Below are 69,928 nucleotides of genomic sequence, written 5' to 3'. Positions count from 1 at the left end.
ACTTCTGCTGCTAGTGTTTAGCGTAGAATGGGTGTTAGACCTTTGGCTTCTATGATTTTGTCTTTTTGCAATAAAGCTGGTGTTAACTTGCATAAAGTTTTCTATTCCATACAGAAAAAGATGCAGGTATATTGAAAATCTTGCCAATTTTTATTTACTAAGGAGATTAAGTATATTTGTGGGTTTTTTTGTGGGGGTTTTTTTTGGGGGTTTTTTTTTTTTTTTTGCTGTTTAACAATAAATAATCAACATATATATACAAGAAAGAAAAAATATGTCCATAGAACAAAGAAGACAGTAAAATCTTGTCGACAAGCATCGTTTTTGTATATACAATAAAAAATATAAACTTTTCTTTTTTACAATGATCTTTATAAAATAAAGAGTTAAACAGACAGGGGCTTAAAGAAGATGAAAATGGCAATACGTCATCGCAATCTTTTCATAGAGTCCCTTTATACATTTTCAATAGAATATAGATGTTAAACTAAAAGCCCTAATGAGCATAAAACTGCTGCGCTAATCAGTAAATCAAAAAAAAGATCAAATAAAATAGATAATAAAATAATTAAAATTACTTGGTGATCCCTTTAAGCACAAATGGTTCTCAAATTTTAAAAATTTCCTTTTTTATTCGAAACTTAAATGAACTTAATGACTTTGCCATACATTTGAATCCTTTTTGATAACTATTCCCTATATTTGGCCCTCGATATGCAATGCTATATTCAGGGTATTTGTTAAAGTTTTAAGGTAGTTTATATGAATTACTTATATTTGCTCTTAGATTATAGTTTTCATTTATGTTTATTTCAAACTTGTTATTAAAGTTTGCAGGAGAGAGATTATTATTGAATCGATACATAAAAATTATATGCTGATGGATATTTATTTCAAAAAACATCCATCAATTTCATATCTTTTATTATAGGTTTGGCGTGTTCACGCTTATTTTTAAAGTAAATGATTCTGCTAGCATGTTTTTGTGACTATAAATTTTTTTAAGTTTTGATTGTTGCGTACTCGCCCATGTTATGTTTGCATAGCTGATGAAACAATCAATTAGTCCAAAATATATTAGTTTAAGACTAAGTTTATTGATATATGAGCAAACTCGATACATCATACCAATTATATTAGTGATTTTAGATTGAATATATCTTATTTGAGGAAGCCAGGATAAGTTCTCATTAACAAAAACTCCTAAGAATCTAATACTGGCTTGTTTTTTAATCAAGTTATAATTTAAAATAAGGTCAGGCAACTTTCGCAGAAGGTTTTCATCTTGTGTTTTTTTATGGAACAATATATAGTTTGTTTTCTCTGAGTGAGAGTTTGTTAGCCCTAAACCAATTTTTTATTTTATTTAGCTTAATATTCATATCTAAATATAATTTCTTGAAATCATTGTTAGTAAAAAATAGATTTGTAACATCAGCAAACATGACTGAATTAAGTTTTAAAGATGCATTGCAAAAATCATTTATATAAATTAAAAATAGGAGTGGACCAAGGATAGATCCTAGGGGGGACTTTACATAAAACATTTAAAACTCCAGATTGTATATTACACACGTATTGTTTTCTATCGGTAAGATAGAAAACAATACGTGTGTAATATACAAGCTTTTAATGCAATTGTAAGTTTTGTTAATTATACTATAGTGCTTTAGTTTATCTGATGCAATGGTCAACTGTGTCAAAAGCTTTTAATAAGTCAATAAATACTACAAGAGTAAATTTCTTTTGTTTAAAACCATCAGTTATTTGATTAAGTAATTCAATGATTGCATGCTCTGTGGAGAGGTTTTTTTGAAATCCAAACTGGTTTGGATAAAATAGTTTGTTTTTATTGAAGTGATTATAGATTCTATTATAAATTACACGTTCAAAAAGTTTTGAAATTTACAAAAAGTATATGTTGGACTTATCTTATTAGCAAGATTAGTACCAATATTTATAAAATATTTGTAAAATTCTTCCGAGATTTGTTTTAACAGAATATGTCAGTGTTGTTAATATTAATTATTTTCTGAAAAAAGTTGAATTTATTTTTTTCCTTCCCATTATCTCATTAATGATGGACCACGTTTTCTTATTATCAGGTTTACATTTAATGACTTGATTACTGTAGTATTTATTTTTAGACTTTTTGATAACATTTTTGTAAAAATATTTATAGTTTTTGTAATTTATCTCATTTTCAGTGTTTTTATTTTTTTTAAATTTATTATAGAGTTTTTGCTTCTTTTTTGAGCACTTTATCAGTGATTTATTCATCCACTGATTGGCAACTGCTTTTGTCTTAATTTGTATGTTCTTTTCGTTAGTGTCACGACATCTATACACGTTGGACCGTGTTTCTTGTTTTAGTCTAATTGATAATTCATTAGTATTACTTGTTTTAAGATTGCGTTTTTTCAAATTTATAATTTTAGGTTCACAATCAGACATGGCTTTTAAATTTCTTACTTTTATAAATATCGGAAAGTTATCGCTAATATTAGTCATAAATATACCGGTTTCAAATTCCATTTCCAGGAAATTATTGATTAAAATATTGTATATTGCCGTTGCCGAGGTTTTTGACACTCGTGTTAGTTTATTAATTGCTGACAAGACATTAAATTTAAGAAGCATATCAAAAAAGAATTTTGTTTTTGAAAACATTGAAAAAGTTAGAGCATCAAGGTTCATGTCTCCAATAACGTATAAAGTTTAATTTTATTTATTTATTTTTTAATTGTGTTTTTGATGAAAGTTTCGATGATTTGATTTTATCACTTGGTGGACGATAAACGCATACAATTATAATATTTCGAAACTTTTTATTTATAATTTCAATGAAAAGGCTTTCATAATTATCGTTTGAGAAGCATAGTATGTTATTTACCTTAAAATCGTGCTTTTTTGAGACATAATCCCCAACCCCTCCGCCTTTTTTTCCACTTCCTCTTGTTTGACTTATAAGTTTATAAGACGGCCAGTTAAAAGTAGAATTTAATTTAAGAGAATTTTCAAAACCGTGCCAAGTCTCTGAAAGAGCTATGACGTCGAACGTGTAATTTATAATATTTAAAAACTCTTTTTGTTTCTCAAAATTTTGCTCCATGCTTCTAATGTTTATATGCAAAACTGAAAAAGAACAATGATCGTTTATTATGTTAATTTCAAAATCATCAATAAATGTGTCAATTAAGTTTATTTGGGTTTCTTGAAAAATATTTATATTTTCTTTAGACAGGTTATTTAAAAAGTTACCCTCAAAAGATTTTAAATTTTCAAAATGCGTAGCCATTTTTAACGAATAATTAAAAAAATCAAGAAATATATCCATAGATAAAAACAATAAATTAAATCAAAACTTAAAAAAAAATCTTACGCGTTTCTGTGCGTCAAACAGCCAGCTTCGCTGTGTTAATATCTTTATAATTTTAATATACACCCAAAACGTTTAAAAAGCAATTAACTATATATTCAAACAAAAATACTGAAGCAGTACCTTGTCAATATTTGAAAAGAAAAGAACCTTATAGTCTATTCCGATCAAATCAGTTAGACAGTTGCAAAAAGAAAATAATTTTACTGCTACCTAACGAAGATACAACCAGTCCATATTTAGAATGTAGATATAGTTTTCTATTTAGAGTAGAACAGGCAGAAAATTTGACTAGTTTAAAGGTGAGCCTGTTTAAGATATAAGCCTGTGTAATCCTCAATTTCTAGGAATACTATAACATTGTCAACAATTTCATTGGTGATTGCAGCAACATAACTGCAACCAACTGCAACCAAGACTAAAAAATTTGCTTGAGCAGTTAGAAAAAATTTTTTCAACTAATTTTAATGCTAAACCAATTTGATGTATGTTTTCAGAATCACCTCTGTCAACAACACTATGAAACATATTTTATAATCAAACATTTTTTTTGCCTAGCCCATGTTACCTATACCCAGGTTAAGTTCCTGGTGGACAAAACTTGGAGAAAAATTGTTAAGTTCTTAAATAAAAATCTTAGTTGTGAGATTTTTAACTTTAACAGTTCCTCTAGTAATTATTTTTGTACTGTTATAAAATCTTTTTTGATGATTAAAATGTGATACGTATTTTAAAAGAGCAAAAATTTAGGTAAAAGCCAAATAAATGTAGTAAGATATTAAGTGGGCTACCATTGAAATAAAGCAATTACGTTTTTATTATACTGTTAGCATGAATATTTCTTCAAGCCTTTAAAAGTATAATGTCAAAAATAATAATGAAATGTATAATGTCAAAAATAGTAATGAAAAATTAGGAATATTAAAATATCTAATTTTTCATAACTATTTTTGACATTATAAAAAGTCATTATGTTAACAGCACTAAATTGTTGGTGGCAACACAGATTTCAGAGTACAGCATTCTATATCGAGGTCCAAAAGTATGGAATACTTTTCAAAAAGGATTCAAAGGCACGGTAAATTCGTTAAGTTCCTTCAAGTTTTTAACAAAAAAAGAAATTTTTAAAATATAAGAAATGTTTTTGGTTAATCATACTTTGAATAATTTCTCATAAATCTGTTTTTGTTTTATTTCTACTTTTGTTGGTTGCTTATCAATTTTATTAGCGAATTACGCGTTTTATTACGATATTTTATTGAAATTTTATTACGCATTAACATATTACGATATTTTTTTGAAATCTTGTTATAGGGGCTCTATGAAAAGATTGCGATAACGTACTGTCATCCTCATCTTCTTTGAGCCCCTATCTGTTTTACTTATTTTATTTATTGAAATTTTATATTACGAAGTTGTAAAATCTTATATTATATTAAAACAGAGAAAAAAAAAAAAAAAAAAAAAAAAAACACTATATTTTGCAGATTTGACAGATATTAAAGACATTTGAAATAATACTTGTTACAAGTAAAATACTTGTTTTAAAGCAGATAAAATATTTGTTTACCTTTTTTTTAATTTCAGAACTTAGTTACTGCTATTACTAATTCAGTTTTACTATTATTAATGATAATAATTAGCAACGCCTAGCCATCGCAACTTGTTAGTAATTGAAATAACTCATGCATAATAATACATAATACATAAATGTAAATGTTATATATGTATGAAAATGTAAGCCAACCTAAAATGGAAAAATTATAAGTTCCTATTGTTAATGTGTTTCAGGAAAACCTGTTTATAAAGGTTTTAAATAGCCCAACAAACAGGCTTATTCGTTCAGACTGCTTTGTCCTAGTGGTAAAAGGAATTCCTCATCCCTATACAAAGTCAGAAAGACATAAGAATATGGCGATCATTCTAAGATATAACTTTTTCTTGCCTACGAAGCAAGAAAAAGTTCTTTCCAGTTTTATCATAGACTTGAGAACAAGTGGAGCAGAGAATACTTTGGTTTCGAAAGCAAAGTCCAAAAGCAATTCGTTGTCTGAAAAAATGAGATTAAGAAACGTGAGTGTCAAGTTTGGATTTAATTTTAAACTAACAGTGAACAACAAGCTGATTTGAAAATTACCCCTTTAGCGCCCCGTGTAGCAGATCTGCTACATAACTTCAGAAACCTTTTATGGCCACCCTGTCAACACAGTGATCTCAAAAACACCTTTTGTAGCATATTTACAACATATTTTTGTTGGTCCGATTTAGCAAGGTTAATATAATTGGATAATCAAGGCATAAAAACACATCAAAATCGTCTTTTTAAAAATCGGGTGATTGTTGTCAGGCAAGGTATTTTCAAAGTAAGTTTTTACCTTTTTTTTTATGAATATTGAAGCTTATTTGTTTATTTTATTGTAAATTAATAATACATGTAAGTTTTAGAAGTATTTAAGAGAGTTTTCTCTTTTTGAAACTACCACAAAATGCTATTTGAATTTATATGTATCATATATGCTACTATGGACTTTTTAAGTATACATTGTTACCAATATATATATATATATATATATATATATATATATATATATATATATATATATATATATATATATATATATATATATATATATATATATATATATATATATATATATATATATATATATATATATATATATATATATATATATATATATATATATATATACATATACATATATATATGTATATATGTATATGTATATATATATATATATATATATATATATATGCACATATATTGTTCTTCTTTAGATGAATAAAAATAAAAAATTAAATATTGAAAATGCTCTCGCATTTATTCTTGATGGTGAAAGTGATTTTGAGGATCTTAGTGAGTCAGACTCTGAATTTGAATCTGATGTTTCAACTGCAGTTGTAAGCAATACTAAGGTTGTGCATGATGACAACAATGACAACATTATTTTTCCAATATCGGAGTCTCTTACCCAGGAAAGTAGTACACGTGATGATATGCTCTATTCCAACTCTTCAGCCCCACTCCCAAAAAAATCCAAAATAGTCAACAACAAAAAACAAAAAAAAGCAAGTTTACCACTTTGGAAAAAGGTTACACTAGATAATGATTTGATTGGTGATATTGCTTTTCAAGAGGTACCTATTGAACCTATTCCGGACGAAACTACTACTCCATACGAATATTTTAAAATGTTTGTTGATGACAATCTTATAGACATTATTGCTGAACAATCTAGTTTATATAGTTGCCAGTCATCAGGTACAAATATTTCTGTCACATCGAATGAAATAGAGTCTTTTATTGGTGTTTTTTTTCGTATGGGTCTTGTAAAACTACCATCTGTGAGATCTTATTGGGAAACCTTTATGAATTATGATGGAGTAAGTTCAATATTATCAAGGAATAGATTTCTTTCTATCCTCCGCTATTTACACTTTGTTGACAATCTAAACGTAACAGATGAAGTAAAGAAAAATGATCGGGCTTGGAAATTAAGACCTTGGTTGGAAAAACTGCGAGAAAATTTCTTAAAAGTTTCTCCTGAGGAAAATCAATCAGTTGATGAGATAATGGTTCCCTTCAAAGGAAGGTCATTTTTGAAGCAATACCTTCCAAAAAAACCCAATAAATGGGGGTTCAAACTTTGGGCTAGATGTGGTGTCAGTGGGTATTTGTATGACTTTGATTTATATCAAGGAAAAGAAATAAAAAAGAAAGATGAAGTTTCTCCTCATGGTGTCGGGGCATCTGTTGTAATTAAAATGACCTCAACTTTGCCAGAAAATCATAATTTTAAAATATTTGCTGACAATTACTTTTCTTCATTGCCTTTGCTAGATGAGCTAAAAAAGCGTAGAATATGGTATGTTGGAACAGCTCGCCTTAAGCGCCTTAACAAATGCCCATTCACTTCTGAAAAAGAATTAAAAAATCAAGGGCGTGGATCGTTTGACTATCGTACTGACATCAAATCTAATAACATAGCTGTCTCTTGGATAGATAACAAGGTAGTTACTTTAATTTCGTCTTTTGCTAGTATTGAACCAATCAACTCAGTAAGGCGTTATGATAGAAAAACCTGCAAACATATTATGGTAAAACAACCATATATAGTCCAGTTTTATAATAAAAATATGGGTGGAGTTGACAAACTGGATATGATGTGCTCATTCTACAAACCAAATTTAAAATGCCATAGATGGTATATATATGTATGGGCACATACCCTTCTTATTGCATTATCAAATGCCTGGTTTTTGTATCGTCGGGACTTAAAAATTATTTGCCCCAGTAAGAAATTCATGCCTCTAAAAAATTTTCAAGCTGCAGTAGCTTCTAGCTTGGTAACTGTTGTAAAAAGAAAAGCTGGAAGAGCATCTCTTGATGCAATACCTATACCAACCAAAAGAGCTGCTGCTGTTCAGAGTAATCCTACAAAAGATATCCGTCTGGATGGATTTGACCACTTACCAACTTATAGTGACAAACGGCAGCGGTGTAAGAAATGCAAAACTGGTTTTTCTTATATTCGTTGCAAAAAGTGCAATGTTTGGTTATGCTTAAATAAGGACAGAAATTGTTATCATGACTACCATTAATGGCATTTAAAATTTGTTTATGTTTATAGTATAAATGGTTGTTAACTGTCTTATAAGATATATTGTGTTTTATTTAATAAGAACAGAATTTGTAAAATGAAATCAATAGCAAAGTTTCAATTTTCAAATTTCTTTATTTCTTTATATACTTAAATACAAAATCTTTTTTTTAAGAAAACTTTTGTTATTTTTTTCCTCGTATTCCCATTGTAGCAGATATGCTACAATGACATAATTGGGTTTGCTAGTGAAATTTTAAAATTTTATTTTTTAATTCATAATCTAGATCAAAAAACAATTGCTTTTTGAAGTTTTTGGAATTTTTTGAAAATTTTAAGCCCTGGTGGGCGCTAAAGGGTTAAATATGATAAACTCTTATTGTTATTAGGAGTAAATGTAAAACAAAGTGGTGTGTGATCTATTACTTTCTAATTTTGTAGATAACTAGAGTGCAATCTGTATCATTCGTTTTGATTTTTATGCGTGTATAGTTGGTAGAAATAGATTTTTATGGTTGGTATCAAATTAGGTGTAAAAAATTAAAAAAGAAATTACTAGGTTACTAAAACAAATCAAATGCAAGGAAATTTTTCATCATCAGTGCTCAATTTTATAAAAGTTTTGTCAATTTTTTTCTGTTATCTTAACTAGATCAAAATTCATTGACAGAATTTTATCAAAAATTTATCGTTTAAAATATTACGACCATTCAAATATATTTTAAGGAAGAAAATGGACTTGGGGGATTTTAAACTAAATTTTAAATCTTGAACAAAAGAAGATTTTTTGATAAAATTGAAAATTTGTCAATGAACTTTAATCTTATTATATAACTTAAAAAAATATTTATGATTTTATAAAACGTAGTTTAAGGAAAGGAGACATTTGACACCAGTATAAACATACGAGAAATTTAAGTATGCCTCTTAGTTATCTTTCTTGAAAATAAAACTCCTGGGCATTCGCCTAAAATACGTGATTTTCTTTCAGGACCTTGGTGATAAAAGTTTTTAATATATTATTAAAATCAGAAAATATTTTCTGATAATAAACAAAAAAAATTTTTGGTTTATCATTTTCAGTTTAGCATTTAAGGCAGTGGTGAATCCAGACTTTATTGATGTTTTAGTTATGATATTTCAAGGCATTGTGAAAACTCCAAAATAAAGTATTTTCATGTTTATGTTAGATAAAAATGCTTTAAAAATAATCGCGGTGATTGGAATCTGGGAACAAAAATACCCAAAAAAAGTATACCCCTCTAGCTCTTATATGAGGGCAATGAGTTAACCAAGTTGTTTATTTAACCATCTTCTACTAAATTTAAGTTTATCAACAAGTTTTAAATTTCACTTAATTATCTTTTAGTATTCGAAAGTTATGACCATGCTGATTCCACACCAATCTAAACGAGGAGGTTATGAATTTGTTCATAAATGTTTGCAAACAGTTTTGTTTATAACGTTTGCAGAAGATTTAACTTTACTTGAACAATAAAATTCCTGGGCATTCACCCAAAACACGATTCTTTTCAGGCCCAGGTGAAGAAAGTTTTTAAATATATTGTTAGAATCAGGAAAAATTTCATTTTTTTAATTTAAATTTCATATAAGAATCTCTTAAATTTTATATAACCTCTTGGCAAAAATTATCTTATAAAACTTGTAATCCCCTGTAATTGAGGGGGTTTAAACTTTATATAGTCAATTTTTGAACGCCAAGCGATTGTTAAATGAAATTTAAAGTTTATTAATTAAATATAAGTTTAGTCGAGAATAAAAAAAAATAAAACATCTTATTAACTTGTTGCTCTCACAATTGGAACAGTTGTTTCCAAAATTTTAGGACTTTTGTTCTCAGGGTTAAATCATCTCAATATTTTGTAAAGAATCCTTACTTGTATAAGTATAAACATATTAATGTTTGGAGTTTTCTCCATGTCTGTAAGTTAGCTCAAACATCAAAAAATGCTGCACCCGCCTCTGAACTGACTCTACCTTATGTCAGTCTACTGGTATTGCAGGTGTTATTATATTATTAAGTGTTATCAAAAGCGATTTTAAGGAGGATGAGGCGCACCCCCCATTTCGCAAATAAAGATAATTTCAACTTATGGCCGGTTTTTTAAGGAATATAGTCGGCATTTGGCACACTTCAGTTAAAGGATTTTTTTTTAGGAAAGCAGTTTTTAAAGACTTGCACCACCACCCCCTCATTTTATTTCTAGAATCGCGCCTGAATATTATCATCATTTTGTAAGTGCTCATATCGGTTTGTAGTTGATATTGTTTTGTATATGTTATTGTTATGTAGATGTTATTGGTTTGTGGATGTTATTGTTTTGTAGATGCTATTGTTTTATAAATGTTATTGTTTTGTAGACGTTATTGGTTTGTGGGTGTTATTGCTTAGTAGGTGTTATTGGTTTGTAGGTGTTACTGCATTTTTTAAAGTTTAAAATTAATCTATGGTAAGAAAACATAAAAATAAATATATTTCTATAAACGTATAAAAAGTTTTTTATAATTTAATTAATTTTTAAAAAATTAAAAAAGAAAACATTAAGATACTAAAACAAATCAAGTGCATGAAGATTTTTTATCATCTATACTCATGTTTTTAAAAGTTTTGTCAATGTATATTCCTCTTGGCTTAAAATACAAGTGCTTTTTTAAAGTATTACTATGTATTGATAATATCTCCTCAACTGAAACTTCTCCATTAGTTTTTGCAACTATTTTAGATATCTTATTACTGAGCTTTTGTAGCATATCAGTAAGTGACATCCTGATTGAATGTTCTTTTAAAATATGGCAAAGAGTTTGAACATACCAAGATCCATCAGAAGAGTGATAATCAATTTTATCTAAAAGATAAGAAAATAAAAAATAAAGAAATTTAAATAAAAATAAAGGTGAATAGTTCGTCTCAAATCAAGAAAAAAAAAATAGTATAAAGTTATAATTATAAAATATTAAATTATACTTAACAATTCAAAGTTTAAAGTCGATCTAAGTCTTTTCTGGTAAATATCCACAAGTGCAACAAATTACATTTTAAAATTTTGACGACTGTTATAGTTATAAATAATGTTTGATTTATTTTAAAATTAATTTTTTGTTAATTCAAAAATTAATTACAACGTTAATAACAAATTTAGTCTATTAGACTTAAAGTAGCGACTTAATATATTAGAACCAATTAGGCTGTGAATTCTAGTGATAATACTAGAACCTCGTGGAAAAATCACGCCGTCGCGTAAAACATAAAATCACTATTATCCTATCCTATCATACAATCACTATATATTATTGCTCAACTTAACGCTGCTGTTGTTACTCTTTCGTGCGCATTTACATGGAGTTTTATAAATAAGATTTAGTATGCTTGGCCTTTTAATATTTCTCTTTATATTTTTGACCACGCAATGAAGTATTCTTAAATCTATATAATCTGTTAATATCTGCTTAATCAGTAATAAGATGGAAAACTTTGCTTCATCATCTTAATTAGTAATAAGATCGAAAACTTTTTAACTTGATGACTTCTGTAGTAAAGGGTGAACCTTTTGTTATTTTTAAATTAGTATAGAAACTTTTAAAGTCAGGTTATTCTATATAATTCATGCATTTTAATAATAACACAATTCAAGTCCTTTGTCAATTGTATTTAAAGTATGAATCTAAAATTTTTATTTTTAAAAATTAGAAGACGATGACTCTAGAAGACGACGCACAGTGACTCAAGACGATCAAAACACGGCAAAAATTAAATAAAGTTTGACATAAATAGTAAATAAATAATGTTATATATCAAAATAATATTTTTTGGGTCAAAGATTTCAAATTTGTCGATGATTTTTTTTTACGCGCAGCTTCAACGCGTAAACCCGTGTATGAGCGCATCAAAGGTGACGACTATACGCGTACAAAAAAACTTTTCTTTAAGTTTTAGAATCTTCAAGACAAACACATTATCTTGATATATTATTCTACTTGATATTTTAAAAAAAAAGTTTTTTAAAAGATGTTGATAAATGGAGAAAATATAATATAGTAAAACTATGTTTTGTTACATTTATTTTATTATTTACATTACAATTAATTTAATAACTTTGTCTGGTAAGGGTTTTTTCCGATAGCTCTTATGTTTTCTAATAGATATGCTGGATACTTTTGGATTTGATTTTACTAGAAGGTAGTGCATCTGATTTATCATTGTATTTAACCTTGATATTTTTGCCTAGAATTTTAAGTCTAGAATTTCTTATCTCTTTATTTAAACTCTCTAATGCATCTTCCGAATATACTCCAATTGGCAATGGTAATTTATGTGATATAGAAGAACTATACAGTAGCAGTTTATGTACAGTAGAAGGCATAACATACCAGTCGTACAAACTCACTATACGTTTAGCTGTTTCAGTGCAGTATAAATCTAATTCATTGATATTAATAGGATATCCACAAGATATGGTTATGAGATTATTTATGCAATCTTTCAATTATATCATTACCAACTTTAGTAATTTCAGAAAAAACTTCACTATTTTTAAAGGCTCTTCTGGCAGTATTGCCGTCATTGGTATTTCCAGACCCAGTTTTAGGCATGACCACATATATAGGCTTAACCATTCTCTGAAGAGTACCTGAATCTCTCTTTTTTTTTAAGTCTACAGCTAATTTTTCCTTTATTGTTTTTGGCTTATATTTTTTAATTTCAATTTTATAACTCAAATGAATAATAAATTCCAAGCACTTTATCCAGCAATGCAAAGCTGAAATTCCGCGCCCCAAGGCTGACTCATTTTCAGTTTTTGCTTTTAATAAATCAATATTGTTCATTTCGTTGGGTTTAGCATCGCACACATTGCAGGATTGAGTGTATTTTGTCTCTGTAAGTGCGTTAACTACTTTATTATCAAACATTGTAAGATCAACTCTATAGCTGATATTAAAGGTCACCTTTCTTCCTGCAATATCAAAAACGAAACGTCGAAACGTCGTTAAGGTATTTATTTGATTTTTTAGATCTGATTCTTCTTCTTTTGATAAAATTGGACTCTCTTTTTTATATTGTAGATGAAGAGGTCTACGAAAGTGACAACTTGAAGGATTTCCATTTTTCCAAATTTTGCCATCTTCTACTTTGAGCAATAGAGGCACAAAAGCTGTACTAAAAAGATTTTCGTCACTTTTAAGTTCTATACTTGTGTTGCTTGTCTCGTATTTCTGTTTATAAATACTTTGGCTTGATGCTCCATCAAAACCAATCTTTCCATATAAAACTCCAAATAATTTGTTACCTTGACCACAATTAGGCATATCAATCATTTCAGTTATTCTACTCACAGAGTGATCTAACATTTTTTGAAGAGTACACTTTGCAGAAATTTCAGAAAAGTGTATATTCCTCAGTATAGCATTTCAATTTTTCCTCGAAAATATCGTGCAAGGTAGGATAAATATGCACATTGTGTACAAAAGCTGAGTTTTTGTGTTCATTTTTAACGCAAGAGCTTCCACTACACTCATATTAATGGGAAAAGTTTTATCCAAAGTTTCCTCAACTTTTTCAATCTCTAAAACATTAGAAATATTGTTTTTTATAATGGCAACCTTTACTTTATTTAAGTTTTCTTTGCGAATTTTTTCAGTACTTTTTATTTCATTAAGTAAATCCTTCCATAATCTTCATTTATCCACTCCTAATTCACGTATATTTGGGATAAGATCTAATCTTTTCATTGCTATTGTTTTTAAGAACCATCAATATAATAAAACTAATATATCAGAAACATTTTAAATTACATTATATATTCTTTTACTTTACACTGTTTAAAATTTTATTTTGATATTGTCACATTCAATTGTCACATTGTCACAAGTTAACTTTATATTACAGGAAATAATAAAGTTGTTCAGTTAAGCTTTTTCAAACATGTTGTACTTATCGAATAATAAATCTTTCTTTAAAATTGTCAATAAATATTTTAACAAATTTTTAAATAGTATATAATGACAAAAGCACGTTTTTTAAAACTATATTTAATATTTATGATTTAAAAACTATGTTAGAGCAAGTATTACAAGTAAAAAATTAAAATTTAAGTTTCCGCCATTTTCATTCGTTTTGATTATAACAAAATACTTTCAAAAATGGCGGAAAACAAGATTTTTAAGTGTTTAACAACATTTGTATTTCTTTTATAACTTCCAATACCGCCGGAGACCGCAGTAATCTCTTTATATTTTAAAAGTAGAAATGTTAATTAACTAGAAAAAAAATATATATTTATGGAACTCGGTGGAACATTTTTTTAGCTGATATATAAACCAAAAAAATACAATTACTTGCTGCCTTTTTTTTCAAAAAGTCTTTAAACTTAAACAAAAAAATCAGACTTTTTTTTCTTTTTAGTAAATTTGAAATATATAGAGCCAAAAGATTATCTTCAAAATAAATCTACACTTTTATTTAAATTAAAACTACTCTTTTTTAGTTAAATAAAAATCTCACATTTTTCAGATTTTTTTGAAAATAATAACAAATTTTTTCACTTCTTTTTACTATAAAGTACAAAATAAAAATTTTATTAAAAAATTATTTATACTTTTGAAATTAAAAATTATTGCAATTTAATATTATTTAAAAAAGGGCACTTAATTTAGAGAAAAGTTGTGAGGGGTTTATTACCATTCTTTTGTTGTTTTGAGTCACTGTGCGACACTCTTTTCAAAGGTCAATACGTCAAACTCTTCATAAAGTTAGGGTTTATCTCTAAAACCCTTGCATCTCATACGGTCAACCCTATGTTGCATGTTAAAGAACAAAATCATTTAATACCTTATTTTAAAGAAAATCGGTTTGCTTTTATAATATAAAAAACCAGATCGTTTGATCGTTTGGTTTTTTTTAAAGTTGTTAAACATTTATTACGAGGTATGTCATTAAACAATGATTACAAAAATAAAATTGTATTTTATAAATGTGCTGAGATAATTCGTCATCGAAATGAAAAAGATGAGTCTAGGCGAGCTGAAAAAAATTGTAATAAAAATAAAAAATCAGGATAGAAGAGAACTCAATAGGTATAATATGCATTGTGTAGCAAACTTAGTTGTTATTTTATTTCTTTAGTTCTACTTTGGTGTTCTACCAATTATCATGTTTAATTTGCCTACTGTTAAAATATGCTTTTAACTTAGTAAACTTTAATTATTTAAAATTTACTATGATGATCATTAGCTAATAGTTTGAAAAGAAATTAGTTTATCCCAATCAAGGTAAGAATAGTTTTATTTTCTGATCAAATTACAAAATTTGTTTGCATCGATAGCTATTCAGGGCTCAATTTAATGATCGCTCATCGCTGCCCCCGGACTGTTTTTGAGATCTGATTTATGGGGGCAACCAACCATTGTTAATTTTTAATAAATAAATCAAAATTTTTTGTTGCCCTCCTCTAGCAGTCTTCAAGAATGGTCCGAGGGGCGGCGATGTCTGACCGTTGGTTTGAGTCCTGGCTATTGTTTTTATTATTTTGTGTAATAGCTAATTGTCTTTGTAATAAATGTCTTTTTTTACAGATTTTGATGGTAAAAGATTACTACATCTGTCCAACAACATCTGTGGAGTAGTCCAACATCATCTGTATTTTTCTTTTACATCTGTCCAATATCATCTGAAAACTCAACGACCCCTAACAACATTTTTAGAAAGATGTAACTAAATCTGGTAATTTTTCTTCGAGTGCAATAACATCTAGAAAAATTTTCTTGAGATGTAGTTACATCTGAAATAAACCCTATATGCAACTACATCTGGTTAAAATAATGCATAATTAGTTAATTCATCTTAAGAATAACTTAATTTTAAAATCTACAGATGTAATTGCAAAGATGTTATTACACTTTGGTAATTCAAAAGATGTAACAACATCTTTAGAATCCATAGATGTAGTTGCACAGATGTTATTACACTTTGATAAAATGTAACTACATCTGTAATATTCATATTAATTTTTGCACAAATGTTATTAGACACTAATGAAATTTCAGATGTTGTTGGACAGATGTTATTAGACATCAATGAATTTTCAGATGTTGTTGGACAGATGTTATTAGACATGGCAAAAACTGATTTTGTTACCCTGACCCATTTTGACTATTTTTAACAATGCTTTAGAAAAAGCATCAGCAACAGGTAAATTGGTTTGTAGTGTTAATCTTTAATGCTCTTACTTCTTTTATCATGTCCTAATTTTTTTTCATTTTAGACATATCTTACAATGCTTTTTCAGTTTATTGCATATCGAATAGAGGGCCCACATATCATAAGGCACATAAGGTTTGGGCTTGAATTTAGGGCAAAAGCTCTTCCCTCCCTCTCTTTCTTTTTTTTTTTAATATAGAGTATTGATCCTGTAGAAAGTAAAGTATGAGGAGAGAGGGTGGTGGGAAAAAAAATACACTGCATCTATAATTAGTATTTTTGCAGTTGGTTAATCTACCAATTAGTAACTGATGATGCAAATTTATTTAAATTTTTTTTGTAAATATATACTTTTCTTCATATATATTTTGTTTTGTTATTATGTATAAATAAATTGATTTCCAAGTAATACATGTGTATTTTTTTCCTTTTTTAACTCAATTACTTTTTTTAGATTAATCAGATGACGTGTTTGTTCAATATAGAAATACAATTGAAAACTTTCTTTTCATATAACTAAAAGTTGATGAGGTGTCGTTTAACTATTCTACGTTAGGCCAGAAAGATGCATCTTCATTTTGATGGTAAATATGTATTTATAAAAGATCAAGGATTCAGAAATCACTGATATTATATCCATTAAATCAGATCAAATATCGATTCAACAAAGTACTTTTTGAGTAAGGATTCATTATTCAATGTTTACAGATTATGGAGGGCGTTGAAGAACAGGCTGTCTACATGCTAGAGACTTCCAATTTGCAAAAAAACCAAGTATGTATTTATCAATATTTGTTAAATAAATGTGTTTCGATATTCATGCATAACTTTGTTCACAGGATGTGGAGAGCATTGGAGAACAAGGAGTCTATGTAGTAGAGACTTCCAATTTGAAAGAGAATGAAGTATGTATAGTTTGCTCTCGTGTGCTTTTCAATATTTTATTTTATTTCCCTCAATGTTAATGCATAGATTTTGTTTACAGATTATGGAGTGTGTTGGAGAACAGGCTGTCTATGCAGTGGAATCTTCTAATTTGCATGAGATTGAAGATATATTATTTTGTCATGCGTTTATCAACTACTTTTAAATATTTTATCAAAAAAAGTTTTTTTGGATGTTAATGATTTATCTATGTTTACAAATTGTTCCTGAACTTGAGGATGAACCATTGGAAATTGATGCAGTGGCCTCAATCCAAGGTGCTAATGCTAAGCCATCTACAAACTCAGGTACATAATATTATATAGACATATTTTTACAAAAAAAATGTGTTTTAATTTTTCTTTAACTAAGGTTTTATTATAAACTTCTTTCAGGACCAACCAGAGCAAGACTCAAAAAGCCAGAGACATGGAAAATCAATATATGTAGATTAAAAATGTTTGCTGGCGAACAATATTAAGCGACGACTGGGAAGATAAAGCCTGCCAGATATCTCAAGGAAAGCTGTGATACACGCTGCAGGTTGGTGTGCAGCAACAACCTGTATATGGACGAGAGACTAAAAATTTTGAAGGAGTTTTTGCATGTCAGAAATATAAATTTCCAAAGGATTTTTATTAACCGTCATATGGAGAAAGTGTCCCCTTGGTACAAGTATAAAGTACATAACTCAAATAGAGGGGACAATTATAACTCAAATAGAGGGGACAATTATAAATATATTTTGACAAAAAACGATGTACGTATAAGGGTGTGCAAAAAAATGTTTATGGCTACCTTAGACATAGGAGATAGAATAATTAGAAGCTCAATCACAAAATTTGTTCTGGAGCTTTGGAGATGAATAAGAAAAGATGTCACTCCAATCATACAGCAGCGTCTGATGACGTAAAAAATTGTATTCGGAGTCACATCCTCTCTTTCCCAAAAATCAAATGACATTATATTCAAAAGCAATTTAGCAGGCAATATACTAATATCAGGCAATATGCAGATAAAACTGTCTTGCAACAGCAATATGACGAGCATAATGAACACAAAAATCTTTGTAGACTGGAGAAGGAAAGGGAAGTGCTGAGATCCAAAGACGGGTCTATAATAGCCATATGCTAAGACCTACAAGCCATCCTGTCTCCTCCATGTGGTGATATATCACAGTTACTGCTTTTTCCGGGATATAACTATCGGGAAAAAGGGGTGTGAATGAGATAGCCACTTGCGTTTTAAAGTTTCTAAAGAATCACTGCATTGACAAGGATGTGGTTTTTTACAGTGACAACTGCCCAACAAAACTGGACAACAAAAAAATAAATTTACGTTGGCTATGTACATCTATGCAGTACAAAAATTGCATGTACATAGCATACAAAATAACTTTTTTGCTGTTGATCATGGGGAAAATGAAGGCGATTCCATGCACTCAACAATTGAAAAAGAAAAAAAAAGATGCTTGAAGTCTGGCCCAAATTATATTTCTCCACAATGGGTGTCTGTGATAAAGACATCCAAAAAAAGGGGAAAGCCCTACATTGTGGAGGAACTGTTCACAAGCACTATAATGGACATGAAGGACCCGTGCCAGCAGATAGACACAAACTTTAATATTAATAATGAAAAAGAAAAGGTCTTATGGGTATATATCAAGAAAATTCGTGTGGAACTTACAAGTCTTGGCGAGTTCCACTATAAAACATCATTCAATGATGAGAGTGCGTGGAAAAAAGTTATTGTAAAAAAATCCATGTCATTATGCAGGTCGGATATATTAGATATCAAGAAGTCTTATCCTCAAGGAATCACCCACCCTATAACCAGTGACAAAAAAAAGACCTTGTGTCTTTATGCAAGGCAGGTTTGATTCCAGAGCAGTATCACTATTTTTTTGATAACCTAAGGTCGGGTGAAACTGTTGATGCCATTCAGAGGACGAAAGTTTAAATGATTGATTGTTTAGTCAGCCTGTATCCTTCCACTGCTGAACCTAGGCCACCCAAATTATTCACAACTGCTCTCTGTTCCTTGTCACTGTTAGCCAGCTGCCACCCGCAACTGATAAGTAATTAAAATGGTTGCAAAAATGATAATAAAAAATTGGAATAAAATGTATGTTTTTTTCTTATTTATTAAAGTTATTTATAGAAGTACAAACTGGCTGCCCAAATACATTCTATTATACCCCAATGTGAGGTTAAAGTGTTGTGCATTACTGGCTGGTTACACAATCTATAAGTCTGTTACTTTTATGGGATGAGAAAGTGGTATAATCTTATAAATAAAATAATTTCTTTGGTGCACAGTAAGATTTGTATGGATACATACATGGAGAAATGTGTCATGAAAAAATATTAGGAATTATTTCTTAATACTGGGTATATTTTTCTGAAAAGTAGATTATTTTAAAATATGGCACTCTAGTTCTAGTACTGTAGCAATGATTATTACAGAAAATTGCCAAAGATTACAGTGCCAGATTTTGACAAATGGCACTCTGACGTATGCATACATTGACATAAAGCAACTCTGACTATTGTAATGCCATAGTGGAATAAAACTGCCACATGTCTGATAGTTCTAACAAAAACCGTTATTACGTAATAAATTGGTATTTAAGTGCCCCTGTTTAGTATTTTTTCATTAAATAAGAGTTTGTTCTACAACTTCATGATATTTAAAAGTTGAAATATTATGAAATGTACCGGTTTGTCTACATAATTCTCACACCAAGAATTTTAACCCTGATTTTCTCAGTTTAACATTTTTTGACTTGTGGCACCCTTGATCTGGGTGTACAATATACAAAGATATTATATACTATAACAAATGAAAGGGAGAGAATTTTTTAAAAAGTTTTTAAAATTTCTAAAAGCATGAAAATTCCGTTAGAAATTCGTTGCACATATGTCATGATAGAGTTTAAGGTTTTAATATGCTTAGTAATAGATTAAGTGTACGCATTAAAAAGACAACTTTTTTATAGAAAAAAGATTTTACATGAAAACTCTAATTCTCTTTAAAATTAACAGGTCAAGAGTCCTAATAAACTGCAGGTAGGCCGAAAAAAAAAAATAGAAACTTATTAAAGAAAAAAATAATATGGTTTGTCCCCGCTTTTTTTTTTTTTTAATAAAAGTTTACAGAAGTTGTAAAGTATTGAAAGTTAACCGTTAACTTTTTTTTTACTCTTTTTTAAAAATTATTGAAATAAAGCGAAATTATTAAAATGGTAGGTGTGGAATAAATTTACCATGATCAGTAATATTAATATTCAGTAATAATTATACAGGTCATGGCAAGTTCGTTATTCCACATATTTAAGTCAACTCATGTTTTTTGAAACTTTTTATACCAATGGTAATTAATTAACACATTTCAAGCAGGTATTCTTAATATTATTTAGACTGGTACTGATATCCAACTCGTTGATAAATATACCAAGGTATACCACAACCTTATACCTTATACACAAGGTATAAGGTTGATAGGTATACCAAGACCCGTATTTTACGGGTCATGACAGCTAGTATTCATATATTATTTTAACACTGAATTTAATGCTGCCCCTGCTGCCATTACTTATTTGTGAGTGTTTGACACGGAAGTCACGGCAGACAATACAACCGAGCTAATGGCAAGAAAGAGTCACAGTACTTTTTGTATCAGAAAATTTGAAAGAAAATGTATGCAAATATCTAACTTATGTAAACTTTAAATTATGTAATATTAAAGCATAAATCAAGTTTTACAATTTTTACTTTTAATTAAATATTTGCATTGCGGCAACATCTTCCTAATTTTGATTAATAGCATTTATTTGCTGTTTTATAAAGTCTTTTGTTTACTAAACAGTGTTAAAATATTTGTTAAATAATACATCTTAATGGTTGAAATGGTTAGTTCGCAGCATTTCTGAAATGCATTGCCGTTGTTTAAATCCTTATTGCCCATATTAACTTTTTTTAATTCTTTTCTAATTTTTTAAAATACAAAATAAAACATTTTATAGATATTATAAACATAACATATAAGGATTCCATCTGTAAAATGCTAAGTCATAAAAATAAGAACTTTGAGTTAATTATATTTCCACATTCTTTATCCTGAAATCGATCATCTATTTTAATTTTAGACCAAATAAAAGTATAGATATCAATAATGATGGCAGAATAGCTGTGAGAAATATAAAAAAAAGGCGGAAAAAGAACAACAAAAAAAGACTCAAGTGGCTAAAACTAATCAAAAAATGGACCATCAATGACTGTAAGCAAGTTTTTTTTTCCAATCTTTGGTTCCAATAGAAGATTGTTTCTAAAGAAAGAATAGAAGATTGTTGTCTAAAGAAAGGGGTTAGTGCTATTGGTTAGAGCTGTTTTGGTGGGAATACCACAGATGACATGGTTAAAAAAGAGGAACTAATTTTAAAAAGTCATGCAATATCTTCTGAAAGTTGAATGGGAAGCCATTATTTTTCAAGAAGATAATGACCAAAACCATTCTTCTAAACCTTGTAGGAGTTACTTTAGTGAGTTAGAGAATGATCAAACATACTGTTTTTTTTCCATTTTATTTGTTTTATTGGCTGACTTTAGAACATGAAAGAGTGAAAGAACATGAAAGAGTGAATGAGTTTAGAAAATGCTAGAACATGAGGAGTGTACATACATTGACTGATTTAATTAGGTAAAACATGCGAGGAGTATACATACATTGATGCAGAGTCTTTGAGTTGATGTAGCGGCACTCTTTGCATGTTCTACCTATTTAAGTAAGTATGCTCTTTGCATGTTTTACCTTTTAAGTCAGTCGATGCATGTACATTGGTCTCCTGTCCTCGATGTATGTACATTGGTCTCAATGTATGTACATTGGTTCTCAATACCTATTTAAGTCAGTCGATGTATGTACGTTGGTCTATTTAAGTCAATTTTTATCAAAAAGTTTGTGTTTTTGTGGTAAAATAATTCATTCGTAATTAATTTAATGCTTTTGGCTTTAAGACAACGGAAATGTTATTTACGAAAGTCTAAGTAATTAAAAGTGACGCAACTTGTTGTAAAAAGAATCATTTTTTACATTCCGGACTCTCAAATTCAATATAAGGGGTCTTCAGAAAAAAGCAAACCCTCTAGTGTTGAAGCAAATATGTTAAACTAACCAAAAACGGCGTATTGTAGGTGTCTTGAAGACAAAGCAAGGATAATTATTTTAAAACGTATTTTTTGTAGGGCATAGATGAATATTTGAACTTTTAATGAAAATATTATGGATTTTTTTTCTCCCCTAAAAAAGCATAAATTACATTTTTAATTAGCTAACATTTGGTTATGACACGATGCAGTGTTACTTATACAATTATTATAAAGATTAAATTAAAACATTTTTGTTGAGATTCATTGTAAGTTTAAAAAAATCAAAACCAGAATAAAGTTTTATGCATGTTTAACATTTGTACTGGAAAAAATATGCTCTTAAGTTTTCAGTACAGTTTTATTTATTAAAAACAACTTATTTTAAATATTTAAACATGTTCTTGAAGTTTCATTTTTCTTCTAATATTTATTTAATATATTATGTTACTTTCTGTGTTTTGTTTCTTTGTTAAGGAGGTAAGACTATCTGACAGTATTTTTATGCTAAGACAAGTAGAGCTTTTCCTGGACATCCTGAAGGCAGATCGAACTTTGTCCACAGATAGCAGTCTATTCTGTTTTTCATCTTCGTTGTTGCAACAATGAACATATTGCTACATCATGTCCACATCATACCCAGTCTCCTTTTCAAAATGATCATTGACAACTATAAGGCTATTAGCATATTTTTCAAAAACTTTAAAAAAAGATTGAGTACTACAGTGGTAGTAAAAGCCAGTCTTTAGTCTTTTCTTCTGTTAACCCATTAAAGCTATACATAAGGTAAGAAAACTCATCTACTAAAGGTGTTAAGCTTGGTGGATCTTTCTCAGTGTTTGAATTTTTTGTGCCTTTTTTTCTGATTTTTCTGTTTTTCTTTACTTTATTTTCATTTTTGAAAATAAAGTAAAGAAAAGAGAAGATTTTTGAAAATAAAGTAAAGAAAAGAAGAAAAGAGAAGAGAATGGAAAAGAAACTCTGTTCTTTTCCATTCTCTTCTCTTTTCTTCTCTCCTCTCTCTCTCTCTCTCTCTCTATATATATATATCAGTGTCATACACAGCGATTTGGGTTTGGCACTGATATATATATATAAAAAAAGGGAAAAAAAAAGGTTACTCTTATTTTTTTTCTTTATTGTGTATTTTATGTATATAAAACACTCCTACTGTTAATGGTTTTTAAAGCGGTCTGTTTTACCTTGTGATCAAAAGTCATTTTTAAACGTCTATAATACATCTTGAGCCTAATGGGCAGATATTTAAATTCCGGCCTAGTTATGAAGCGTTTAGTTGTACACATTTTACATGCCAAACGGCGATTTCACCTACATTTTAGCATTTTATGTTTAACAAAAACTTTAACCAATTTTTTTTTTTTTTAACAATTTCGCTTCCAACAAGGCTGCAAGCAACCACTAATTAGAGATGGAAGTTACTGGAAGAGAAAAGATGAAGATTGTAGAGCAAGATAACAACAGACAGACGACTTAAAGGATTGCAAATTATATGAATCAGGAAAACAAGATGTAGGAAGCGAATTCCAAAGAACTGATGTTCGAGAAAAAAAACTAGAGGAATAAGAGTTTTTGGAACACTTAGGAACAGTAACAGAAAAAGGATGAGACTTAATTGAATGAATTTTAGTAGATGGCACAAGAGACGCTAGCTCTTTAGAGCAGTGCCCATTATAGTATTTGTAGAAAAGAGAAAGAGAAGCAACATTACGATGATGTGATAATGGTTGGAGGTTGGCTGCAAGAGCAGGTCCAACTATGTTTACAATGCGTTTTTGCACTTTGTCTAAAAGAGAAAGGGCCTCATTAGAAGATCCACCCCAGATATGGCAACAGTATTCCATACAAGGCCGGATTTGAGATTTATAGAGATAGAGAATAGAATCCGAAGTAAGAAAGTGACGAGCTCAATAAAGAGATGCAACCTTAGCAGATGCTAATTTATCATGACAAGAATAAAAAGGGCCAAAAATTGAACCTTGAGGAACCCCTAAAGTTACAGAATAAGAAGAAGAGTGCTGTCCATCGAGGACAACTTTTATAGTACGATTGGAAAGGAAGGATTCAATAATTTTAAAGATGTTACCAGATACACCGTCAGAAGAAAGCTTATGAAGAAGATCAGCATGCCAAACTTTATCAAATGCTTTAGAAACGTCAAGACCGATGGCCTTAACCTCTCCACCTTTATCTAATGCACAATAAAACCTATCGGTTATTACTGTTAGCAAATCAGCTGTAGAACGAGAAGATCGAAATCTATATTGATGGTCAGAAAGTAAGTTATCAGATTTAAGATAAGAGATTAAGTGTTTGTTAATTAAAGATTCAAAAACCTTGCTTATGATAGGAAGAAACTAATGAGAAGATAGTTAGATGAATCAGATCGCTCTCCAGAATTTCTGAAAATAGGGATAACAGATGCCGCTTTCCAGCAGGCTGGAAAACAAGACTCTGATAAGCACTTGTTGAATAGTTTTGAAAGTATAGACAACAGCTCGGGAGAACACTTCTGCAAGACTATAACAGGAATGTTGTCCAGGCCACAAGTTGTAGAAGAGTCTAAGCAGGAAATCACTTTAGATACAGCTGGAGTAATACAAATGTTAAGCAATGGATCAACCTATTTGATGGCTATATCAGGTAGAACGCAACTAGTGGAATCAAGAGATGATATTGATGAAAAGTTCTTAGCAAACAATTCAGCTTTGTGTTTAGGTGAGGTGACAATGTCTGAACCATACAAGAGTGGTGGAATTACAGACTTGCCCTTATTATTGATACTGTTAAAAATTCTCCAGAAGTCATGAGAGCCATATTTTGTGATGAAATACAAGATTTCATGACCTGAGAATAGCGAGCTTCGGCGTTAGACAAAACCTCTTTACAATAGTTTCTAGCAATAGCAAACAGATGCCTGTTTCTGGAAAATTGTTTTGCTGATAAATATGGAAGTAACAGTTTCAATCGGAAATTGCAGCAGCACAATGTGAGGAAAACCATGGAGAAGAGTGAGGCTAGACCTGGAATCGTTGAGAGGGAATAAAAGATTCCATGCCAGCCTGAATCCACGAAGTTATGTAAGAAGCACATTTGTCAGCAGGAAGATGAAAGATTTCTACCCAAGGGCCATTACGAAGAAAATCACAGAATAAGTCCCAGTCAGCTTTAAGGTAGTTGTAAAAGGTACGATGATAGGGGGATTAAGATGATTGAATTGGAATATTTAAATTGTTTTTTGATAATGTTTATGCAAAGAATATTTATATTAAATTAATTATAGGATAGGTACTTTTGCTTTTAAAGGAGAAGTTTTTTTGTTTAAAAGAACTTTTTTCAGCGATGGAAAATCTTTTCCTTTCTTATTTAAAATCTTGATAAGTTCATACAACATAAGTTTTATTTATGTACACAAATTATTTATAAATATAGTTCATTTAATACATTAAAGAACAACAAAAAACTTGTAATAAAATAAACAAAAGATTATTATCTTATGTATAAAATATTTTTAAGAAATAAATAATAAAGAAATATTATATTTTTAAAATAATGAATTTAGATTTCATTAGTATTTATGTTATAGTTATTGTTTAAAAGATCTTAATGTGGTGTAAAATATGCTAACAATGCAATTTAATTTTTAATAATATAAAACTCATTACTTAAATTCACCTAAATAAAATTCCGTAGTTATATAAAAAACATAAGTAAGCAACATTGAAAAAGTTTACACTATAATTATCGTCTTAAAAAGTAATGTATGGCTAACAATATTTTTTAAGGGATTTCCTTGCTTTTTTTTAATGTTGGACTTTATTAATATTGAAATTCATAACTTATGTAATTTTTAGTTTGGGCTCATTAGTTTGGGCGCCATACCAGCCAAACGGTATGGGATTACATCTGGGTAGGGCACTGTACATATTTTTTTTCATTTAACACTGTGTTTCATCAATAAAGACTCATCAGAAATTTTCTGATGAGTGTTTATTGATGAAACAAAGTGTTAAATGAAAAAAAAAATTTTGTTAAGTGGTTTTTTACTAATTTATAATTGCTCTGTTCTTTTAAGAACATTGAGCACTCTATTTTGTAGAATAAATTTTAAAGTTGTTTAAATATATATGCATATGTATATGTATATGTATATGTATATATATATATATATATATATATATATATATATATATATATATATATATATATATATATATATATATATATATATATATATATATATATATATACATATATATATATATATATATATATATATATATGTATATATATATATATATACATATATATATATATATATATATATATATATATGTATATATATATATATATATATACATATATATATATATATATATATATATATATATATATATATATATATATATATGTTTACATGTTTTTGAAAAATATTCTTTTTTAAAATAAATGATTGAAATACATGTTTATATATCAATATATATATACCAAAATATAGGTAATTCATTGTAGTTTCATGTTTTGAGCCTGAATTTAAATGAATGAGAAGTGTTTATAGCAAATTATTTATTGAAACAAAATGTCAGATGTAAACAGTTTTGTCGCGATTTATGCTATTATTAATTTTAATGCGAAATTAATACTTTGTGGCTATATTTTTGATTTGTTTAAATAAAACATATCTCAATTAGTAATAAACGGTTTATTTAAACTTAAAATTCGTAATGTAAACAACAGAAAAATTATAATTGAAAGAATGAAGAAAGTGTCGAAAGAAATTGAAAACTTAGCTGTTCAGAAGCTTAAATCAGGATTGTCTCTTTGTGAGATAGGACGAGAACTTAATATATCTTATTGTTTAGTCTATAAAATTAAGAAGCGAAACGATATAGAGGAGAAATGCAACAAAAATGGACGCAAGAAAATTTTCACTACTCGAGATCAGAGAAAAATTTCTAGATTAATCATGACAAATAAAGCAAAATCAGCACACAATGTAAAGAAACAATTAAATAATGCTCAAGGTACAGTGGTAAGTACTTGAACAGTGCAGAGAGAACTCAAGAGAATTTGATTCAAGGCAAAAAAGAAGATCAAGAAACCACTACTAACACCAAAACATCGTAAACAACGATTGGAATTTGCAAAGAAGTATGAAAACTGGACTTTTGCTGAGTGGAGTAAGGTGATTTGGACAGACGAAAGCAAGATTAACTTGATTGGCCCTGATGGCATTCGATATGTATAGAAAAAAGCTGGAGAAGGAATTTCTGATCGTGACTTTATTCCAACAGTAAAATATGGCGGCGGAAAGTTGTTGTTTTGGGGATGTTTCTCTTCGTCTGGTGTTGGTAAAATCATAAAAATTGATGGAATAATGGACGCGAAACATATTGACATTTTAAACAATGGCTATTTGCCTAGTTTACGAGGATGGCGAAAGCAAATTCGTTTGACACTTTTTATGCAAGACAATGATCCAAAGCACAAGGCAAAAATCACATTAGAATTCCTAAATTTGAAGAAATTTAAGATTCTAGAGTGGCCTGCGCAAAGTCCCGATCTTAACCCGATCGAGAATCTTTGGTCTATTGTGAAGAATCGAGTTTATAATTATGAAACAAGAGCAGCCAGTCGACAAGAATTATGGGAACGAGTTGAGTATGTTTGGAGTTCGATAACTGTTGAAGAATGCAAGAAGTTGATTGGTAGCATGCCTGCGAGAATTGCAGCAGTCATTAGAAGTCGTGGAGGCTACACAAAGTATTAATTTCGCATTAAAATTAATAATAGCATAAATCTCGACAAAACTGTTTACATCTGACATTTTGTTTCAATAAATAACTTGCTATAAACACTTCTCATTCATTTAAATTCAGGCTCAAAACATGAAACTACAATGAATTACCTTTAATTTGGTATATATATATTGATATATAAACATGTATTTCAATTATTTATTTTAAAAAAGAATATTTTTCAAAAACATGTAAACACTTTTGTCGCATACTGTATATATATATATATATATATTATTTTAAAACATCAAGAAATACAGTTTCTCTCAATACAAATAATATTATTATATAAGAAATTTCGCTGGGTTATGGATACCAGCATCATCAGCTTGTAAAATATTACAATAATTTTTGTAATATTTATTAAAACTATTGTAATATTTTACAAGCTGATGATGCTGGTATCCATAACCCAGAGAAAATTTCTTATATAATAATATTATTTGTATTGAGAGAAACTGTATTTCTTGATGTTTTAAAATAATATATAATATACTCTCATACAAGATGTCATCTTTCAAATATATATAACGGGTCCGCAATCTAACTTTTTTTTTTTCAACTAGTGCTTATTTTGTGAATGGTAACACTTAGCTCATGTTTGATTTGACAGATAATTAGTTTTATCCTTCCGCTGAACGAATATGGTTGTGTATAAGCTTGAACAACGCTGGGAAATATTGCGACATTACTTTGAAAATCATGGTAATGTTGCAGAATGTGTGCGAAAATTGCGTACAGATTTTGGAAGAAGAGAAGCACCGTCAGCTCCATATGCTTGTTATCTTGTGAAAAAAGTGAAAGAATCTGGCATCCTCATCGATAAACCAAAGCGTGAAAAGCCAAAAACAGTGCGTATACCGGAGAATATTGCTGCTGTGGCAGAAAGTGTGCGTGAAGCGCCATCAACATCAATTCACCGTCATTCTCAACAACTGAACATTTCGGAGACATCATTGAGACGAATTTTGCATAAAGACCTTGATATGACGCCATACAAAATCCAATTGGTTCAGGAGTTGAAGCCAACTGACCATCCAATGCGTTTTCGCTTCGCTAAGTGGGCCTGCGATTGACTTACAGAAGATGCCGATTTTGCCAAAAAAATCATCTTTTCAGATGAAGCTCATTTTGATCTTGGCAGGTATGTAAACAAGCAAAATTGTCGCATTTGGGGCACAGAAAACCCGCACGCATACATTGAAAAGCTGATGCACCCAAAACGAGTCACTGTTTGGTGCGGATTTTAGTCCGAAGGCTTAATTGGGCTGTTTTTCTTCGAAAATGAGCAAGGAGTGGCCATTACAGTCAATGGCGTTTGTTATTGAGCCATGTTGAGCGAATTTTTGTTCACAAAAATTGAAGAGGAGGATATTGGCAACATTTGGTTTCAACAAGATGGCGCTACGTGCCACACAGCCGAAGCTACACTCAATGTTTTGCGCCCTGTTTTTGAAGATCGCATTATCAGCCGCAGAGCTGATGTTGTTTGACCACCTCGGAACTGCGATTTGACACCGTTGGACTATTATTTGTGGGGTGCCCTCAAAGATAAGTGTTACGCCGACAAGCCAGAGACAATTGACGCTTTAAAGGACAATATTCGTGAAGCCATTGGTGAAATACAGCTGTACACAATCGATAATGTGCTTAAAAATTGGACCGATCGTGTAGGCTACCGCATGGCCAGCCGAGGCAGCCATTTGAATGAAATTATTTTCCATTATTAACCGGAAGGATTGTACTTTCAAATAAAAAAAGACATTTAAAAAAATATTCAGTAGTTTTTTTTATAGCATTTTCAAAAAAAAAAAAGTTATTTGGCAGACCCGTTATATATATATATATATATATATATATATATATATATATATATATATATATATATATATATATATATATATATATATATATATATATATATATATATATATATATGTATATATATATATATATATAAATATATATATATATATATATCTATATATATATATATATATATATATATATATATATATATATATATATATATATATATATATATATATCTATATATATATATATCTATATATATATATATCTATATATATATATATATATATATATATATATATATATATATATATATATATATATATATATATATATATATATACATATATATATATATATATATATATATATATATATATATATATATATATATATATATATATATATATATATATATATATATATATATATATATATATATATATAAAAGAAAATTTCTTACAGAATAAAAATTATCTGGAATTGCTGATATAACTGCTTTAATAATAAATAAAATTTCTGCTTTTTATTAGATCTCAGCTTACATTTTTCACCCCATTCACACGAATCTGTTTTTCCCAGGAACATTTTTATAGCAATTTATTACTATTTATCATTAACTAATAATTGTATCTAAACAATCAACTTTGAACTTAACAATTGTAAAGTACACTAAAACAACACTGCACCGCCTAAAATATAATAAGATAATATATATATATATATATATATAATATATAATAAAAGTTCAGATATTCATCTATGCTCTGGAGAAAAAAAATTTATGTTTGCTTTGCTCTCAAGACGCCTAAAATAGGCTGATTATGGTCACTTTGAGGTTCTTTTTTTCTCAAATACCTTAAGTGCAAGGAATATAAATATTTTATATATAATACATTTCTCAATAGACAAACTAAATATATATAAAATACACTTTCTAATCTCAACAAATAAATTATGTATAAAATAAATGTGTTAATTTTTAAGAAACAAACTAAATATATATTTCTTTATCTCGATAAAGAAGTTATATATAAGATATTTAAAGGCTTTATTTATAACAAACAAAGCCTTTAAAACTTCAAAACAAAATCCACAAAACAAAAAAAAATTTCAAAAATTTCTTATGATAAAATCTCTGGTTACATATTCACTAAAAAAAGCTATGCAAAAGGTCAGGGTAAAAACATCAGTTTTTGCCATTTATCTGACAACATTTGTAAATATAATTATGTATAACTACATCTGTTCAACAACGTCTGTAAATACCCTAAGGTATAATAACATCTATTCAACAAAGTCTGAAACTTCATTGATATCTAACAACATCTACGTAAAAAGTATATTAATATTACAAATGTAGTTACATTTTTTCAATTATTTAAGTAAAACAACATCTGTGTAACTACATCTGGAGATTTTACAGATGTAGTTACATCTTTTCAACTATGTTAAGAAAAACTACATCTGTGGATTCAACTGATGTAGTTACATTGTTTCAGTTATATTAGGAATAACTACAGGATTTTTTTCAGACGTAATTACATCAGGAAAAAATTATTAAATAATAATGCATTATTTTTACCAGATGACGTTACATATATGATTGTTTTCAGATGTAATTAATGTAATCAGTAGAAAAATTCTCAGATTTAGTTACATCTTCCTAAAGATGTTGTTAGCAGTCATTGAATTTCCAGATGACATTGGACAAATGTTGTTAGAGTAAAAGAAAAAATACAGATGATCTTGAACTACTCCACAGATGTTGTTGGACAGATGCAGTAATCTTTTACTTATGTAAACATTAAAACCACTAAAAAAAAATGCTTAAATCTCATGTTGTTTACAAATTTTCTTGTGCTGTAATGCCAGTGTTATTGGAGAAACTTCCAGACATTTAACAACTTGATTTAATAAGTACCATGGGACTTATTAAACATCCCATATATATAAACATTTAATACCATTTATTAATTGTAAAAACTTGTCTAATTGTAATTAGTTTGATATGTTGGATACGGCTTCAACTAAACATAAATTAAAAGCAAAAAAAAGGATTTTCCCATTTAATGTGCTCCACATTAAATGGGAAAATCCTTCACTTAATAAACAAACTTTCCATTATAACATTAACCTATCTATTTAACTAAAATGACAGCTTATTTTGATTATATTGATTGGCTATTTACTGAGTCATTTTGTAATTATTTTATTGGTTTATTATGTATATTTTTTGTCCGTTTTTCAAAATAAGGATATTTTTTTTTATAAACAACACTTAAATTTTAGTTATTATTTTTTTTTATAACAATATTTTTAATTTAAAGATATTTAATAAAGATAAAGACATACAGCAATTTTTAATGTGGTTTTAAATTTAATTACAATGAGGTACTTTAAAATATACAACTGACGTAACTAAACTTTTATCGATGTAAATATCTTTATTTATTACATTTATTTGCATTATGCTTTTTCTTTATGCAACAAAATCTCACAACAAGGCCTGTGTTATAATGGAAAGTTTGTTTACTAGGTGAAGGATTTTCCAATTTAATATGGAGCGCTTTTTTTTACTTTTAATTTATGTTTAGTTAAAGTGGTATCCAAAATCTCAAATATATACATACATATATATATACATACATACATACATACATACATACATACATACATACATACATACATACATATATATATATATATATATATATATATATATATATATATATATATATATATATATATATATATATATATATATATATATATATATATATATTTGTCAGTCAATGTAGCAGCACTTTGTTGCGAGTCAGGCTATAAGATAGTCAATGAAACACTCCGCGCATGATTCACAGTAAAAAAAATAAAAAATAAAATATTTTATTAAAAAAAATAAAAATAAAACATTTTATTCAAATAAAAATAAAAAAATTGTTTATATTATTGAAAACATTCAGAATGTTTTAAACCATTCTGGTTAAATAAATTTGCGTTTTTGCCGTTTTAAAAAAAAATGATTAATTTGGAATTAAATTAATGGTTTTACTTTCTGACAACAACAAATGTTGGACGAAAGTTAAAAGTAATTAAAAGTGACGTATTTGTTGGCATTAGAATCATTTTTTTCCTTCCGTACTCCCAAATTCAACAATCTATTGAACTATATATATATATATATATATATATATATATATATATATATATATATATATATATATATATATATATATATATATATATATATATATATATATATATATATATATATATATATATATATATATATATATATATATATATATATATATATATATATAAATTATTAGGTTTTAAGCAAATTTACAAAAGTTGTTAAAAAAATAATTACCAGTAGGAGTAGCTACAGAAAAGCAGAAGTCTAAACTTTCATTTGGATTTGTTTCATTAAGAAAGCTATACTTTGGTGGAATTCTTTCAGCTCTAGTAAATGGAGAAAATAAAACTTCTTCCATTATATCAGCTTGAATAAAAAAGATTTTTGGTTTATTAAGCAGCCAATTAGTAGAACTTTTATTTATAGAAGTTTTCATTTCTTGGAACGTCACCTTCTTACCATCACTTCCATATACTCCATCTTTAAAACCGTGTGATAATATACAACACACAAAACAATCAATAGTTTCCATGTTTTTTTTATCATTAATTACCTTCAAAATGTTTTGAGCTTCTAAATTATGATGTTCAACAACTTCAAAATTCAACCATGAAAATGTATTACATAAGAGAATAACATCTTTCTCTGTACCAAACCGACTTTTTAATAACCTTCCATCCTCAGATTCGACTTCATAAAAAAAATTATTAGCAATAACAAGGCAAATTCCACATGGATGACTCTCCATAGCGTAAATACCATCTTGATTATTTATTTGAACTTCTTTAATATGCTCCTCATCCTGTCGAAGATTGTAAGATAATTGATTAAAAGCATATTGCAAAGGAGTATTTTGATTGTACACATCACTTGATATCTTAGGTTTTTCAGCATTTGATGACAAGAGAGAATTGTGCTTTGTTGAAACTATATTAATTTATAAAAAAAAAGTAAAATTTAAATAGAAAAGTAAACAGATATGAGTAGGGAAACAATACATAAAATTCATACTATAAAACATAAATTGTTATGAAGAAAACTATCAAATTATGTAAATATTTATTTTGTAATACTTCAAAAGCACATTCTAAAAGTTTGAAACTCATAGTATTTTCATTTATACTCATTTTACCTTAAAAAAGGTCTATTTGTATTATATATTTTTTATTTAAAATTCATGTTATATTTTTTATATATATATACATATATAAACATCATAATGATCAACAAGATTATCATCATCATTATCACCATCATCATCATCATCATCATCATCATCATCATCATCATCATCATCATCATCATCATCATCATCATCATCATCATCATCATCATCATCATCATCATCATCATCATCATCATCATCATCATTATCATCATCATTGTCATCATCCTCTGATCATCTTCTCCTTCGGCAAATACTACACCATATAAATACTAAAGTTTATATAAATACGAAAGGATATTGTATGCCATCATCTAAATAAATAGCAAGCATATATGTTTACATTCATAATATGTATGCATAAAGCGCATCTCAGAAGCTTTTATTCCTTCTGGACTAAATGTTTGGAAGCTTTTATTCCTACTCTTCAATTTTAAGTCAAACCTCATTCTACTCCACATTTTTCACTATCTTAAGCAGTTGCTTTATTAATCATTTATTTCACCTTTTTAACAAGAACATCTCTTTTAAGAACAAATGTAGTTTTATTCTTCCAAGAAGACAATGTAAAAGTTCCTGTCTGATATTAGGCTCTGTTATTCTCAGTTTACCATATCTTGTATTTTATCTCAGATGTTAGGTTCTAGAGACTTTTGGTTAGTTTTTAACAGTGTCATTAACTAAAGTAAGTCTAACATTTAATCTCTAATTCATAGGTCTGATATTTTTACTTCTCCCCAGAATAAAGCAGTATTATTTGCAAAAAAAATCTTTCTCTAATTTGACTCTTGCATGGTTGTACTCTTCCTGCCAGTTAAACAAATAAACCCATTGTTAAACATCCAAATCACTCTGGCTTTGGATGCTAAAGTTAATTCTCATTTAAACACTTCTACAGTTTGTACTCCAGACAAGATTTCTATCATAGTTTAAAAAAAGTGTTCTCCAGAACTCTATTCAATTTTTGAAAAATTTTAAAAAAGTGCTAAATAAGTGGTTCTAATTTTTCAAAACTCTAGAAAACACTTTGACCTCTCCAACTACAACTATCTACAACTGACCTCTACAACTATCCTACAATTAGTCTTCACTCTTTTATTAGTTTCTTTATATAAATATTTTGAGATTATCAAAATTATTTCTTTCTAACTGCAGTATTAAAGTTATCCTTGAAGGCCGACACTTTATTTATTTTACAAATAACTTTAAGGGTACCACAAGGTTCTATTTTTGCTTGTGTATTGTTTATTATCTACAAAATCGATCTTCGTGAAAATTTTATATCTAAAGTGGCTCTATTTGCTGACAACTCAACTTTATACTCTTGTCTTGACAATAAATCTTCACTTTTTGATTGCTTAGGACAAGGAGCTGATTTTTAATCTGATCTTTTTTCCGTAACAGCCTAAGGCTTGCAGTGGCTTATGGATTTAAACTCTGGACTTAAAATCCACAATTTATGTTAGTCAACAAAACTCATTTACTTACTGCAAAAAAGTATTGAAATAGTATTGGCATTCCTATATTAATGAATAAAAACCCTCTTACTCTCAGACAAAATCTAAAAGCACATTGTAAATGTAATTAGACCTGCTTTATCTGCTGATCTTGAGCCACACCCCATTGTTGTAAGATTGCATTTCTTTCTTTTTTCTACAAATACTATCATGGTCTATGCTCAAACGAGCTATTATCTCTATTACGATAAACCAAAACTTGTTCTTGCTTGTTTCTTATTTAACAAATTGCATCCTTTTACTGTATCTGTCCCTTCATGCTATAAAAACTTTTTATTATTCCAGTTTTTTTTCTTGAACATCAAAAAAACCGTTTAACTCTTATCCATCTTCATGTTTTTTTTCCTTTTTTATACAACCTACAACTTTTTAAGTCTTCAGTTAACCGTTTCCTATTATTTTAACTTATTCTCAATTTTAAAGTAACTCATAACTTAATAGTGGCTGCTTGTAATCTTGTTAGAAGTAAGTTAGAGTTTAAAAATATACAAACATATGCCAGTATTTAATAAGTAGTAAATGTAAGCATAAAATTATAATATATAAAGTATTACAAATTTTTTTATAGCACCGTTTATCAACCCCTGCTAAATCTTATAATTTTGCTAGGGTCGGATTTGCAAAAAGTCTCATTTTTAGCCAGGGATGGGGCCCCGGTCACTAATTACTTTAATACACATATTTTTATGTATACAAAAATTACCATAATGCAACAATATAATTATACAAACAATGTAACAAACAATATATTTTTCTATTAACACAAATAAAACATAGTTAAACAAAAATGAAATCTTATTTTAATATTAAAAACAACATCCTACTAATGTAAATGAAATAAAATCAAGAATATAAATTAGAACAAAATTTTTAATAGAAAACATGTAAAAAAAATTAAAAACTGTTAATAAAAACTAACGTAATTCTGAAGCCTTTCCAAACTCTGCATTCTCATTTATAAATGTCAAAACTCTTTTTGCAAGATCATTTCTCCCAATTGCCTCAAATACAGTGCGAAGATATCTTAAATCATATTTGTGTATAATTTGATTTTTCTCAAGTATTTCTATATAACAATGTGCATTATCAATTTTGTCAATAGCACCAGCTAAAAAAAAGCAAAATGTCTATATGAACTTTTAAAAATATAATCTTTTTACTGAGAGAAAATTTTTAACTATTATAAAAAAATAAAATAAAATAGCTGTTTAACATTTGTAAATTGGCAAACAAAGATTGATAACAATCAAGATTTATATATATATATATATATATATATATATATATATATATATATATATATATATATATATATATATATATATATATATATATATATTATATATATATATATATATATATATATATATATATATATATATATATATATATATATATATATATATATATATATATATATTGCGCGTTCATTCAGTTTAAATTAGAAAGCAGTTTTCTTTTTCGTACAAGGAAAGTTATATTCCAATCTATCTGTTAATAGTCATTACTATTAACAGATAGATTGGAATGTTTACTATTTTCAAAACGTATTTGTCCAAATGAGAATTAAAAATTTAAATTATAAAATTAAAACTTGATAGAATTTTGAAAAAGTTTAAAACATCAGGCATTAAACATTTTTAATAACAGATTTACTAAAATTTTAGTTATAACTTCCGTAATTTTAGTAATAACTTACTTTAGTAATAAGTTAAATAAAAATCTATAAATAATCTTTTTTTTAATTTTTAAGATGAATACTTTTTCAAAATAATTCAACTGTGAAAACTTGATTTGAAATAAATTTAAATTTTTGCTAACAGCTATAAAATAAATAAAACTACGCGATAATTTTTTAATTAAATAATTAGGCCACAGTAACATATTTCTTCTGGTTGGTAGACAAATGCATTAGCAAAAAAACCTAAGCTTTTTCGTCTAATTTTCCGGACTTCACATTAAAAAAAATTCAAACAAAAAATCGTACACCCTTTCACATCTACCTACTGGTACGCTTTTAGGTGACCCACTTCCCATACCTGAGTATGAAATTTATATGTGAGCCTATGGGAAATAATTTCCAACCCTGAATAATGCTCTCAAAGATTTGATGCAGAGCGAGCATAATTGCTCTTGTTAATAACATGTTTCAGTTTTACAAGTACAAAGTATCGCGTTGGGCAATTTTATTTATCACATGCACTGATATATATATATATATATATATATATATATATATATATATATATATATATATATATATATATATATATATATATATAATATATTAGGGTGCATTGAAAAACAGAATTTTTTTAAAATTGCTTTGTAATAGCTCTAAATATATGCTATATAATAAAATATCACTGAATTAACAAAAACTTTCAAAATTAAAATATTTTTAGAGTTGCTTCTAGTCCCTTGAACATTTTAGGGCCCCTAATATTCTGGGAAAAAAAAATTCTTCAAAAGTAGATCAACCTGGTACTCAAAAGCGGTAGTGGTGTAGTGGTAAAGCACTCGCTTCATAAGCGAGAGGTTCCGAGTTCCATCCCCACCACGTCCCTGGTAGTACCGCACTTAAATTGTTTCTCTGCGCAGCGGCCTTGTTTGTCAAGGTTCATCTTTCGGAGTTAAAGAGTTGAGAGAGGGTTATAACCACTATTAAGTAGCCTCCTCATCTGTAGTGGCCTTCTCGGCCTTGAGGAGGTGAATAACAAAATAAATAAAAAATAAAAAAAGAAGTGAAATTTTATAAAAAGTTCGAAAATAATAATTTTTTTACAAAAAATCTTTACAAAAAAAAATATTATCGAAAAACCTGTAAAAAGGCACTTTTTTTATTTTCAGTTGAAAAACCATAGTTATTATGCAATGAAATTCAAAATAATAATTTTTACATAAAACAAATATTATTTTCAAACATTTTATAAAATTTTGCTTCTTTTGAGTACCAGGTTGATCTACTTTTGAACATCAACCTGGTACTCAAAAGAAGCTTTTTTTTTTTCCCAAAATATTAGGGGCCCTAAAATGTTCAAGGGACTAGAGGCAACTCTAAAAATATTTTAATTTTGAAATTTTTTGTTAATTCAGTGATATTTTATTATATAGCATATATTTAGAGCTATTACAAGGCAATTTTAAAAAAATTCTGTTTTTCAATGCACCCTAATATATATATATGAGATGTATATATGAGTGATATATATATATATATATATATATATATATATATATATATATATATATATATATATATATAGATATATATGAGTGATATATATATGAGTGATATATATATAGCGCTTGTTTTAAAGCGTTAAGTTGCCGGCAGTTTACGTACGAATTACGTACGCCAAGAGCGATTTACACGAAGCAACTTTGATATTTTTTAACTTTTAAATTGGTCTATTAAGCGGTAAGATAAAAGAAGTAATTAATTTTACAAAAAACAACTTTGACGATTATGTAAAAAAGTCTAAATGACAATTATGTTGGATATATGCGCTATTTACTAATGAAAAAACTTAAGCTTTATTAAGCTTTTTTTATCAAAATATATAGTATGCTATATATTTTGATAAATAATAACAAATTAATAAAAAATCATTAATAAAATTGTTTATTGTTATTAGTAACAAAAAATAAGTTTATTCAATTTTTGCTTTGTATACAAAGTTACTAAATGAAACTTAAAAGAAAACCATAAAGAAAATATTTATAATTAAATGTTGCGATAAATTTTTTTATGTATCATTTTTTTTATTTAGCTAGCCCAAGTATATTTAATTATACAAGTTTTTATAGCAATAAAAAGAAATTCCTTAAACCTCTATTGAACAGTAAAAACAAGAGAATAACAAAAAACAAAAAAGTTATATTTTATATTATCGCTGTTTATGTTATTTTTATTTTTATTTTGTTTTATGGTAATGATCGATTGTTTTGCTTGAAAAGCCCAAATATTGAACGCAAACACGCTTGAAGCAAACCAATACAATATATATAATAAAAATAAGGTCTTGCAATGTCATACTTTATATAAAATATTTATTTATTCAAAATGTATTTATTTTTAACAGCAGCTTTACATAATCAACAGTTTATGCGCTATTCAAAAAGTGAACAGAAAAATCCTTAAAGTTTAAAAAAAAAATTGATTAAAAAGTTATTTAAATTATTCTTTTAATTTTTAATATGTTAAAGGTATGTGTAATATTCAGACTTTCCAATAAAGTTAGCACACAAACCGATCTTTACCCGTTTTATTCTTTAGTAGAAGATATATTTACTACTGAAGTTTTGTATTATCTCAAATATTATTAAATTTTTTGAAAATGTATTTTTTTTTATTTTTACTAAAAATTGTAGACGAATTCTAAGGCTGTATCAAATATTTGCAGAATACATACGTTTCGAACGTACAAAACTTGCTGTTAACAAATACAAATCACTGGTATAGTAAATAAATAAAATGTTAATTTTTTAATTTTTTACTCCCTCACTTTTTAAAAATAAAAAATTGTTTTTTAGTAGCAAAGCAGAAATTAAAAACTAAGATATAATAATAAAAAAAATCATACTTTAAATCATAAATTAATTTTTTAATGCATATATTAATGTTGAGAAAAAAAAAAGTTTGTGAAACATTTAAAAAAATTTAATATTTCATTTGATTATTTAATAATAATTTAAAAAATTTTAAGAAAAAAAACATTCCAATATAACATTTCTTTATTGTTTTTAGTTAATTGAGTTATTTTTTTTATGGTCGCGTTTTGCGAAAATTTATTATATTGCGGTAGTTTTGATGTCTTTAAAAAATAAAAAGATAAATAGAATTTTATGATGTCAAACTCACATTAAGCTAATGCATTAAGCTAATGCATTAAGCATTCGTTATTTAAAACAAGGCCTGATACTCCTTTGCGATTTCTCAGAAAATTATGAGTTTTTTGTACAAGACGAAGTACAAAGTTTTCACTGGAACAAAATTCAAGCTACATTGCATCCAACAGTAGTTTATTATAAAGTAAATAAAATCCTTAAATGTGATTCATTATGTCTCATTTCAGATGATTTGCTGCATGATGTAGATATGGTATATCATGTGATGAAGTTAACAACTGAACATATTAAAAGCAATACTTTTCATCAAATAGAAACTGTTAATTACTTTTCAGATGGGTGTGCTGGGCAGTACAAAAACTGCAAACACTTCATAAATAAATGTACAGTCTTTCTTTGCAACAAGTCATGGTAAATCACCCTGTGATGGTATTGCAGGCCTTGTTTTAAATAAAAAATGCTTAATGCATTAGGTTAACGCGATATTTGACACCATAAAACTCGCTTTATTTTGAAAACTTTTTTAAATTACAATAATATTAATTACTGCAGAAAGAGTTAAATGTTATTTAACAGCTTTTTTATTATTACTATAATGGAATGTTTATTTTCTTTTAATTTTTTAATATTGAATAAATAAAATCAATATTGCATTTTTAAAAATGTTTGATATTAACAAATTTTGTTCTTTTCTCGACATTTGCTTAAATGAATTGAAATATGTAAAAATTTTGAATTTTTAAAATAATTATTTCTTAAGTTTCAATTGCAGCTTTGCAACTACAAAATTGCAAAAATTGCAGCTTTGCAACTACAAATGATTTTTTATCTTAAAAAAATTAGAGAGTAATAAATAAAAAAATTACGCTAACTTATTTACTTTATTTATTAAGAGTTTATTAGTTTATTATTTTATTATTAAAATTATATCGCTGTATATATTGTTTATTAAAAAACAATCGCTGTGTTTTAACTGGCGCTATAAAAAAAAAGTTTAACTTACAATTTGTGCTAATTTTTGATGCAGCCGTTTATTTAAAATTTAATTTTCAGTTAAAAAAAATCTTTAGGAAGGAAAACTGAAAGAATCAATTGCGATAAAAATGAACTAATTTTATTTTAAGAACAAATAAAATTTTAATATTGAATAATATTTAGTAATATTTTCAAATAAATTTGACAGTTAAGTTAAACCCAAGCATTAACTTTAACTTTAATAAACTTAAATATATTTTATAAATCAAAATTAAATTATACATTTCTTTTATCAAAAATACAATTATATATTTTTATGAAATTAGTTTTAAATTAAATCATATTTTTTATCAGAACTAAACTATGTATTCATGATCTTTGCTTCAAGCTTAAAAATTCAATCATTACAATAAAATAAAAACAAAAAAAAAATAAACTTTTAATTTCATTTCAGTTTTTTTCATTAGTAAATAGCACTTTTGTCAAACATAATTGTCATTCAAACTTTTGTAACAAATATTTTTACATAAACATCATTCAAAAGTTAATGTAACTTTTTTTTAAATAATTACTTTTTTTATCTTACCGTTTATAGAATAATTTAAGTTAAAAAATGATAAAAAGTTGCTTAACCGAAATCGCTTACTGCTTACGTAAAATCACTTAAGGCGTACGCAAATCGCTCTATGCATATCGCTTTAAAACAAAGCCTGGTATTGGTGGGACTGCAACAAATCATATACTTGCAGCATCTACAATGGTTTATTCTTGCCAAAATGAAATCATAGAAATTAGTTTATGATACATATCTAAGAAGTCAAACAAGATAATCTTAAGTGAAATGGAGCAAAGATATGCAAATGCAAAAACATTATCAGGCACTCACAGCAATCACAAACTCATTCCAATAAGTAACACAAAAATTGGAGCTAAGGTTGTTTCTGAACAATTAGAGTACTCATTTGTTTTTAATTTTCAAACTGATGAAAACATTAAAGAATGCTTGTTTAATATAAGCATTGGAGCGTTTGTATGTTTAATATACGATAACAATCCATGAATCCATGCGGTAGTGGTGTAGTGGTAGAGCACTTACTTCATAAGCAAGTGGTTCCGAGTTCAATCCCCACCAGATCCCTGGTGGTACCGCGCTCAACTTGTTTCTCTATGCAGCAACGTTGTTTGTCAAGGTTTGTGTTTCGGAGTTATAGAGTTGAGAGAGGGTAACCACAGTTAAGTAGCTTCTTAATCTGTAGTGGCCTTCTCAGCCTTGGGGAGGTGAATTACCAAAAAAAATTGTAAAATTAAAAATAAATGAGTACTTTTGATATTGATGTTGAAAATAAAGACATTCAAGTTAGATTCATGCATCCATTTTACCCTTCAAGGTCATATTGTTGGCCTTCAAGAGATGATATGCACTGGGCTCCATCAACAAACTTATTGTTAATGATTAATATTCCAACAACTGTCACAAGAAGGCAATACAAAATCAGTGAAATTGATCACCAAAGAATTGAAGAAAGCTGGGAAAAATTTCAATTAGAGAAATAATTTTTTATGAAACTGTTAAAGATTGTTAATTCCAGGGGTGTGGAGTTGTAAAAAAAAGTTCCAACTCCGACTCCAATTGTTGAAATTTTAAAAGTACGACTCCGACTCCAACTCTGACATCAAAGCTAAACGAATACGAACTATAAAATTTCTTTGAATTCTTTTAAAAATATTACGTGATAATTAAAAAAATATACTTTTTTACAAAATATATGAAAAATTCTTTGAAGGTTAAATATTTTGTACAATCGCGAGAAGTTTTTCTATTGGAGTCAGAGTCGCAATTTTGTTTAGCAACTCTGACTCCGCTACAAATGTCGCAACTCCAACTCCACGACTCTGACTCTACAGCCCTGGTTAATTCTTCTTGCCTTATTTTAATTTTTCTTACAACTATTATTCCGTAGTTTATTTTTTTAAAATTATTTCCGTAGTTTATTTTTGTAATTTCAATATTTTTTGAGTTTAGTATTATAACTTTAAATGCAAATAAATTTGATTTTTAAAAAAAAAAAACCTTCCAGTTTTTTTGTGTTATGGCATTTGTTACATATAAAACATTAGAAAAAAGTCTCAGAATCATATATTTTAGGCATCTCAAGATAAACATTTTTTGGATGGGGCGTCAAAAAGCTTACAAAAATTATTTACCATTTTGAAATTGAATTTTCATATAGAAGCCCTTATTTTCTAGTGTTTTAGAAACCATTTTTGAGTTCCTCTCCCAAAAAAATAATCAGGTACAAAACTACACTGCTATTAAACATGTATTTCATCAGTTAAAGCTAGTTGTGTTATGCAATTACTTTAAAAAATAAATGGCGCTGAAAAAAACAGTCAAAAAAGATGTTGGGGCTGAGTATCGATATCTCTGAAACCTTAGAGAGTCAGACATTAAAATTTGGAGTTAAGTTTTCTTTCATTTATTTAAGCTTGTATTCTCATCAAAGTCTGAGATAACATAGTGGCAAAAAAATTTTTCGGGTTAATTTGAGTTGGAATGACTCACACCCTCTTGCCCCTATATATTTATATATTTATTTATATATATATATATATATATATATATATATATATATATATATATATATATATATATATATATATATATATATATACATATATATATGCATATATATATATGTATGTATATGTATATATATATATACATATATATATATGTATATATACATATATACATATATATACATATATATAAATATATATATGTCTTCTCTGTTTAGCCAGCACTAAATATATATATATATATATACATATATATATATATACATATACATACATATATATACATATATATATACATATATACATATTTATATACATATATATATGTATATATATATATATATATATGTATATATATATATATATGTATATATATATATATATATATATATATATATATATATATATATATATATATATATATATATATATATATATATGTATATATATATATATATATAGGACTAAAAAATCAGGTAAAAGATCAGAAAAAATCAGAAAAATCAGAAAAATCAAAAAAAATCAGAAAAAGTTCAAACTTTGATAAGTTTTTTGTTTTTATAATTCTAATTCACTCCCAAAAAGTCTGCAACAAACTACTATTTAGTTGGGAGTAACTAGAAAACAAAGAATAGAGTTAAAAAGCATGAAGATGGGAGAGAGTTCCAAAGAGTTGAAGTGCAAGGAAAAAAAACTAGACAAATAAAATTTTTTAGAGCATGTTGGGACAGACTCAGAAAAAAGATGAGACTTTGGTGAATGAAAAGTCAAGCGAGAATGAGTTTTGGTTGATGCAACAAGAGATAATAGCTCCTTTGATCAGCAACCATATTTGTATAAAAGGGAAAGAGATGCAACTTTAAGTTGATGGAGAGAGACTCAAGCTTGGCAAATAAAGAAGATTTCGTTAACAATGCATTTTTGGACCTTGTCTAAAAGAGAAATAGCATAATTAGAAGAACCAGCCCAAATATGACAACAGTATTTCATACAGAGACTAATAAGAGATTTGCAGAGGTGGAGAATGTAATTAGGAGTAAGATAATTGCAAACATGATAAAGACAAACTACCTTAGCAGATGCTAATTTTGCAATTGATATGGTTTCCATGAGTGGTCAGTAGTAAATAATAATCTATATTATATATTGTATATATGGTTTTCATGTCTTATCTATATTGTATAGATCCAATCTATATTGTATAGATTGTATATATGGTTTCCATGAGAGGTCAGTAGTGAACAATAATCCAAGAAGAAGTAAAGAAGAAGACTCAGTGAAAGGGTTATCATTCATCATTATAGGAATGTTGACAGTACTGTGATAGTTAATTGCAGTAAATAACTGAGTTAGTTGTTGGAGTTAAAATTTAATTGTCACTGCTAACCATAATCTGTTTTGTTTTTTTTAATTAAATTCACCTACATAAGGCCATGTAAGCCACTACAGTCAAGCAGGCAACTGTAGTTGTTATAACAACCCTCTCTTAACTGCATAACTCTGAAACACAAACAATTACAAACAAGGCTGCGCGCAGAGAAACAAGTTAGCGTGACACTACCAGAGATGTGGTAGGGATCAAACTTGAAACTTCTTGCTTACAAGGCGAACACTCTACCACTACACCACTACCATTACAGAAGTGAGATCAGATTCAAGATAACCTGTTTTAAGCAATTGAAAAGAGAAGACTTTTAACAAAGACAGAAGTATAAAGTTGATTCGTCAGCAAATTTCGTCAGCCATAGATGTAATGATTAGGAAGATCATTAATGTAGATAAGAAACAAAACAGGACCAAGGATAGAACATTGAGGTACCCTATAAGTTACTGGAAATGAAGAAGAGTGTTGACCTTCTAGTTTAACTTTAATAAAGTAGTCAAAAAAAATTGGTGTATCTGGGAAAGCTTTAAGATTTGATAATCTCAAAAACTTTCCTAGATCACCATATGAAGCAAGCTTATGGAGAAGACCAGCATGCTAAACTTTATCAAAAGCTTTAGATATGTCAAAACAAAAAGCCATTGCCCCACAGCCTCCATCAAAGACACAATAAAATTTTTTAGCCACAGCAGCTATCAAGTCAGCCGATGAGCAAGAAAAAGGAAAACCATATTGATTGTCTGACAGTAAGTTATTTGACTCAAGATGGGATGTTAGAAATTTGTTGATCAAAAAACATCTTGATCGAAGTTCTTGCTAATAAAACAGATAGAAGACTGATCGGACAAAAGTTAGAGAGGTCAGACAGTTCTACAGAGTTTGTAAAAATTCGAAGCTTAGTGGCAATTTTCCAGCAGGAAAACAAGATTCGGTCAAACACTTATTAAATAGTTTAGAGAGAATTGAAAAGAGTTCTGGAGAACACTATTTTAAGACTATGACAGGAATGTTGTCTGGGCCACAAGCTATAAAAGAGTTTAATTTAAATGTGACTTTAGCAATAGAAGCTGGAATGGTTTAATTATCTAACAATGGGTTAACCTGATTAACTGGGATAGAAGGAAGACTATGGCCATTAGATTGAAGAGTTGAACTAAAAAAAAAGTTCTTTGCAAATAGATCAGTTTTTTAAACAAGATCAGTCCCATGAGTTAGATATAGAATGTTAGTTTTGTTCATAATGCTGTTGAAGAGTTTCCAAAAGTCTCTTAAGCCTAACTTCTGAGATAAGATATGAGATTTCGAAAACTGGGAACAATGGAGTATAGCATCAGAAAGCAGCTTTTTACATTGATTTTACAATTTTTATTTGAAAAAGATGAAAAAAACAATTTCAATTAGATATAGCAGCTGCACAAGAAGGTGAAAACCATGGAGTGTAATAATGAGACTTGACTTGAAACTAACAAGAAGCAATAAAATCTTCCATACCTGCCTGGATCCAGGAGGTTATGAAGGAGGCGCATTTATCAGCAAAAAGAGAAAAGAAATCAGCTCAATGACCATCAAGAAGAAATTAAAGGATATTACCCATCAATCAAAATCATATTTCATATATAATATAAAATTTATATTTCATTTAGCCTATATTAAATTCAGATTTCTTAAATGATGTTGATAAAACAAAAACAACAGAAACTTGTATTAAACCATAAAAATTCTTTATAACCAAATTATTATTTACCGTTATTACCAAAGTATAACCCAGTGGGCACAAGATGTGTTTAACACGTCTAAAAAACGCATTAACACATGTTGCAAAATTTTTTAGATGTTTAAAACACTTCTTGTGCCTATTGGGAAGAATTTAAACATTATGTTTTGTGAGTTTTGTTTTAAGAGTTTATAACATTATGTATTTGTGTTGATATATTTAATATAAATATACAATGTAGTATTGTTTAATAAAACATATTTATTTATAACGTGAGTTGTTTTTTATAATTTTGCAGTCAAATAATGATTTTCAAATTGATTTAAAAGTATGAGATTATTTAAATTCATTTAAAATGTTATTGTTTTATTGTTGACATACACATTTTTTTATTTGAAAGAAAGGTTTTTCTAGATTTTTAAATTTACTTTTATTATCAAAGTATTAGAAGTTAGAATGTTAATACCTGCCTAGCTACAAATTCTCTTAAAATAGAAGAGAAAAAAAATGTGTTTTTAATTGATTTATCATTATTAGGAATTATTGAATGAAAAATAATAAAATATAAATTTATCATACAATGATACTTGCTATAGATGCTAGAATTTATCTAGCATTCTGTTATAACAACTAAAGGGCTGATCTTTTGTTATGCTTTTAATGCTTCAAAATTTTTAAAATTGTCACCTTTCAACAAAGTTTGTTGAAGGTTAGAACCAACTAACATACAAATTGTAGAAAGATTGCAAACTTGTATTGAATTAGTTCATTCTTACTGTCCAAAACTGATTGGTGGTTTTCAAGGTCAAAAAGAAAACTCAAAACTTCCTTCAAATTTAAAAACTGTATGCTAGGAAAGTGGATTGAACTCTCACTACCCCTATCACTGATACTACTTTTGTGTGCCTAATACAAGGTAGGGGAAGTTTATTAATTTTCAGAAATTTTTAACACTAACCCCAAGCTTATTAAGACACACACTGTTTATTAATTTTTACTTGTTATCAACAAAAAATCTATATCTCAAAAATAAAAAATAAAATCAGTGTAAATCAGCCTTAAAAACCAGAAAATATCTTATCAGACACTGATAAAAATAAAAACTTTCAGTAGAATAAGAATTTAAAATTGTTGACCTTTAAAAAATCTCATAAAATTTGATTTGCCAAAAATTAGCTTTTGGTTTATTTCTCACCATAGTACAAAATTTATATAAGAATATTAAATCCTTTTGAAGTTATGATAAAATAGCTGTTAAAAAATGTACATTCACAACCCACACTAGAGTTAAAATGTTTTATTTGTATTCTGTAAAAAAATTCCTAAAATTCCCACCCTCCCCTTATATTCCCACTGTCCCTTGTATTCATATTATGTTGGTACTTTGAACCCAAGAGTCCTACTTTAGGCCTTTTAGACCTGGTTACATTGTTAATTTATTCAATAAATATTGTATCAGGTTTAAAAGGAAAGAATTGAAGCACAATAACAAAACAATAACATTGTTTTAAGTGCAATGTGCATTTTTAAAATTATAAATCAGTTCAATTTTATTCATTTGATTGAATCTAATATAGTAGAATCTAATATAAATCTCAATTTGTCTTTTTTTGATTTCTTAAAAATACACTTGAACTTATTTTTATTCTCTAAATTGAATATTTTAATAAATAATTTAGAATACTTTAACAGAATTTAGTAAATTGTATTATTAGATGAAAACATCTTACCAGGTAAAAAATCTTTCATAAGAAATTTAAGTTTTTTCAGATTGTACGTAGTTAGCTCATCTGCTAACTTTGACAAAAAAAGTGTATACTCACTAAAAATAGTACTAGAACCTGATGAGTTTTTAGCCATATGAAATTTAATGACAAAAAAACTGTATAAACAATAACAAACAACCTAAACTTATTAAAATAAAAATTATTCCGATCACTAAGATAAAATTGATGAAACTTTTGCGTAAATAATATTCTACCGTTTTATCTTTTCAAATTACATGTTTTACCACAAGCGTTTGTTATTGTTGTTGTTTTCGCTACATTTAGGGTGTCTCATAAGTCTTAAAATTTTTTGACTATTTTTATTCGTTTTTTAAACCTTCGTGATAAATCCGGTGGAAAGTGGCGATTTTTTTTCGACATTTGTAAGACGTTTCTACAACGTCTTACAACGTTCTAAAGTCGTATGGGCTTTAATATTCAATATAATTAGGGTATGGCAAATAATAAACTTTATTCAAAAAGTTCAAGTTAACGAGTGTTTTCTGAGGCAAAATTAGTCGCGGAATTAAATCCTGGAAAGAAATTGCAGCTAGCATGACAATTTATGTAAGAAAAGGGCATTTTTTTTCAAGATGGCGGCCAAAAACAGCAACTGCCTCAAACTTTTTTTTGTTATTCGTTATTTTTTAGGTGCCCCAAAAAGTCGTTATGGTCTTATCACAGTGCACCTCAAAAGAGCACTTAAAAGGAAGTTCAATCATTTGTGAGTCGGGTTACGATTTGTAACCCAACTCACAAATCAACTGAATGAACTATGAATTCTGCAAGCTGTTTAAAAATCATAAACTCAGATCACTTTAATAATATCATCAATTACACGAACAAACATTCACATGTCATCACTTTTCACAACCAAGGGCGGACTGGGAGTTAAAGGACTCAGGATGCTAGTGGGTCCAAGGGGCCCCCCGGTAACCGCTTAATGTAACTTTAATTTTTGTTTCTCTTTCATATTATTCTATATTATCTATACTATTCTCTATCTCTCTAGCTTTGCTTTGCTTTAGTTTTCTAACTTTTAGTTTTATGGCCAAGAAGCATGTCTGTTTCAGTACTTATCAGAGTTATTTATTTTTATTAATGACTCTAGTAGGTGTTGGTTCATGGGTAATCTTAACCGATTTTTAATCATTTATAATTTTGAAAACGCTCTTTTCCAATTGGATGACTTAGCGCCGAACCAGCCTATACAACGAATATGTTGAAATGAGATAATTAGACGCAAAGATTAAAAGTCTTTAACAAAAGCCACTAAACCGAAAAAAATTAAAACTATTTGCAGTTAAGTATACTTAAAAGTTTGAATTATAATATATTGATGTTAGCAAAAAAACATTACATAAATCTTTTTTTAACATAAACTAATTTTTTTCAACTTTGTTGCATAGGCAGGTTTGGCACTTAACCATCCAATTAACTTAAGTGCATGCTAGTGTAAATATGTATTTATATGCTAAGTATAGATTACTATATGAACTAGCGTGAAAGTTAAAATGAATCAGAAAAAAAAATTTGCTGTTAATTGGAATAAACAAAATAAGTTTTAAATGCAAGAGTTTGTTTCACCAACCACTAAATTCAATAGGCATGCATGACAATGGGTGAAAATTGACGTGGAAGAATTAGTTTTAATAAGTGCCTGAAGTCCTTTATATTTTCCGGATATATTTGCTGCTCCGTCGAAAGACTCTCCTATGACGTGCTTCAAATCCGAACCAAGTCTCGTTTTTATGGCCTGATACTGCGCTTTGCCCGTAGAGGAATTTAATGAAATTAAGAATAAAATTCTTTTTTGAACACAGCCATTAACAACATATAATCTAAAACACTAACATCTTGTGTGGAATCCACTTCTAACAAAAATGCTCTAGCTCTTTTAATATTATCTGCTATTTTGGTTTGTCACCAAATTACCACGTGACCAAACTTCTGCTTCTTTTGTTTCCTTCTTTGTATTTTTTTTCGTTTTAAACTTACCTGTTTACAATGCTGTAAATGATTGAAAAGCACTGGTTCATATTTAGCACCAAGCTTAATTATTTCCAAAAAGTTACCCTGGAACATACCGGTCTCATTTAAGTCATATGTAGCCTCGTTTGAATGTCCTCGGAATGCCAAATTTTGTTAACCGATCAAATAAATAATATCAATAATTCTTTTTAAAATTTGTTGATTTCTTATAATATGTTGCCGCGTGGATTGGCGGTGGATTGGCTGTGGGTTTAGCACCAAACTACCAGCTATATTTTTATAATACCAATAACATTTACATAAAAAAATAAAAATAATATAACAATTTTTTTTTATAATGTAATGTATAGCCCTAGTCTGATACCTTTTAAAAATGGACTTTCCCTGTTGATCGAAAATGCCATGCAAGTAGAACAATAAAGACACTTATTTTTTATATTATATGACAACCATTTTCGTTGGACCATTTTGTCACCATTTGGCATTGTACGATAAAACGTTTTGATTGAATCAAATGGAAGAATTTTCCGTCACTTAGCGATGGTTGGACAGGGTGTTTTTTTATTAAAATCTAGTTTTGTGATGACTAATTTATTTATAAAAAGGCGAAATAAAATGGTCTTCCAATTCATCTGTTGTTTTACCATCTTCTTCAAGTTCATCATCACATGATACGCTCGTTGAACCTGCAACAACTGCAACACCACCACAGTTGCTAAAGATGTCATATATTATATTTTCATATTCAGAATCAGATGATTCGATTGCAACCTTAAAAAACGATTGTGTACCAGAAATCTCACTTTGAGAACATGACGTTGTAGTAGTTGTTTTACTTTCACGTTGACTCTGACCGCCTGCAATACTCGCACAGTGTGACACCATAGCACAGTGAGAAATCACATGACCTAAAATCTAAAAAACTGACTTACTTCAAACATTATGCCTGATAGTGGGTTATGTTACTCACACCCTCACTAAGAAATTTCCAATTTGTGAAACTCTAAATGTGACAGGCTCAATCATAGGCGCCCGCAGAAAATTTTCTAAGGTGGGAGGGGGGGGGGGGGCAAAACATTTTTTGTGATTTTTTTTTCCCGTTGTTTAATAAGTAAAAATCAAGATATATACAATAAAGAGAAAGAAAAAAATTATATAAACATGGAACAAAAAAGGCAGTTTAAACTTGTCGGCAACATTTTTGTATATAAAATATACACATTCTTTTTTAAAATCATCATCCATTTGATGATAAACAGATATTTGCTCCAAAAAAGAGTTAAACAGATATTTGCTCCAAAAAAGCTGAAGATCACAATACGTATTCGTAATCTTTACACAGAGCCTCTATATAAAGTTTTGACAAAGTATAGTAACAATTAAAAACTCTAATAAGTATAAGAATCCTTTCTGATAAGCATATCAAATATAGACACAAAATTTCTAATTTAGTTGAAGTTTATTGTGCGTATTGTTATACTAAACAGACGCCTTGGACACTGTAATAAATAACGGTAGCAATTTTTTTATTGACACAATGTATTTATATAGTTAACGTATTACATACAAAAAGCCTACAACATTTATTTAAAGCCAAATTCATTCTTTAAACAAGAACTGGAGTCGTCTGTTATCAATACCAAACATGCTTATAATTTTATCTATAAAGTCTTTTTTGTTGTTGTTTATTTTGTCTCTGTATACGCTTAACATGCACCAACTAGAGAGACGGTCATTTGACATTGTTGACCTAAGCCATGTTTTGACACGACGAAATGTGCTAAACGATCAGTCCACCGTTCATATTGTTGAGATAAAGTTAACATAACTGATAAAGCATACCTGACACTTGGATAAAATTGTGATAAAGGTAGAAAAAGGTAGTAAAGGTAGGCACTGTCGTGGATTTATCAGTTCAATATTCATCTTCTGCTCCGGTTGTTCTGTTTTCTCAAAAATATCCCTGAAATAAATATTGGACTCACCTCTTTGAAGCTTTACAACACTGAGTAATTTTTGAACTTGCAGTTGGATCTCGGGAAGATCAACTTGAACAGGTTGCAGAGCTTGAGTAACTGGTTCTAGTATGGCTGAGGACTGCGAAAAAATATTTAGACAAAATATAAATGTGCTGGACTTTGATGAACAATAAAGCTGATGTGCAACTTGCCGTGTACTTCCATTTGCATGCATTGAAAATTCTTCCAGTTGAAAAAAAAAATATCTTTGAATTTATTAAAAAAAAATTCGAATACTTTTACGCTCGCTTATCCATCTTGTCTCACATAGAAGGAGAACATTTTTTTTTTTTTGTTCTTTATTACAATATTTATTACAATTTAAATAAACAAAACTTTATTACGATAATAAAAGTTAACAAGTCAAGATATCGTTAAGAAATAAATAATAAAAATAAATATAAAGAACGCGGATACTCAAGGAAGACCATCAGGTCATTTGGAACAGAAGATCTTTATTTGGGGCTTTCCCGAAAAAATTAAATAATTGCTTTAATAGTTCCAATAGTATTTCGTATTACAGCAACATCATTTAGATCATTAATTACCAGATTGAGTCTGTGTGAGGCACAGTGAACAAAGACGGCTTTAGGGTAAACCCTTTAAATTTTTGCCTAAACACCGTTTTCTTTTCCAGCCATTGTAAAGCACCCAAAATATCTTGACCCAGTAGATTATTAAGTAGAAGGCCAAATTGTTTTGCAATTTTGAATAATACAATCACATATCGTGGCTGCGTCCGTGTCTTTTAGCGGTGAAAATCCAAGAAATTCCTCACGAATTATAGCGAGAAATATTTGTTGTTTCATCGACTATGACCGAAAATCCAATAGCATTATTGGCAGTTTTTACACTTTCTTCTCGCAGACAAATTGATTAAACCATTCTGCGTTCGGTGTGATGTGTAACGTGCATTTTCAGCAGCTGTATCAAAATGGTTTTTTAAAATACTTACTGCTCCCTCAATTCTATATTCATGAAGTTGTTAAACATTTCCTTCACTACTATTTTTCCCGCGTAATGCCAATTCATTTGTTCCGCAAAATTGTCAAAATAATAGGATACAGCTTCTTTCTGTTTTCTTCAATAACTCACTTTACTGAAATATCTATCTGGGAAAGAAAATTTTTATTTGGATCTCGTATTGTTGATGCAAAGTGTTCAGCATCTTGTTAAGCTCCGCGATTCTATGCTGAGCTGATATGGTTTCTGGCACAATCATGAAAATGTTTATACTTTGTAAAAGGATAAGTAATGAAGGCACCTTGAATTCCTCTTTAAACTGGTTGTGGAAATAGAACACAAAATACGCAAAAAGCACCTTTTAATTTAGGTGAATATGATAACCATGGGGTATACTGAGATAGCCAAGAACTCCAAAAATAACGTTTTCCAATTCCAGAAATGTCGCCTTTAAAATCGTAGGACGAATGAGGCTTGTATGGATCACTTAGCAAGCGGTGCTTAAAGTTAATAGATAATTTCGTTATACATTTGTCATATTCTAATTGAGAATCCCCAATTTCAAGTTTTTCAGGTTCTGGTTCGAGTGTTGCCGACGATGATAAACAAGCATCATCATTCATTTTCGGTTTTTCGCAGATATTAGTTGAAGTTGTATCTTCAACATCAGGTGTCGACTGCTGTCTGATAGGTTTTAAAAAATTTCTGAATATCCATTAAACCTAAAAGTAAAAATAAAAATTTACATTAAATTTTCATTACATTAAAACCATATTTTTTCATCTGAAGATAAAAAGTTCTGGAAAAAGTCAAAAATATTGAGGAGAGCATTTCTAAAAGGGACCTAAGTCCATTTTTTTTAAATTAAGTTTTTTAACATTCGATTCTTTATTAAAAAAGGTACAAATCTATCTAGGTTAGTATGAATAAAAAAATTGTTCATCATTTTTTATTTACGATTACAAAACTGTGTTCAAAAAATACTTCGCTAAATAACTTTTATTTTAATTTTTTTCAAAGCAACAAAAATGTGACTTAGCTCCTTTTTAGAAAATCGCTCTTCAATTCTGAAAATTAAAAAGTGAAAAAAACATATACTTATTTTAATATAATGATAATTAAAGAATTCTTTTCTGTTTTTTTTAATTGTTAAAGAATTCTTTGCCAAAAGAAAACTCACTATTAAAAGTAAACAACTAAAGCAAGAGCAACGACTCGCATTCATCAATACGGTCGTATTGATGAGGTTAAATAGTTTTGTATTGGCGTATTGATGAGGTCAAATAGTTTGTCCGAATATCAATCTTATAACTACTTGCGTTTTAAAAAAAACCTATTGTTTCTGTACAATGTTTGTTCGATATCAATTCTTAAATGCCTTGTGCTACTAAATAAAAATCAATTTTCAGAATACAAAATTTACGCAACTATTTCTATAACGTTGCTTATAGTTTAAAAAAACTCTCGTGCACTGATCAATCTTGTTACTATTTAAGTTTTTTTTTTAATAATTTTTTTTTTTAAGATTTTATATAACAAAAGTTTAGTTTTCAAAAAAATATTTTTAAAACTTTGAAATTTCTGGGTCAAAAATCTTCACAACGTTTTTACTTTAACTGTATTGAAACAGTTTTGAAGTCTTGAGCAATATTTTTTTTTCCTAAAAAACTGACACATTTATTTTACCGAAACCGTACAAATAAGTAATTAGTTACTTTTATTAATTATAAGTAATTAATTATTTCGGAAAAAACTTACTTAAATTTTTTCAGATACCGTAACGAAATATCACTAAAAGATTTTTAACTAACTTTTTACTGAAACCATACCGCCATGTATCATAAAATTTAGTAACAAACTTTATGGCATGCAGATCGGTAACAAACAAGAAACATTTTTTCTATATTAAGAAAATTCAGGGGAAGGCAAGTGTTCCCTCTTGCCCCCCCCCCTCCTCTTGCAGGCGCCCATGGGCTCAATGGTAGTGGCTTCTTGAAGTTAGGTTTTTAAAGAATTTTTGATAAAATTTCCCAAAAATTGGGAAAAAATTGACGATATATACATCATTGGAAAGGTTATAATAAAGACTGTTCAAAATAAAAATAAAAAAATTTCCTGTAAAAGTTGGTACTACAATTTTTAGCATTGAAATTAAAAAATTTATCACAAAAGTACTAAATTTTAACTTTGATGAAGGACTAAAAAATTGTTCCAATTTGTACCTTTTCCATATTTTGATATTTTTTAGTCTATAGTGTCTACTAACTACCTTGTGAAGCGTGGCTGCGATCATCCACGATCTTGAGCGCTAAATAATTTTGAAAAATTGATGTTTTATAAACAAATAAAAACTTCTTCAAATAAAGACAATTTTTTTTTTTTATTCATTGCTAAACGTAAACAAAAAAGTACTTTAAGGCATGAAAGACTAAAGTAAATTTGTTTTTGTGTTGTTTTTGAAAAGAAAAAAGAAAAAAAATACTTCATTTTTATGTGTTTATGGTTTTAAAATACATAATTAATTTAAGAATCCAAAAAAACATTAATTTAATCAAACAAAAACCACATGAACTTCTAAATGTTGTTAAAAAGTTTCTTATTACTTTGTAAGTTTATTGTTGTGAACTAAGATAAAGGAGGAAATCAATTTAAGACAATTCGTACAATGTTTTCAGGTTTCGAAAAATACTGGGGATAATGTAAGTAGTTGGTTTAAATACATTATTACTAGGATTTAAGTCAGAAAAGACAAAATAAACTTATTATGAACAAGACTAAAACAACTCTTGCAAAAAATGTTGCACTATGGCATGCAACATATCGAAAAAAGGAAACATTTGAAATTAGAAATCAGGTTTGGCTTAATTCAGTTTTTAAAACAATTGATTTAGTTGAATCACCACGCAAGGTTCGGATTTATTAGTCACAGCACATTAGTCACATAGTCAGTAGTCCCCTCTTCGACTATATGTACATTCAGATTCAAACAAAATTTTATGGTTTTAAAATATTATTCTTTATTAAGAAAAAAAATTATTTTTTATAGGATGTTGGAAGAATTTGGTTTGAGTGTTGATGAACCAAGAGCTGGCGGATCAGGAATTAGTAATATCGGAAATTTATGCTGACGAGGTTTTTTTGACTCTCAATTACTCAGCAAAATTTCAGAAATCGATGAAGAAATTATTATCAGATTACATAACATTCTAATTGCAATCGATTGCAAAGACCAAATTGATCTGGAAAAAATTGATAAATGCTGCAATGATACATATAAGTTGTTGTTGGAGATACATAATTGGTTCAAGGTCCCAGCTTCCGTTCACAAATTATTAGCACATGCTGTGGAAATTATTATTAACTCACCAGTTCCACTTGGTTTAATGGGTAAGAAGCTAAACCTCGACACAATTTATAAATTTGATCGTGAACATCATACAAGGAAAAAACAAGTAGAGAAATAAACTTATTTGACATCTTGATCCGAGGTATACATCATACTTCTGAAAATTTACCTGATATGGAATCAGATGAAATTAATGACTTAGATGAACTATATTTAAATGTTGACAGTGTTGATAAAAATCTAGAATTAGATATAGATGTAGAAAAATAAATTTATAAACTATGTAATTTGTATAATGTATAACTTTATATTTTTTTGCCTACGATATAAGTTTATTAAATATATAAAAAAATATTAAATAAAATATTAAAACAATTGCAGTGACTCGGTTCAATCATTGGAGTTTGGAAACAAGAATTTCGCAAAAGTTTATTTATTAGTTTTTTTATTAGTTTTATTATTATTATTATTATTATTATTATTATTATTTATTACTAGTTGAGAATCAAAACAACTTTGATTCTCATTTGATAATCTTTTAAATTTCGAAAAATATAACTTTAGTAACAATAATAAAGTTTTCACCCTCCCCAAAATGAGGAGGTTGTAAACTTTACATGATCATAACTTTAAGAGCATAAAAGATTGTTCGATGAAAGTTAAAACCTGTCAATAAATTTAGATTTAGTATAAGATAGCAGCAAAAATCTTTTTTTGGACTCATTGCTTTTACATTTAGGGGGTAAGAGCTAACTTTTTGGGGTATTTGTGATCCCGGGCTTCAATCACCGCCATATTTTGAAAAACCTTATATTTTGACTTAAGCATGAACATAACATGTTTGGTAGCATTGGAACATTGTCCATTATATAAGCAATGCATGAAAGTATCTCATATAAAGATGCTCATGAGTGTCCCCAGCGCTCATATGCATATCCCCCCCTTCTTTTCTGCGCTATGAGCTGAATAAACACAAAAATATTATCTTAAATCTCTATTTGACTCGATTAATAAAATATCCACATAAATGCAACGATTACATTTTCGGCCATCAATTTCAATAGAATGTTCCCACTGTGCATAGGTGCCTCTACGAATAAGGTATGTGTGGGTATTAAGACCCACCTAACAGACTTTTGGTCATCTAGGCCTAAAAAATTAAGTTTAAAAAAATATTTTTAATTGCTGCTTAAGATTAATCATTCCTTGATGTAAAAATGATATCTGCATATTGAGAAATTAATTATAACAAAAGTTATGTTTTTTTAACATGCTTCAAGCGGGCCTTATTATCCCCCATAATAAAGCCCATGTGAAAAATATAAAAAATAAAGAATAAAAAAACAAAAAAAGTTAGGAAACATTCTTTTAATGCATAGTTTATCTCATATTCATAAAATGATAACTAATCTTGCATATTTATATACTTCAAAAGAATCAATTTTTTATACAACTGTGAATAACAACAGAAAATTAAAAAATTCAATAAAAAAAATGTTACAAAGAAAATCATTAATCTTCACAGAATGGACATACGTTTTTATTATCATTATTCAACAGCAATTTTATTTTTTTGCATAAAACTAAAGTTTCTTGTTTATTGTTTGTTTTATTTACTTTTCTTAACGATTTCTTTTATTTACGCTAAACTAAAATTTGGTGTATTTCTTTTACTATTACTGCTGACCTCGTGTTTGGGCCTTAATACCCGATTTTAAGTGGGCCTAATTACCCGCTTTGAACCTGCCACCTTTATCGATAAAGTATTTTTTTTGCTTCAACACGTGCACAATTATTACATGCTGAGTAATGATAACTAATAAATACTTAATGCAAATAAATGCACTTGAAAAAATATAAACGCTATAAAATATTTAAAAATGTGAAAATATGTACCATAAAAATTAGATTTGAGCAATTATTGACGGAACCAACGAAGTAATCTTGCTTTGTCGAACGCACGGTAAAGAAAGGCTGATTTTTTTTGCTGCCAGTGATAAAACCAGTTAACTCTGATATTTTAATGCCGAAAAAAAGTTTCACATTTTATATTTTCCCGCAGTTTGGGCTATTGGACCTTATTTACCCGCTGGGCCTTAATACCCACACCCACCTTAGCAGTTTCATTTGCTTGGGATCATGTCCGGCAGTAGATAACAGTTTATTTTTTCTCTGTTTTCTTTTCAGTGAACCAGATTTACATAATTTAGACATTTTAAATATTTAATTTATTAAAAAACATAAACACTGTAAATAAATCATAAGTTTTACTATTTGAAATTTTTTATATATACAAGGCGTGACATTATACAATTACAATTTTTTACATATACAAGGCGTGACATTATACAATTACAATTTCGTAACTGTAGATTCCAAGCAAAAAATATATACAATTGAAATATATTAATGGCGTTATTGCAAAATAAAGTTTCGAAGTCACACACAATTGACATAAATAATTATACAAAATGTATTTTATTGTAAATCATAGTGCTGAAATAAAAAATGTTACTGAAATTACTGTTTTTTTCGATAATGATCTCCCACGGTGGCGATTATGTTAAAGAAATTATTAACTTGAAAATAAAATGACATTTTTGAAATCGGCTAAAAGTCGATTTAGTCGAAGTATGGGAAAATTTTTTTTGAAATAAATAGTAATAAAAATAATAAAGTAATTTATATTTGCTTTCTATTTTTTAATATAATATTATTTAGATAATAATGGAGCAAAACAATATAAGAAAAGAGCAGCTCCGATAACGAGACAATCTATTCTTTCTTTCAATCGATTCTCCGACAACGTGACAATCTATTCTTATTAACCACAATGATTTAAATACCGTCTTAAATACTTGCTATATATCAAATATTGCGTTACGAGTGAAACATCTTAGTTACACATCGTCATGTGTAAAATTTACCATTTTGAATTTTCCAGAATCAATTTTTATTCGTCGTCGCTGTTTGATTTCAGGCGCTATCGTCAGACGTCGGTGCGAATTTTTTCATTGATCAGTTGTTTCTCGTTCAGCGAGTCTAAAATATTGACAGTTTTTGAAGTTATGGGATCATTGTGTTTTTTGCATTTATCAAGAAGCACTAAAGTTTTTCTTCTTTTTTGACAATTAATTATTAGTTAGTTGACGAACCTGAACCAAAGACTACTTCGCAGGAAGTCATTGCCCATTTCCAATGTTTCTTCTTCTCGCTTCCAGGTAATTCTAAAAAATTTGAATTCAGCAAGCAGGCATTGGCCCTTTTATGCGATTGTCCAGCTTTGCGAACTCCGACTCACATCCAAGATTTGGCAGTGACGCGTGCTCAATTTTACCATCTGTTCTCTCACTCTCAAAATTAGAGCTTTTTTAGGCGTCACTAGAGTCTGGATTGATGACTTAAAAAAAATAATTCATCTCTTTTAACTGTTGAAATCAATGTGTCCATAATTTCAGCCAAGATAGCAGCATCCTCTGCCACAGTTTAAATCATATTTAGTAGTTCTTGGTTTGTCTGTTCTCCTTTTGCCTATTCCAAGTGATTCCATTGTAAGAAAAATCTCCCTACTTTGACGTACACTTCTGAACAGAGAACGAACCAACCGTTCTGTATATAAACTGATACGGATAGTACAATTTTGTTCGAGTATTTGTTTGTCGTTTTTATTGCTTCATAAAAGACTTGGATTTAGTGTCTCCTGGTTACAAACTTTTTTGCTATTTCAACAATACACCCAAAGCAATTAAAAACAAAACCTCTGGTTCCGCAATGTTCAATATTTTGAAAATCCATCCAGCATTTGTATTCTGTGTATGAGAATACGGAGTAACAAGCATGATTTGGCGATAGAAACTTGGCCATGTCTAAGTTACTCTCATATCGGTGTGCGTCAAAATCTTGAATAAAAAATCGCTTAAACAATGCAAAGCACTAAAAGCGCTAAAACGATGGGCTTTTATAATAAAACAAACGTGCTGCTGGTCATGTAGGCACTTCATTCTGTCACGTAGGTAGGTTATTTATACCAGACTGAACGTGCTGCTGGTCACATAGTTGCCTTAGTGGTCAAGTACATGCACACGAAGGTGCACGTCTACCTCTTCACAACTATTTAATAAGTTTTTAATAACGTTAAACTTGAGATATTTTGTTGACCACTAACTCTTACCTTTACTATTTTTCTAAGCAAACAATTTGTGTAATTTTATAATTTTATTTTAATATTTCACTTTTTGACAACTCATGCAAAAACAAATATACAAAAAAAAAATTTAACTTTGGAACATCTAAAACAGTACTACGTTGAATATTACCAACCCCGATTTTTCACACCATACTTAGGTAATTTAAATGTGGCTAGCTCATGCCACGTTCACGCCATACTAAATTAAAATAAATTTAAAAAATTTAAATTAATTGATTTGTGTGTTCAAAATAGAATAGGCTAACTTTCTTTCTGTTTCTGACAGCTCACTCATGAGCCGATCAATGATATTGACCTCGGACACTAATTTAGATCATTTAGTAAAGGTTGTGTCTTAAACAATAGTAATTCTCTGTTAACGTAAGCTTTTGCATTTTGCTAATAGTTAGTCATTGATAGCTTGAAGTATTCTGTTGACCTTATTAAACCACTCCATTTGCTCGATTAGCTCTTTAGCTTCGAAATGTAGGCATATCATCCTCTTCCAACACTTTTAATACTTCCTGAAAAAAATATTTTATAAATCAGGCTTTCAATTAAAACTGCTTTATTTTCTAAATTTAGAATGGATTCCAAAATTTTAATTTACCTTAAAATTTTGGAATCTATCTTGTAGTGTGTAATGTTGTAGTGTGTAATCTTGTAGTGTGTAATGACCATGGCTATCTAGTTTGCTAGAGATTTCTTGGCACTTTTAGCTTTATCAACTTATAGTTGTCGTCGGAGCGTAATGTGCGAATCAAAACGGCTTAACGATGAAAAGAATTTGAGAAGACTGAAAAGATTCAAAAATTCTGTAGCATTTATAATGATGCAGCAACGACAAGATTTGACAAGTGAGCAGCGCATGGAGAGTAATTAACCAAATTATTTAAATGCATAAATTTTGCTTGCAAACTATTGTAGATATCAAACATGTTGATGGCACTGACTTAAGACTTCTCCCTACTGTCATGAATACCTAGTCCAAGCTTCTCGAGCTTATTAATCACAATATCCAGCATTGGGGCAGCAACATGGCTTGCAATGGCAAGCCATGTTGCTAATGCAGCATTTAAAATTAAAAAAAAAAGCATATAAGAAAGGTTAGTCGTGTTATTAACTTTCTAGCACACTGTATTGGGTTATTAAAAACTAAAAGGTGCTTATTGAAATAGACCATACAATAGGATAACAAAATTTACTTTTAAACCTTTTTTTAATAACTAGATTGTAAGCAATTCTTTAAAAGCGATTTATATTACTATCAAAAATCATACTTTATTATTTTAACGATATTTATATAAACACCTGAAAAATTTACTTATTAATAGTTACTTAAAATTAAATCTTCAAATATAATACATCTTGTATAATGTATTAATCGTGTAAATGCTATTTGAATGTTATTAGTTAATTATTAATTTTGATATTTAGTGTCACTCTATTGCAAGTAATTGATTTAATTACTTTATTTATATTAATATTTTATATTTTTATTACTCATTAAGCTTATTACTCATTTAGTTACGATGTTAATGAATTTTGGTATTATTAATGCTATTACTGACATTATTTTTACTATATACTTTTTTAACATTTAGGTTTTTAGGCAAATAAATTTCTTGTCATTGTTGTTATAGAAAAAAATGTTTAGTGAAAAACAACTTTACAAATCTATTTTTGAAGGATATTTAAAAGCATTCGCAAAGAAATAAAAGCAAATTATAAACAAATTAAATATGATATGAGATTAAAACAAAGAGCAAAGCATTGCCTAAAATAAATGTAGAAGTTGAAAAAAAAAATCGAAATTACTAAAACAAATTGAAATAAAGTTGGCATTTTATAAAACAAACTTCAAAATAAAGTTAGGATTTTATCTTACTGATTTTATCTGACTGATTTTATCTTCTATCTTACTGGACAAAATTACCAAACAATACACCAAAAGTTTGTGGATCTAAAATCACTTTTGGTGTTGCGACTGATGCGACATCATCAATTACAACAAGTGAAGACAGTGAAAAAGCGTTACAAGAAAACTCGAATTTGTTAAAAGACCCTGCTTCTGATAACAAGAGAAAAACTAAAATTGTTCGAACTGTAAAAACATTAAAAAGAATGGTTACAACTTCTCCAGATCAGGAGTTTACTTAAGATTACATCCAAGCAGATTATTGAGCACAGAAGGAAAAAGACATGTTAAAACTGTACCTGTTAGATTAATAAGAGCACAAAATTCTGAGCATAAATATTATGCAGAATCAAAATTTACCAAATTATCCATCCTTTCCCTTGAAGAACTTGCTGCAGTCTTGAATCTGAAAGAAGTGACATTATGCTCCAAGGATGATAAAGCTAGGGTGCCAATTTGATTGACAGCTGCAAACAAACTAGCAACAATAGCAGTATTTTTTAATATAAATTTTAATACATGAAGAAGCAAATAGTAACTGCTAAATTGCTTACATTTTTAATGTAGCAAAAACAAATAAATAATGCACACATACGCATACCATTCTGAGAAGAAAGGAAATATAATTAATAAACTTTGTCATATGAATTGTGGTAGTAACATTTTTTTTAGCCTTTCTTAATTTTATTATATGAGTTTCTAGTTCTATCTAGTTTCTTTAAGTTCTAGCATAGTGTGATCTACAAATAAGAAAATTCGTTTAGATTTTTTTTTAAATAGATCTAGAGTGGCTATCTTTATATTAGTTATGTCTGAAAATGTTTTTCGTAGATGTGGCCCACTTAATTGAGTATAGCTAAATTTCAAGCTATATTTTGGTACAAAAAAGTTATTTTTTGAGAATCTTGTAGTGTATAATTGTATTCATGACAGATATCACTAAAATAGGATTCAAATATTTTTGGAGACATTCCTAGCCTAGTCCTATACATAAAAACTAAAGTTTGATGTAAATTGATTTTACAAACATTTAATGCTCCAAGTAAACACAGGATAGGTACGCAAGGCTCTCTTAGCTCCAAATACAATTCGACATGCATGTTTTTGTTTACTGTAAAGCTTTTTTAGTTTTGTATAGTTTGTACTTACCCAAGCAATGTTATAGTATGTTAAGTATTTATGAATAAAAGCATTGTATAAACTAATTTCGTGATTTAAAATTAAGAAATGGTTTAGCTCAAAAACTCATTTTAATATTTTTTGAATTTTTTTTGATAGACTGTTGAAAACTCTTATAAAAAAAACTATTAATAATAGTTTTGTTTATAATAAGATTTTGTAATTTTAATAAGATATAATATCAGTTTTATTTGATTTATGGAATAAGATAAATTTAGTTTTATCAGCATTTAGAGAAAGCATACTCTGGCCCAACATACATAACAATCAGTAGCGCAAAACATGATTCATCAACAGCAAATTGTCACCTTGAAGGCATGACAAAATCATTCATATTCCTGCATTTGAAAGCAGCCTATTTACTGAAAATTGAGTTAGCAAACCAGTCATGGTTATAACTGTTGATGGTGGGCCAAAAGATCCAAGAAATGAAAAAACAATTTATTGAGCCAAAACTTAATTCAAAGAGCATGAACTTTATAGCATGTTTTGACCACCAATGCTCATCGCAGAAGTACCTTTAACAGGGTAGAGAGAAGAATGGCTCCGCTAAGTTAAGACCTTGCTGGAATTATACTTCTATTTAATCATTTTGGAAGCAATTTTAATTCAAGAGGAGAAACTACAGACAAAGTTATGGAAAAGGCAAATTATGTCTAAGCTGCTGAAGTTCTTGCAGCACAGTCATTGATGGATTTGAAACTATAGCTGAGCACAAAAAACTAAAATGTATTAAATGTGTAGAGTTGAAATAGTTTGGAGCACAGTAGGGTACTAAACATGTCAGAGAAAATCAATATTTACTTCAAATTGTAAAACGTAGTAATCAAATCTGCTGTGGTCATCGTCGCAGCTTTCTGTTTCATCTTGACCAACTGGTTTTCTTTCTCCACCATTACCTTTGTTCCAAGGAGAAGATGGCCGTGAGTGCAATAATACAAAGAACAAATTTGCAAGCCTTTTTATAAACTTATCCCTAAGGTTTGCCTTTTGACTACTCATGTCCAAAAAGGTGTCTTAAAATTTAATTTTTTTTTAGTTAGAATGTGCACGCAGTTTGTACCCACTATGTAAGTTTCATTATTATGTCGCCTGATTACAAGTTTATATATATATATATATATATATATATATATATATATATATATATATATATATATATATATATATATATATATATACTCACACACACACACACACACACACACACAGAGTGATGGAAAAAATAAAAAATACATGACCTAAATATTTAGTAAAAAAAACTATTTTATTCACAGCAGTTTATGATAATTAATATAAATTTTTTTTATAAAGTATAGTGTTAATACTTATATTTTTTAAAAAAATTATCCGCATTGATTTTTTTTATGTATTTAACAACTTTGTTAAAAGCTAAAAATTTACTGAAAAAAATAATAAAAATAGAAATGTGTAATTTTTCTTTTTCTTCAATTTTCGACTATTATTACTTTTTAAACATGTTTTTAATTATTAGTAACACCGCATGCGCAGAAAAAGGGGGTGGAGAGGGCAACAACTCCGCTCTCCTCCCCTCCCATATTAAGTCAAAAGAAGAATTACTGCTGCCCCTCCCCTTTAAATCTCCAATCCTGACTGCTTCTGTAGCCTTCTCCAACTGATATGACCTACCTACGCCACTGAAAAATGTTATACTGTATATCTTGAATCATGGTATGTTAAATAATTGTTTTATGTATATTCAATCAGTTTTTTACAGTGAACTAATATACTATATTAATAATATTCTAGCCAGTTATTTACAATTCAAGTGAAAAGCATTGTTAAAGTTGAAAGTAATATCTAACGCATTTAAACCTGTAAGTATTTTTAATATTTAAAAATACGATGGGTAGAAAATCACATTGCACCTTAGCTGAGCTCAGTAATTTAACAACTTAAAAACAGTGAAAAATCATTTAGAGATTTCAAGAATAACTTTGTGTTCTGTAGGAATGGTTCAAAACGCTCTTAAACCACAAACATATGTAGAAACTAGAGGCCGAAAAAGAAAAACAACTTACCGAGAAGAAAAATTAGCTATTCGTAAAGCTAAAAAGGATCCGTTAATCTCCAGCAACACTGTTAAAAAAAATTTAGAGTGAAACGCAAAGTACGATTAGAGGGCGTTTACTTGAAGCAAATTTATTTTTGAGATCGCCTAGAAGTGTGCCTTTAAATCTAAAAAATCTAAAAAACGACATATAAAAGCCAGAAAAGAGTTTTCTCATAAATATTTTGCATAGACAAATAAGAAATGGGGTACAGTTTTGTGGACAGACAAATCAAAGTTTAATATTTTCGGGTCATGGTAAGCATTTTGTCCGCAGACCACCAAATAAAGAGTTTGACCCACATTGCACTAAAAAAACAGTAAAACTTGGTGTTGGTAGCATTATGGTGGGGGGATGTTTTTCATCATTTGGTACCGGTCCTTTTTTTTTAAGAACAGACACTATGACCACCGATATTTATTCTTATATACATCAAGAAATAATGCTTCCTTATGGTGAGGATAAATGCTTATACTGAGAATAACATGCTTATGCTGAGAATAACACGCTTATGGTGAGAATAAAGCTTCCTTATGGTGAGGATAGCATGTCATTGTTTTCGATATTTCAACAAGATAGCAATCCTAAACATGCGTCTTCTATTGCCAAGAGGTGGTTCTAAAATGATGGTGTGAGACAATTGGATTGGCCAGCACAATTGTTAGATTTAAATCCAATAAAAGTTTAAGAAAAGTTGTATAAGGTAAGGTAGTAAGACAAAAGCCTCGGATCAAAAATAAAGAAATATAACAAGCATAAAGCAAATACTATATCAAAAAAGTTTGTGGGAGGCTGTAAAAGCATTATGGTATGCTATTCCACTATCAACATGCCATAAATTGGTAAACAGCATGCCCAAGAAACTAATTGAAGTAAAAAAAAATAAAGGGCATGCTATAAAATATTAACTTATTGTATGAAGAGATAGATAAAATATTAACTTATTGTATGAAGAGATAGATAAACCTTTTGCAAAAAAAAAAATTCTTTCTTCTATTATATTATTATATTTGTTAATTAGTTGTTACATAAACACATAAACATTGTATTTTCTAGATATTTTTCAATAGAAAATCAAATTAACCATTTCAGTATTTATTATTTTTTCCAGTAAATTTTTAGCTACTTTAAATATAGTTGGTAGTTATATGAAAAAAATCAATGAGGACTTAATTATTTTTTTAAAGATATAAGTATTAACACTAAACTTCGAAAAAATAAAAAGAGTTATATTAGTTATTATAAACTGCTGTGAATAAAATGTTTTTTTTCTAAATATTTAGGTCATGACTTATTATTTTTTCCACCAATATATATATATATATATATATATATATATATATATATATATATATATATATATATATATATATATATATATATATATATATATATAACTGGTGGTTGCTAAAATCTGGACTTGCTTTAAAGGGCAATTACTCCCATAGCTTTTAAGGTAGAGATGAAATAAAAATATCATTAAGTAGAGGTTTTAGCTGTTTATTTATTTTAATTAAGTTTGTCTTCAACAAGTCTGTTTCTTCGGATTCGGCCGACTCTAAGACGAGTTGACCAAAAAAGTGATAGTATAAGGTTAAGGTCGACTTTTTTGAGACAAAGCTTTATTCTGGTTTGTCGTTGGTTACGGTTTTGGCATAGTACAAGAGGCCAGGTTCGCCCAAAACACATCATTACCATCGACATGATGAGCGTTGATGAACAGCACTTATCTTTCCTTTAAACAATCTATTTCATAGATGGTTTTATAGACTGCAAGGCCGCTGGGGACGAAAAACGGTTTGGAAATACCTTTGTCAGAAGCGGCCAGCCAGACGAGCGGCTTGGGTTTGTATTTTCGCTTTTTGCGATATTTAACGCTTGTTGGAAACTTGTCTCTGTCGCTAGAGTATTAGGTGCTGTTTCTGTTAATCGTTGAGTGCGACAGCATGAAGTAAGACTCATCGTCAAGGATGACCTATTTTCTTTGAAAATCTCGATAAAGACAATCAATGCCGGTCTTCATTCGCTCATTCTAGATCTCTTGTCAATCAGGATACACTATTTTGCATAAGTTTTGGTGTCAGTGTACTTGGTAAGAGTTTTAATGATATGTGAATGACACCTTGGTTTCATGATTTTAATCACACAACCACTTCCTTGTACTCTTTTGTGATCAGAATCATTGTCAGCACGTGTGATTATACCAAAGATAGTGCTTCTTGGAATTTATTCAGCATTGAAGTGATCTACTGTGAAATATTTACCTTGCAATTTATTATTCAAATAGAACTCGTAAATCCGTTTTCTTATCACTTCTTGCTTGGACTAGTAAATTTACTAACCCATTTTATCTCCATTTTAAAGCTTATTAAGTAAAATTACTAAATAAGCTTCAAAATGAATATAAGAATGAAAAAAAGTGGCATTTAAAAGTCAGTTGAAGTTAATATATATATATATATATATATATATATATATATATATATATATATATATATATATATATATATATATATATATATATATATATATATATATATATATATATATATATATATATATATATATATGTTACGAACCTCCGATTAGGGTTTCGTCGTCTTTTCTTTTGCCTTCCATATCATCAATTATAGATTGCACATGGTTAATTATTGATTTAGATGTTAAAGAGCTTAGCGGTTTATGTAAATCTGTGGATAAGTTATGATCAGTTTCTTCTAGTTGCTTTGGTGCCTCGTCTTCTACATTTCCAATCCTTTAAAAAGTAACTATATGTATATATATATATATATATATATATATATATATATATATATATATATATATATATATATATATATATATATATATTGATTTTAGTAATAAGGGCAGCGTATAACTATTTTTAAAATATATTTTGGATATAATAATATATTAACGATATTTCGTTGACCTATTGTGGTCAGCGTCATCAGGTAATGAAAAAACGTTACAAAACAACTTAAAACCAACTGTTTAAAAAAGAAGACATTAAAACGCGTAAAATATAGAAACAATCAAATAATATAATAGTGACGTCAGTTAAATTTTGGTCTAAATTGATCCCCAAGTTTTTGTTTTCACATTATCCCCGTCATCTCTATTTAGAACAGTTTCGTTGACCTATTGCGGCTGACCACAATAGGTCAACGAAATATCGTTAATATATTATTATAACTAAAATATATTTAAAAAATAGTTATACGCTGCCTTTTTTATTAAAATCAATTTAT

The 69,928-nt window shown here is 28.4% G+C and overlaps 2 protein-coding genes across 2 annotated transcripts; one reads left to right on the top strand and one right to left on the bottom strand.

Moving 5' to 3' along the window:
* Window positions 1–6,175: 6,175 nt before the first annotated feature.
* LOC136076039 (piggyBac transposable element-derived protein 3-like) lies at window positions 6,176–7,999 on the top strand. Its single transcript, XM_065789503.1, has one exon. It carries the CDS (start codon window positions 6,176–6,178, stop codon window positions 7,997–7,999), a length of 1,824 nt encoding a protein of 607 aa, XP_065645575.1.
* A 2,471-nt stretch (window positions 8,000–10,470) lies between these two features.
* On the bottom strand, window positions 10,471–49,286 carry LOC100203004 (caspase-8). The gene is made up of 4 exons (XM_065790772.1): window positions 48,968–49,286; window positions 36,653–36,841; window positions 33,286–33,978; window positions 10,471–10,865 (listed from the first exon to the last, which is right to left on the bottom strand). Exons 1-4 carry the CDS (start codon window positions 49,095–49,097, stop codon window positions 10,579–10,581), a joined length of 1,299 nt encoding a protein of 432 aa, XP_065646844.1. The 5' UTR covers window positions 49,098–49,286; the 3' UTR covers window positions 10,471–10,578.
* Between the last annotated feature and the right edge of the window lie 20,642 nt (window positions 49,287–69,928).

Source organism: Hydra vulgaris, chromosome 02 (assembly GCF_038396675.1).
Source record: "Hydra vulgaris chromosome 02, alternate assembly HydraT2T_AEP".
Classification (NCBI taxonomy): domain Eukaryota; kingdom Metazoa; phylum Cnidaria; class Hydrozoa; order Anthoathecata; family Hydridae; genus Hydra; species Hydra vulgaris.
This window is presented reverse-complemented; position numbering and strand designations above follow the sequence as displayed.

Excerpts from the sequence above, each read along its gene's own strand:
- LOC136076039 (XM_065789503.1), top strand. The coding sequence starts at position 6,176 with ATGAATAAAAATAAAAAATTAAATATTGAAAATGCTCTCGCATTTATT.
- LOC100203004 (XM_065790772.1), bottom strand. The coding sequence starts at position 49,097 with ATGGCTAAAAACTCATCAGGTTCTAGTACTATTTTTAGTGAGTATACA. Across the intron at positions 36,842-48,967 it reads TATGAAAGATTTTTTACCTG|CTGGTGCTATTGACAAAATT; the intron begins GTAAGATGTTTT and ends GCTTTTTTTTAG. Across the intron at positions 10,866-33,285 it reads TTCTGTAGCTACTCCTACTG|ATAAAATTGATTATCACTCT; the intron begins GTAATTATTTTT and ends CTTATCTTTTAG.